We start from the raw sequence: 72,089 nt of genomic DNA, 5'->3' as shown, positions 1-72,089 counted from the left end.
ATGTCTTCATTTCCGTTGACCTAAACTAGGCGATAAACTGTAATAACGTTTTGTCCAAACGGAACTTCAACTGTTTTAGACATAACAACATCAATTTTCGACCGTTTACCTTATTTAACAAATCTACGCACTTGTATCTTTGATAATACCTAAACGGAATTTCAATATGTTGCATATTCTTGAAGAAAGTTGTCCAATCCCGGGATGCTTTTAACTGACTTCATTTATTATAAAGTCGGCATGTTTCGGTATGGTAACTGAAGCTTACGGAGGGAATTGTATCTAACGCGTGTGAGAGGAAAAATACCGTGGATCTACTTAGGCCCGGGGTGGCTCTCTGCCGATCTCTGGCCTCTCGAGTTCGAAACCACCCGCTAGAGAGGACGTCAAGTGGGCGTGGCCTAGTGGCGTGGCCGGGGTGACGTAAAGGCTTCGGCTCCTTCTGTGGTGGAGCCAGCCTTCAATAAGGTCTTGCTCCCCTTGTGGCTATGTGAGGGAAATGCAGCTCCTTAAAATACTTATCACATATCACTAGAAAGAGTATGAACGTGTCTAAACTAATAAAAACAAAAGTGACACCTTGACACAAAGACTAAACTAGAATGGAACAGGCCGCCAAAAACAGCTGTAGTAGCAAACGTGATAAACCTGCCTTAACCGACGTTAGAGCATCGTGTGCGCTTGAAGGAAGAACCATGAATTCGACCGGATGTAGGATTCGTAAGCTGTGGAAGACCGCTTTCCCAGCCGTTTTGATAGACGCGACCGGCAACCCTTGTTCAGAGGCTGTGGTTTGCCGCTCCAATCCGGAAGGACTGTGGCCAATGTGGGGGGAGATGGTGGGCCGCACCCTTCTACCACCGTCGCGAGATTGACTCTGAACCACCCTTTAGTCATTGGCAGGCCGCAATAAACCAGGGTGATTCGGGGACGTGCGTTGCCGAAGCTTGAGATAAAGGAACATGGAAGCGTAAGGACAGAGAGTTGTTGATTCTTGAAATGATAATAGTAACAGCTGCTCCTAGGCTATCGCTTTTAGATGAAAAAATGCCTTGCAGAGAAGGTGACATCAGCGAAAGTCAGGCCTCGTGTAGGGGAAAAAGTCTGAGTAGGAGACGTGTACGCATAAACCCAACGCATAAACCCGTAAAACGCATAAACCCGTAGAACGCATGAACCCGTAGAACGCATGACCCGTAGAACACATGAAGCCGTAGAACACATGAACCCGTTAGAACGCTGTGAGAAACACTGACTCGAGTAATATGTTAAAAAAAGGATGAAAACTCCCAGATGAGAGCACACTAATCTATTCAAAATATCGAGTGAGTTGGAGTGGCCAACACACATAAATTGTAATACACCAAAATTGTTAACTGACATACATGGCTAAACAAGCAAATGAAAAATTAAATACCCCGTGTAGGGGAAAAGTCTGAGTAGGAGACGTGGACGCATGAACGCATGAACCCGAGAACGCATGAACCCGTAGAACTGTGAGAAAACACCGTCTCGAGTAATATGTTAAAATAAGGATGAAATCTCCCAGCTCTGAGAGAGCACACTAATCTTTTGAAATATCGAGCGAGTTGGAGTGGCCTACACGCGTAAATAATGTAATAGGCCTACACCAACATTGTTAACTGTCATACGTAGCTAAACGAGCAAATGAAAAATTAAATACCAACGTGACTGAAGCTATTAACAATAAGACTATAAATAATCATATAAAATGATACCATAATGTACCCGTTCTTTGTCTTTGGATCTTTTGAATAAATTGAACGATATGTGAGTCGCATTGCAAGCAGAGGAACGTGAGAGTTAGTGAGCAGCAGCTGAACCAATCTAAAAGGCCCTTCGTCAATAAAAACCTTTTAGTAATAATCTGACTTGCCCCCCTCTACCTTCAGGAACTCCTCACCCCCCCGACAAACTCACGTACACTCCGTTCAGGATCCACTCACACCCTCCAAACCCGACATACGAAGCTGTGCACCATGGGTGATCGGGCCTTTTCTGCTGCTGCCCCTAGACTATGGAACGCCCTCCCTGACCACCTGAGGGCTCCACAGACTACAGCTCTTTTTAAACGGAACCTCAAAACCCATCTCTTTAAAAGAGCATTTAGCTAAACTTTCTTTGAGGTTCCCCCTTTTTAATAGTTTTTTGGTATTTTTTTCTCTGAAGCACTTTGAGATTCTTGAATATAAAGTGCATTATAAATAAAATTTATTATTATTATTATTATTATTATTAATCAGTTACCACAGTGCCTAAAACCCATCAACTTCATTCATGTTAAAGTGAAGGGAAAAACCTCAGACACAAGGAGTTAACCAAACAGTGCACGGTATAAAGATAATTATGAACCTTTGATTGCGAACGTAGAGTTCTGTGTTGTACCACACCGACGTGTGCAACGAACTCAACGAATTCAACCGGATGTAAAATCCGTATGCTGTGGAAGACCACCTTCCCAGCCGTTTTGACGCTGCTTTGTTATCGCAAAACATGGTTATACGTTAACGCCGCCATGCTTTGCCCCACAGAACGCTAGCTGCTGCGATAGGGTAAAGTTCGAACAGCGCAGACGACTCTGACCCGAGGGCGAACGTACCAGCTTCGACTGGCCATCCCTCAGCAAACCATTGCCCTTGCAAGAAACCCCCTAACCCGACCGAGGGAGCCGCATCCTGAAGCTGGACTGGTAGAGCTGTGAGAGAAAATACGCTACGGGGGCTAACGCGGGGACTGCAGTAGCCATGGTAGCAGGGCACGTGCAAGGTGCGTAGCCTGTGAAGGCGGAGGAAGCCGAGCCTGATGGTTGCTGGAAGTAGAAAGGCGCCGTGGCGACCGACGACAGCGGGTTGGGGGCCTGGACCCGTCCGGGAGTTCCGCATGGCGTTTCGACGGCGTCCATCCTGGCGCCAATGCTTTGCACCAACTCGGCGAGGGTTTGTAGAACCGGGTGGATGTCCGTGTTGGGAACTTGTTGGTGGTGTTGTTGATACCGGGGGACCGAAAAGAACGGCTTTCTGCGCTCGCTTGCCGGGACCAGAAGTAGTAGGCCGACCAGCACGAATCCGAAGTTATGACCTCTTGGTGTGTATTAACCGACGTAGCAACTAAGCGACGAGATATGCGAGATAATCAGAAGCACAGTAAAGCAGCAGCATGCGTCGAACGAAGACCTGAGCAGCAAAGACATATGTTAGACTACTCTTTATAGAGCAGGCGTAGGCAGGTGATTGGTAGCTGGTGATTGGTGGCCAGCCGCGCGTGATTTGAGTCCTCCTGGTAGAACTACCAGCAAACTTAACATTTCTTCTGCCGGAGAATAAACAGTGTTTTTCTAAAAACAAAGTTGATTTAATCTAAACTAATTTCATGTACAGGAGCATAAAGCACCAATACATATTGAGATAGCTGGTGGTGAGCTTGGATGGTTATGGTATTATGGCTAATAATAATAATAATTTTAAAAAAAAATGATTTTTTTTTTCATTTTTTTCTCTTTTTCATTTTTTTGGCCGGTTGTTGGCCTGGCGGGGGCGCTCGTTGGCCTGGCGGCCCGCCAGGCCTGAACAATGGTAGGGGAAACACTGACACGTGTTGTTATGCTAGGCCTCTGGAGCCGTACGATCGGACGGTGGCTAAAACAACTTACACCTAAATGTTCTTATAACCAATCCTATTTCAGATTAAATCTTTAAGACAAGGAGTTCTACTTACCTCAGACGTGCGGGCCTGTTGAAGTTGTTTTAGCGTCGCGCCGGGACGGGACTTTCTTCCAAACGTCGGGGTCACCATCTATTGCATATTCTCGAAGAAAGTTGTCCAATCCGGGTTGCTTTGAACTCACTTCATTTATTATAAAGTCGTCGGCATGTTTCGGCATGGTAAGTGAAGCTATACGGAGGAATCGTGTAGAACACGTGTGAGAGATAATAACTCTGGCTACTATGGGCCACGGGCAGCGGCCCGTGACCCTTCGCGGGTGTCGCTGAAAATCTCTGGTCCCTTCTGGTAGTGTGCACAGGTAAGGGACCGTCAAGTGGGCGTGGCCTAGTGGGCGTGGTGGCTTCGGCTTCTTCAGGTGATGCCTTCTGTGGTGGAGCCGCCGTCAATAAGGTCTTGCTACCCTAGTGGCTATGTATAGTATTTACGGCTTATATTGTTTGGTCCTGCTTCATTTGGTCTATGTGTGGGTAGCTTAGATTCTTAAAATACGTAACACTCTTTAGGAATTTACTTGGAACAGAGAACGAGCCACAAATTGAAGAACTTTAAATCTGTTACTCACTTGCTTTTTTCATGTATTTGGTGGTAGTCGCTACACGTGAGAGGCAAGAATTTACCATTTCCACTTCCTCACCAACTGTCAGACCTAAAGAAATCGTTGGCTGTTAATTGAACTCTAATATCTTCCATGAATATCTTTTTTTAATTGCTGTGCAGATTCATTACCCCTAGGATAAACTCTGTTTGTAACCCCATGACCAGTGCCACCATCAGGCCAAATATTCAATTTTAGAATGAATGTATCCCAAGTTCATCTCCTGATCCGATTCCCACCAAATATGTTTGCCTTTCCATAGCAAGGAGGTCGTTGCAGTTATGAGTCATCATTTAGACACATGCTTTTTTAATGTATCGATACGAAACGTTGTTGACCAGCTTACAAATGCACTATTACAGGCCAGTAAAAGCCGTGTGTTCCGTAATTCACTGCGTAATAATAAAATGTTAGATAGATGAGTCAGCATTTAATTAATTTGTGTGACAGAAACAACTATATTTCATGGATACATTTAAAGTTTATTCATTTATTTAAATAAATAAATTATGATAGAAACGTTTAAAAACACATACGCCATACTGCACTTGCATTACTGTGCTGTGATTGGTCGAATGTCAGATGATATGGGTCAGAGCCAATCAGAAGCAGAGGCGGGGGCGGGTGTTGAAGGAGCGCGTGTTCACTTCTTTTTATGCGGAAAGAACGACATAATTCCCCAACTTAATTGTGATATTCCGACTTCATCACTGTCCTTCGCTAATGATTATTTCAGTTGGACCGGCTTGCTGCACTGGGCTACTTTCCTCTGCTGCTTTTAGGGAAAAAAACAAAAGAAGCTACACAGCCCAAGTGTTCGGCAGCATGCAGATGCAGCTGGATCCATCCTTACAAGAGGACTTACCGTCCGTCGGTCTATGCCAAAATCCTAAAATGTGAGTATTTCACTAACTGTATTGATGATTACACAATAATGTCTTTATTTGTTCCAAAAACTTCTACTGGAGCTTATGTTGTATCCACACCTAGAGACAACCGAAATAGTCTTGAATTGTTAATTTATTTTTCTGTGCACTTTAAAAGGTTTCCCTAGCCAACTGAAAATGGTAAGATGTTTACATTTATCCCCTTAATATGTTTTATTGGACAGTTTAGGTGACCTGGCAATTTGACCTAGTGATTGTTGTTTACCTCAATTGACTGGTGTCAAGTATTTACATTTTACATTTAAAGATAGCAATTCAAAAAGTGAGTAAATAAATGGTCACATTCAGTTTTCCCTTGTGGCTCTTCCTATACAGGAACCCAAAGTGGTGAGGGAGTAGGGATGGAGAGGGAGCAGGGAATGGTTCCTGAAGAAGGAGCAGGTTTGTAACTCAAACTAATAACTAATATTTCATATGTATTCTTTCACAATTTTTGATTAAGTACATTAGAAAAGTCTGATTAAAAATTCTTAATAAACATGTCTTAATTGTTTATGTTCATCTGTATTCCTTGTTATGATTGATTTATCATACATTGTGATACATGAACTGTGATTGAATGATACACTAGATATCTGGGTCACAAATTAAATTGAAAGCCTCTCTTTTATTGAAATAAATTCCTGACTGCTCTCTAATTTGTAGGAGGCAAGATCGTGACATGCATTGATTTTATTAGAGCTATGGGGTGTTTTTAGGCACAGCTTGGCGCATCGTCTTTGGACTTATTGCGTAAGAAATCGTCTGTTTCTCTGTAATTTCAGTTATATTTTATCTTCTGCCCCAACAGACATAGGGCCCTATTTTAACGGTCTGAATAGCTTCACTTACCATGCCGAAACATGCCGACGACTTTATAATAAATGAAGTGAGTTCAAAGCAACCCGGGATTGGACAACTTTCTTCGAGAATATGCAATAGATGGTGACAACCGACGTTTGGAAGAAAGTCCCGAGAAATCCCGGCGGGCGCGACGCTAAAACAACTTCAACAGGCCACACACGTCTGAGTTAAGTAGAACTCATTGGGCCCTATTTTAACGGTCTGAAACGCAAGTGGGAAGCGCAAAGCGCAAGTAGCTTTGTGGGCGGTTCTACGGCGCTATTGCTATTTTACAGGCGGATAAATGACACTTGCGTCGTGGCGCAAGTGTCAAAAGGGTTGGTCTGAAGCAGCCTAGTTACCCGTAGGTGTGGTTTGGGCGTAACGTCCAACAAACCAATGAGAGTGCCAGCTCCCATCCCCTTTAAGAGCCATGAGCGCATTTGAATCGGACAAGTTGATATTTTGACAGTGCGTCTGCAGTCTCCGATGAGACAGATGCACATTAATTTCAAACTGCAAATGGCTCAGTTTATTGCCAACTAATATGGCCTAATTCACGCATGGAATAAGGGGTTTTCTTAGCCTGGCTCCGCCCGCCTAAGTACTTCCGCTCAATTTGAATTTCCCTTCAGTACTAGGTCTGGACCTGCTGTATGTAATTTGGTTTTCTGGTGCCGCCACAGCGGCCGCCAATCAGCGAACAGAGGGCGTGTCTGAGAACAATGACGATAAAGTCGTATGCCAGTTTGAGTTGTTGTTGTAGGTCGGTAGTTGATTTACAATGTGCAATTTATCCCTGATAAATTAAATTCGACGAACAAAACCTGCAGCTGTCGTTGACGGACATTTTCGTTGCAGACGCGCAAGGTGTTTGGTTTGTGTACAACCTGCGCGTGATTCCCGGCGCATGACATCCGTCACAACCAAACGTTAGCGATTGGTTTATGGCAGATCCAGAGTGGCACTGGGCAGATCAATCATTTTAAACTTCAACAGACACCCGCCTTAAAGTGAGTTAACGTTTGTCAATTGATTAGGTCCACACTCTCTGTACAAATTAAATGAAATGAAGTGAAGTTACGAGAGGTCTGGTAGAACCGGCTAGGGTTTCTTCCCACAACTTCAGAAACTGCTGAAGTCCTCAAATAAATAGTTGGGCAAAGAAAACGTATATGATATAACATATGACTAGCGGTAAATGTGGTTCTCTTTAATGATCATTACGCAAATACATTATAAACAGTGTTTCTTATCAGTATTGGTATGCTATCCTAATGATGCATGGTTCCCCCGCGGGTAATAACATTGACCATTGCTTGTATATGAGTCTACGTTGTTAGTTGCGTGTGTTAAAGGGACTCTGACCTTTGTTTGCATTTGAGAAGTACAGCACATTCAAATCATCCCGCATTCCTCCAATGCCCCACACTCTCTCCTAAAGCAGTACAAAACTAAGCGTATTGTTTAGAGTACTGTAAACGACCTCGCCGGTGACATACTGATGTCGAGTCATTAGTAGTTGAAGTAGTTTTAATGAACCAAAACCAGTCACTGAACCCGTAACATTGTAACCAACGGGCAGAAAATCGACACAAAACAAACCCCGGTTACCCCGGCAACCCCCAACACGGTCCTCACTCGCGGGCAGGCCCCCACCCTCCTGTTCTTCCAAGGCCCTCCCCCAGCTGACCTAATGATTCGCCCCCACGCTGATTGACAAGACGAACATTACAATACATACACATAGAACACTGGCATAGCGGACAACGAAATATAATTGTAACACATAACACACAAACTATTTAACTGTCCCAGGGTCGCTACAGTACAAAAGTTCTAGACTCCCATGGGTTATGTTTAGACTCCATGGGGTATGTTTAGACTCCCAGGGGTCATAATATCTACCAGGGGTCTAGTAAACAAGAAGTCCGAAGAAGACGCGGTCTGAGTCCGCAATGGGTCCCGTAATCGGACTGAGTGGTGCGGTTGGGTGCCAACGTTCTGGAGGTCTTCCTGTAGCTCCAGAGTAGCGGGACAACATCACGTCAGAGACCGAAATGGGTCCCGTAATCGGACTGAGTTGTGCGGTTGGGTGCCAACGTTCTGGAGGTCTTCCTGTAGCTCCAGAGTAGCGGACAACGGTCGCGTCTGAGTCCGAATGGGTCCCGTAATCGGACTGAGTGGTGCGGTTGGTGCCAACGGTCCTGGAGGTCCTGAGAATCATCCAGGGGAGCGGGACCACTTGGCTTCTGAGGCCGAATCGGGTCCCCTGGTCGGACTGAATGGTGCAGTTGTGGCCAACAGTCCTGGAGGTTTTCCTGAGGCTCCAGAGGAGGGGTAACTCTGTGATTCTGAGTCCGAGATGAGTCCCCTAATCGGACTGAATGGTGCAGTTTCAGTACGCCGGTGGACCACTTTGGTCTGCCATCGTCAGTCGCTACGGTCGCCTACTCGCTACTGTCTGCCGTGGAATCAAAACAAACCCGCTAGTTGAGGACGCGCCTTGATGACGCGGGCCCGAATGCGCCACAAGAAGCAGACGGAAAACCTTATATATCCATGCAGCAAACAGACAGGTCTGTCGGCCATAAGGTAATTCGGTTCCGAAGAATTTTATGGTTGAAGTTTTCACTAAATATTATGAGAGTAAAATAATGTTTTGTTTTTACTCCTGTGGGTCTGTCTTGCTATTAGAGTGTTATTACCTTATTAATACCAATTTAACCTTATCCAAAAAAAGTGTAAAACTGCAACAAAGGTAAGAGTCCCTTTAAACAGAGCACACACCACGCCGCATTCATTCATTCTTTTTAACACTCACGTAAAACAATGTTTTTTCACGATCAAATACTCATCAATCCTAAAAGTTATGGGCATGTAGGCCTACACGATGTCAAGAAAATATGTGTTTGCTGTACAGTGTTTGCAGATGCATTGATTTAAAAGTACAACTATTACCGCTGCATCAGCTGTTCTCTCCCAAATAATTTACCAAGAATGTGCGGCTAGGTAGATGGGAGAAGCAAAGTGTATGCGCGAGGTGCACAAGCAATCCGTATGCACGGCATGCGCATGTATGCATGCGCCCTTAAAATAGCATCTGAACAAACGCGCCACTGACATTTAAACAGTATTTCCTGGTCAGTAGCGCAAGGTATTCAGAAACGACAAAATACCGTTTGCGCCAGAACACGCCTCCTCCTTCCCGCCGAACCGCCCCTTCGGGCGCATGATCAATCCCTAATTTACCTGCTGAGTGGCGGTGGTGGAAAGAACGCTCTGCGCCAGTTGTAAACTAGCAACGACACATGCGCCAGTGACTAAGTCACTTGTGCTGGATGCAAGATAGGGCCATAGAGTTTGTGGTGCCTGACATTATCCGTATGAGGACGGGAATTACGATGTAGTTGGACAGAGGACCAAGGTACTTTGTGTCTTTAGCACTTAAACTATAATTGCAGAACTTACGTTTTTTTTTAATTATAATTGCTATGTTAATAAATAAATGGTCCCATTTAGTTTTCTCTCTTGTGGCTCTCCTATACAGGAACCCAAAGTGGTGATGGGTAGGATGGAGGGGAGCAGGGAATGGTTCCTGAAGAAGGAGCAGGTTTGTAACTCAAACTAATAACTAATATTTGATATGTTATTCTTACACAATATTTGATTAAGTACATTGGAAAAGTGTGTCAAAATCCTAAATGAACATGTCTGATTGTTTATATTATTATTCTGTATTCTTTGTTAGATTGATTTAACATACCTTGTGACACTTGAACTATAATTTAATCTGCTACTCAGCTATGGGGAGTGGTTTAGGTACAGCATGGTGCATCCTCTTTGGACTGGCTACATTAAAAAATAACTGGTCAAATTAGGTTATCTCTTGTGGCTCTAACCGCATACAGGACCCAAAGCAGTGATGTGGTAGGGATGGAGAGAGAGCAGGAAGGGAGAAAGGAAAAACAAGGATGAAAAGATGGGTGAAATTAGAGAAAAAGAAAACATCATACAGGTATGTCTTCAGGATCAGTCATGATCTTTAATCATGTCTAAATAATCTACATGTTTTGGGTCATATCTTATTTGTATAGGCATACAATTGCATTTATGAAAAGACAACTCCCAAATTGACTTCATATCTAGGGTTGAGCACCGAAACTCAGACGTAAACGGTAGCACCGAGATCGAACAAGAACACAAATTTCGTTGCCTCATAACGGTGCCTGACTTTTTTTAACGCCCCCTGCCCCGCCGCCATGGTGTTGCGGCGTCAACCTGCGTTAGTGCTGGGCACTTTACTGGTTCACACCGAATAACGGTTAGTATTTTCATTATGATATGATTTTCTTTATATACCGTGTATTTGATTCCACAATGTTCGGAACGCTGGGCCTCACGACACTGACGGGACCCTTTTCTATATTGCGCTTCTAAACACACGTGGTGCGACTACGAATTCGACTTCTTTATAAGTCCATGACTGCGAGGCGTGGTATTTCAGGCCAACTGGGTAAAAGAGTCACGGCTTTCAAACATATAAACCATAGCCTATGGGCGCCTCGGGACAGACTTGTCAACGTGCTGCGGCATCACTTACTTGATGTTGTTTTGATTGAAGATCGGCAGGTTGTAGTGGGTGCGTGCGTGAATGAATGACGTGTGTGTGAGTGGGTTTGTGCGTGTTGCGAGCGTATGTGATTTCAAAGTAACAAACAAACTAACTCAAAGCCGATGCATGCATCAAAAACTATCTGTTCAAAACCAAATAAACAAATCAAAAACAGTCGCTTATTCGCTTCAAATACTTTTCAAAACGTATGACTTAATACGGTGCGGTACGAGCAGTTGAAAACATGTTGGCGTCTCCTGTGGCTGCCTTACGCACCTGCGTTATATGACTTTGGCAGTAATGTGCGCCAAACGCGAGCAGTATAGCTGCCTGCTTTCAGCAAGTAATTTTTATTATTTAAAAAAAAAGAAAAATATAGTTTATCAGTCACAGCACTCACAGCAGCCTTTCCTCTTTGTGTAAGTAGAGTGATTTAATGCCAACCGTAAATCTTGCATATAAAGTAGGCTAGCAAACCCGTTGCCATTCAACAGCGTGTGTGACAACGTGTGCTATGTCCTAAACTTCAACTCAGTTTCCCCTGACTTTCTGCTCAATGTGAAACTCATAACAAGTCGTGCATGCATGCAAGTGTGTGGGTTTTATTTTTTTAAAGTACCGTGTTCGAGAACCGTTTAGCACCGGAACCGTTTAAAAGGTACAGAGAAGGCACCGGTATTGATAAAACCCAAACGATACCAATCCTATTCATATCCAGAGTGCACTGCAGCGCTAGACCCTCTGAGCAAGAGCATCAGAACTAGAACTAACATCAGAACTACGCATGTCTAAGCATTATGCATTACAGGCAATATATGTCGTCACAAACCTATGATCACATTACATCAGTACATTAAATGCACAATGCAATATAAAAGAAGAACTGGTGGTCACATTTAGTTTTCTCTTGTGGCTCTTCCTATGCAGGAACCCAAAGCAGTGTTGTATCATATGCGAAATTCACTATGGTGTTGGTAGTGTGAGATGGAGCGCAGTCATGTACAGAGAGTAGAGCAAAGGGCTCAGCATGCAACCCTGTGGGGCCTCTGTGCTGAGTGGTCAGAGTGGGGGAAAGGGGCGGGCCATTCTGACCGCCTGTGGCCTGTTTGTCAAGTGACAAGTGACTATTACAGTGATAATGCAATTCCCTGTATATAAATTAATATAACTGTTCCTCTCCAGCAGATCAAGGATGTAGCCATTTCACTAACAAACAGTGTCACAATTCAACATAGGTGGAAGGTGTGAAGATTGTGCTGACAGAGCCGCTTCTGGGTCCTATCTTTATTCCAAAGTTATTAAAAGGACACAAGACCAGGTAAGTTTCAGCAAATGGCTTCTCATATTCTAAAGAAAGGTGTCATATAATGTCGATTTAAGTCTTAGATTTGACTAAAAGTATTTTATGGGGAACGTGTTTAAAATGTGTGGAAAGTGTTGGAAAAGAAAATGTCATTCAAATGGTAAAAAAATCACCGATACATTTTCTTGTTTTTTACAGGTTCTTCTTCAGTGGCTTCCCTGCAAGAAATGGTAAGTTTATTGTCCAATAATGTTCTACTTACATGTGTGTTAACAGGTATGATTTGTTGATTTGTGAGTCAACTTTGGGAACCCATAATGAATGGTGTTGGACAAGCTACCATTTAGATCGAATAGGCTGATGTCTTTCTACCTTGTATAGGTTTATAACTTCAAGAATGAATACCTACGGTTGGATTCAAATTTCATTGCAGAGCAGTTTACTTTCAGTGGCGTATTTTTAGTTTTATTTGTAGTTTATTTGTCATTTATTTGTTGGCTGTGAAAGAACAAAACGATTATTAGATAAAACCAAGGACAAATTTAAAATGATTGGGATTAAATAAATTATTCATCTGAGACATGTGGTATTAGATATGATGCTCTGTTTTTATAGGGGCAGATTTTCACAGCCCATTCATTTTGTCAACACAGTACGTGATTGGGCAGATCCTGACTGTATTATGCGTGTCTTATCCCCCTCTCTTTTGAAACAGTGGTATAAAGTGGAAGAACACCTGGGAGCCCTCTCTTACGTTGCTGCTCCTGGGTCAGCAACTGAGGTAAATTAATATGAATAAGTCAAATAAATATCTTGAACAATAAATCCTCCAGATGTAGGGACAAAAGTCATTATTACGAAGTATGTAACCCAGTTTTGACATATCCGATATGAGATTTCAGGGAAAGCAAAGAAGTTTAAACAAATTTGGCAGCCTTTCCTTGACTGTTTACTCTGGCATTCTGTAATATTACCTTGTAGGTAGTTATAAAAAAATATTTGTCTGATGTAAAAATGTCAATGCTGTCAGAAGGCAAGACTGGATGCACACAATGACAATAACTTATGCTTTTATGTACAGCATTCCAGGATCTCTGCAGGAGCAGATTGAGCGGAAGGAGGGATAATTTGACACGATATGTTGTAAAAATGTTTAACTGGCCTCATCGCATAATAAATCTATAAAAACAAACTGTTCAAAATGTTGTGTTGAGCTTGTGATCTTGTTGCAATCTGTAATGTCTCAGCAAAGTGTGGTGATAGTTTTACATAGCCTATTTAATGTTTGAGAGTACACAGGTGTGCTGTATTGAGTGGCTCATGTTTAGTACCAAATTTGTTAAGAGGGAAGTTATCACCGAACCCTTCAGAAGAGCCAACTGCATTCAAACCTATGTGAATCTTATTCTCAGGCCTAATGAAGTGCTCCAACACTGTTGAAATTGCATACTGCTGAATTGTATGATCAAGAGAGAATTGAATAAAACCCTTACAGTGCAATTAGCTAATTAGGCTTCTAGAATGAAGATGTAATGTCAATGTAGACACGCATGTTGTCGCTATTCCGTCAGGACAGTTAAAAGCCAAGGAGTACTTCCTGTGCCACATGAGAGCGGGCTGAGTAAAACCCATAAAGGCTAGCCGACTATTTTATATACTTTATATAAAAACAAACTATATCGTTTTGATCTGCTGAAATTGGGTTACATTGCAGTTTTGCCAGCGCACTAAATAACTTTTCATGACGGCCTACCTACGTCCTGTTTATCACCTACACGGGCTGCATTGCGTCACCCTATACTGGACATTGGGGTACACTACAGACATAAATAGGAAGCACACTCAGGAGGAGGAATGACCTCACACATGTGATACTTAATTAATTGTTTCAAATAACCCTGCCTCGTTAAATCAATGAGCTTTGTGTTTTGCTTTCACAAATAGGTTAAAGCTGTATCAATAAAATCTCTAGGTCTAAAATGCGGAAAATATAAACATATTCCAAGGTGCCCTTTTGAAGGACTCCTTGGAATATTTCCTAACCAGCGGACCCTAGTTTACGACAAAAACAAAACAATTGAGGCAGCTCCTTTGCCGCCTACGTGGTTTGGAGCCATGTCGAGCAGAGGGGGCTAACAACAACCATAGCGAACGTAAGAGTCACGTGACGCGTTTTTTGTCATGTGGCAAAAAAACGTAGGCATGTCACATGTTTAAAGCCTTTATTTTATTTCATTAATTAAATATTAAAATATACATTATATATATATCTATACATCTATATCTATCTATCTATCTATCTATCTATCTATCTATCTATCTATCTATCTATCTATCTATCTATCTAACCCTTAATAAAATATGAGAAAAAATAACACGACCAATATCAAATGGTTGAAAGTAAGTCTTGTTGAGATAAATAAAAAGCTTTCAACGGGCAGGATAGAAATGGCGGCAGAGAGGAGACTACAGTTGTACTTGCGGGACAATGTGGTACCTTTTTTATTGGCGCGTCGGAGCTGGCCGGGGCGTCGACAGTAGGGTTGAGCACCGAAACTCGGTTCCAGTTGGGAACCGGTTTAAACGTAAACGGTTCTAACGAAATCGAATAAGAACGCACATTTCGGTTCCTCATAACGGTGCATGCAGTAATTAATATTATTTGTAATTATTTTTTAAAAAGATATTTATCAGTCACAGCACTCACAGCAGCCTCTTCGTGTAAGTCGAGTAATTTAATACCAACCGTAAATCTTGCATATCAAGTAGGCTAGCAAACACCGTTGTCATTCAACTCAGTGTCCGCTGACTTTCTGCTTAATGTGAAACTCATAACAATTCGTGCATGTATGCAAGTGTGTACGGTTTCTTTTTTTTAAGTAGGCTACCGGTTCGAGAACCGTTTTAGCACCGGAACCGTTTGAAAAGTACCGAGTAGGCACCGGTATCGGATAGAAGCCAAACGATACCCAACCCTAGTCGACAGCGCTCTCTGGTTCAGGTCCAGGTCCTTCTAGCTGGGCTTGTGGGGGCTCCTCTGGGGGGGCCTGAGGGTCTTCCAAGGGTGGGGGCCCCGGGCTCTGCTGCAGCAGCACCACCTGTGGCAGGCATACGCTTTGGCATCAGCATGGGGGAGTGACCAGGAGCTCAGAGGGCTCGGGTTGGCACGCCAACTTCAAGAATTCCAACACATAACAAGCTGTGAGTCCGACACTATGGGTGTGTTGGCATGTCAGCGTCAGGGTCGATTGGTTGACACAAAGTATTGCTTTTTACTTGGACTGGAAGGAAGTTCAAATGGACAGTTGGGTTGGTTGAAGGAGCGAGGGAAAGACGTAATGCATAGGACCGCAGGACGGTAGGAATTAGGGATGAGTCGGTCGCGACCTATTCGTTCACAACGAACGATCCCGAACGTGAACGACATAAAATGGTTCTCCAAAACAAGAAGAACTGGTTCTTTGATTCTTTTCTTTTAACATAAACCAAAAATATGGCCACGTAAATAAAATATACAAACGAACAGAGCTTCGTATCCCCGCGACTTATATTGATTGAGTCTACAACGTTCTCAAAGATTCAGCCAATGAGAGGTAGCAATGGTGTTGCAATGGCACCTGGGTAAACAAATGACAAGGCGGTACCGTCGAATATGCTCGCTTTCTGTCTGACATATCTTGGGTCATACCATTCGACGTGGGGCCACTCATATATCCCCCTACATTTTTTCGAAAATAGACTTGCCCTCCATCTGCTATTGGAGGGCATTTCCCAATCCCCAATTCTACGTCAATTTAAGAACAAACAAAGAAATTAAACTGCAGTTCGTATTTTTTATTTATGACCATGAAAGTTCTGTAATGCAGACACCAAATGACGTAATCTGACGTAACGAACGAATCAAAACGAACGAATCAAACAAAACGAATCGTTATAGTGAACTGAACTGAAAGAACTAGTTCCCGGAAAAGAATCATTTTGCCCATCCCTAGTAGGAATCAAACCTAGGAAGCTGGAAGGCGGATATGCCCGTGCGCTTGGCACACTAGCAGGTTTTGCAACCCACAAGTTATGTTGTTATTGAATGGAACATGAACCACTTCATGAATTAGTTAATATTTTGGGAGGTCCACATACATATGTTGTGGGGCAGAGGGGGATCATAGATGTTAATTAATTGTCACCTGACGGGGCATCTGTGAGGGACTCTTGGAAGGCCAGTGCCGTGTTCCATTACCGTACTTCCATGAGTATACTTAAAGGAAGTACACTATCTGCACTATCCGTACTCACTTGAGTACGGTCATTTTTCAGATGTGAGTGCTGTTCCAAATCGAGTACTCCGTGGTGCACTTACCGGAAATTACGATCACGACTGCCGCCGCGGCTCCTCCCCCGCAATAAACATCCCGCTTTGAACGGTGAACTCTTTACGCCTAGCAGCTATAAAAAGCTATAGAAACTATAAAAACCACAAAATGACTCTATTAATGCAGGCTATGTGGAAAATGCGCCGACTTTGGCTCAGCCTGGCTCCGCCTCTTCCGCTACGTAGCTAAGATGGCTGCCGTTGAGTACGGAGAGTGTCCTTCGATCCACACTTCACGATTAGCCCGTTTTGAGTACGGCATCCGGGTCCTTGAAGTATACTTCTTTTCGCCGGATCTGAATTGGAACGTACTGCGTACTCAAAGTACGGACAGTACGGGTATTGGAACACGGCCCAGGTTTAGGTCCAAAGGCTGAACCACCAACACATCTTCTAGTCTAGTTGTAATTTCTTGAATCCAGAAATGTTGAGTACCCTAAAGTTTTGTTGCAGAAATGTCATTTATAGGCCAAATGGATGGAATTGAACTTGGTTGCTTAAATTTGCACTTTGGGCAATTTGCATAATTAGCATAATAAGCAAAGGGGTGGCGCTGTTATTAATGTCGATATCTTTTGACTCCTCTCTCTTCACATGAGTACATTTAAAGCTTATTTTCAATGTCTGGTGATACTATCAGACCTCCCCGTATAGCTAGTATATTATTTCTTGCAGAAATATCCGCGACAGCCAACGATATTCGACCCCGAAGCCGCCAAACCGGAAACACGCCAATATCTCTGCAGCCCTTTGACATATCAAATTATGTCCAATCTTCATGGAACTTGGCATATATGATCTTCAGACCAAGCTGAACAAATGTATCAAACAGCTTTTGAGCCGTAAGCAATCACGTTGCGTAAAGACCTTTAACACCTTTGTTAGAGATAACATTGAAGACGTTGACTCCCGTTCCGGCTACCTTAATCAACTGTTGTTCCTTACATTCCGGGTCCTCAATACGGTCACACACTCACTGCGCAGCCCGTTGTCCTCACAGCGTTCGCCCACCACCAGCCCAGCGACAGCACCACCGGCACCTGCACACTTATACATTGACACACATAATCTCAGCCACATAGTCACCTTAGCCTCCCCCTTAATAGAATTAGATCCATCCCCCACTCACTCTGCTCCTCCTCCCCCTCCTGTAGATTCCACCTCGCAGCAGCCCAGACCACCTTTATCTACACCTTCACAGCGCACTGTGCAGCTTAGACTCCACCACACCCTTAATTCGGCCACGTTAAGTCCCCGCACCATCAATCCCGAGAGCAGACGGCCGAGTGTAACTACCGACCCCAAGCCTTGACCGAACAAGACGATATTCGAAATGACCAGACATGATCCTACGGGGCATAAAGTTAGGGATTGGACTATTCATTCCATCAAGCCCGTAGTGATCATCGGTGACTCAAACCTGAGTCGGATCCCTTCCCACACACACACACATAGACGTCCAAATTGACAGCTACCCCAGTGCCAAATACCAACACATCACACGGATCTTAGATAAAAATCCCCCCAATTCACACACAAAGGTTGTGGTGCTATCTCTGGGCATAAACCATAGGGAGAACCTGTTTGAGTCGACAACGGGCTTTCTCCAGGCACTGCACCGTAAAACCGTAGAAAAATACCCGCAGGCCACAATCGATGTCCACCTCATTAATTTCTCACATACTAACCCATACGAACCTTAGGTTAAACCTAACCCTAACCCTAAAATCGACACTGTCCTGGGCCTTGAGGCTGTGAAAGAGCATTGGGTTTGTCACCTGATCCATCTCGTCCTGATACATTTATTTTAAAGTTTTTAGAAATCACTCTCACCCGTAACGAGTTTTTATTTGACAAATCGTTCTTTTTACAGATATGCGGCTGCGCTATGGGGAGGAAATATTCACCGGCCTACGCGGACATTTATCTAACCGACTGGGAGGAATCTGCGTTTCTTAAATGGCCGTCACGCCCCTTCATTTACTTCCATTATCTAGATGACATCTTTGGCCTCTGGGACAAATCCGAAGCGGAATTCAACCACTTTATACATATCCTCAACTCACACCAGCCCTGTATAAATAATTAAATAATTTCCCTCTGGGATTATTAAAGTATCTATCTATCTATCTATCTATCTATCTATCTATCTATCTATCTATCTATCTATCTATCTATCTATCTATCTATCTATCTATCTATCTATCTACCTACCTTACTTAACTGTGCTTACCTTAATTAACTGTGCTTACCTTACTTAACTGTGCTTACCTTAATTAACTGTGCTTACACTGTAAACGATTTCTGTTGTTTTCACATTAATATTACTGTAATGTCATGTCGTTTCTTACTGTATTTGCGTTATGCAATAAAGTACTGTCGATTTCGTTGTTTTCACAGTACTATTACTGTTATAACAAATGTATCTTACTGTGTTTGCGTTCGACAGTAAATTACTGTTTGATTTGCAAATGCATTCTGGGAAATATTACACTACTGTCAATTTTAATACAGTAATAATAAAAACCGGTAAAAAGAACTTCAAGTCTCCATTTTAATCACATCACATAATTGAACCATGGTCCAAACAACTCTGATGATGGACCTTGCTTTATTTTGTGGTAAGTTTTTAAAAATTGTCCTTTAAAATTTGTGAGGTCATAAGGCATAAGGTGACAAGTTGTAGCATACTTTAGTCGAGTATCTGATGTTTGACAGCTATTGCCATGGGGATAATAATAATGAAACGGAATTTTGGTTAGTTTTATTTCTAACATTATTCTATCAACACAGACATTGCCTATTGCATTCAGCAGACAAACTGCATAGATTTCAAACTTACCACAGCTCACAAACTTATTCAGACCTATGTTATTTAACAAACAATAGGAAAAATGTGATTTTAATGGCATGGGCTCTTTAAGGATGCATGTTGATTAAGTATGCCACGTGAGCCAATTGAAAGCTAATATGCATCATCTTAGCTTTCAATTTCCAAACAGATATTGCATAAATCCCCCCATTATAGGCATATGCATTGAAAATAAACTAATGACAATTCATCCCCCAACCTTTGTATATTCTGATAGGGCTGTTATAACTAATACAACTTGAAATTGGTACACTGAATAAAATCCATTTCCAAAGAGGAACAGACAATCTTTACTGACGTACAAAAGACATGTGTAAAGAGTTCACCTTGGGAGGAAGGCCTCATAGCGCCGACTTCTTCCGGCATTTCAACCAACGGCCGTTGTCTTCGCTTCTTGGTTGGTGGAATTTCCGGGCTCTCGATGTGAGGAAGAGTCTCTTCTACTGATGGTTTTATGGAAAATAATCAAAATTCAACATTACCAGTAAGACACATACTTTACATGTACTATAGCTTGAAGACAAAACCCAATTTATGTCCTTTTTTGCAGGGATGTTTGTTGTATTTAGTGAAAACAAGTGTATTCAATCATTAAAGTTGTTGATGGTTAGAAATAACCAAGTGCCAACCAACTCTTGAGGTCAACTTTACCTGAGCAGGCAATACAGTAAAGTGTTTTTTTAAGGACTTAAGTTTGATTGAAGTATGCCATGGATTATGTTAGATTCTTTGCATAATTTTAGCTTTAAATTCCTAAATAGTTATTCCATATGTCCCCAAATGACACTTACAATTGACATTACATACCATCAACAGTAGATGAACAGTGTGCCCCCTGTGTGCTTTCGTCTTCACTTTCAAGAACCTTTTCTGTGGAATTCATACAAGTTATCATTCATACCAGTTATCAATAATTGATATCAAAACACAAATATCTGTTCCTGCCCAGCCCAGCTCTCTCTGAGATCACACTTTAATAACATGCTTTGTGGGGACATTTCAAACACAATGTTAATGTTCCTTGTGGGGACCAGTTGTCTCCAACGTTTCACCCAAAGCTTCTAGCCAAACACTGACTAAAAGGTGTGTTGTGGGGACGTCGTGAGTGTCCAGAATAGAGTGATAATTAACCTAGAAAGAAAGTCCCTCTGAAGGTTAAAATATATTTTAAATATCCCACGACCATACATCTTATAGTTGCATTACATCAAACTTTTTGGCTGTATTTATTTAAACCAGAACACAACCAAAATATACTTCCTTTCCTATTTTGGCTAGCTTTAAAAACACAAAAACTGAAAAAGCAAGGCTATCAGAGAGACTATAATTACATTTGAAGTGATAAACATGAATGTACCTGTTTAGTGATTTTTGGACGAGTAGCATCATCATCCCCTTCGGTATTTGAAAGGACAGGTTTCGAGCCCCCATCTAGCAGGGCATCGTCTCCAACTGTGGTCATCTGTAAAAAAAACAAAAAACATTTCACAATGACTATTTTACATTCTGAAAACAAAACATGTCAATTTGATGTCCACTGTAAAACATGATTAAGATTAACGACAGATTCCGAAAAATCTCTTGTATGACATGCATGCCGATATACACCAGGCCGTAGAGAAAATAAACGATACATTCATTGTCAAAATATCTGTTCCTGCCCAGCCCAGCTCTTTCTGAGATCACTCTTTAATAACATGCTTTGTGGGGACATTTCAAACACAATGTTAATGTTCCTCGTGGGGACCAGTTGTCTCCAATGTTTCACCCAAAGCTTCTAGCCAAACACTGACTAAAAGGTGTGTTGTGGGGACGTCGTGAGTGTCCAGAATAGAGTGATAATTGCTCTTTCTGAGATCACTCTTTAATAACATGCTTTGTGGGGACATTTCAAACACAATGTTAATGTTCCTCGTGGGGACCAGTTGTCTCCAATGTTTCACCCAAAGCTTCTAGCCAAACACTGACTAAAAGGTGTGTTGTGGGGACGTCGTGAGTGTCCAGAATAGAGTGATAATTAACCTAGAAAGAAGAGGGAGTCAAAGCCAAAGTTCCTTCCCCCCCAATTCATTCTCAACCTTGGGTGAGATAACCCCCACTACGAGTCTCGTTGTAGAAATACCAGAGACGAGAGTCCGACGTGTAATGCGCCATAACACCAAAAGCAGAACAGTTATCCAAATAACAAGGAAGTGTACAACACTTGCGTTGCAGTCCTGGAGCTCTATATCTAAATAATATCATATAATAAATAGATATCTATATCATATAATACATATTATCACGGCCAAAAGCTGTGTGCGCCTCCAGACGATATTATGAATCACAAACGACTTTGTCGGGTTCTGCGACGTCTCTGGTTCTTCCACTTCTGCCTGCTGCCTGCTGCCCTCTGCCGGGCGATGGTGCCTCGCGGCAACCGGCGGCATATCGCAGTTCATGTACTTCAGCGAGTCAAAGCCAAAGATCCTTTCCCCCAATTCCTTCTCAACCATGGCTCAGATAGCCCCCACTGTCTCGTTGTGGAAATACAAGAGACGTCAAAGAACCGACAAGAAACATTTGCGTTACAGTGTGTGTATTCACACACGCACATGTGGCGCTCGCACGGTCGTGTCTCATTGGCGGGCCAACGTCTCTGGGCGGGCCAGGCAGAGTAAGGGGAGGAGCTTAGATGCTTTATGACCACATAAGCGGCTTGAGCCTCAGCGCGCTTGAGCCTCCGTTTTTTCAAAGGCGAGCAGAACAGCTAGTGCTCGTTTTACACCAAACGCAACTGGGGGACCATAGGCAGGCTAGGGGAACTCATATTTATGTTAGAAAACCTCATAGTGAGATTTGCATGTCATGGGACCTTTAAGTTTCCTATTTTGGCTAGCTTTAAACATAAAAACTGAAAAAGAAAGGCTATAGAGAGATTAATAACATTTGAAGTAAACAAGCATGTACCTGTTGAGCGATGTTTGGATGAGTAGCATCACCTACTTCGGTATTTGCCAGGACAACAGTATGCAAATCTTCTACCAGCAGTGCATTTGGTCCAACTGTGGTCGTCTGCAAGACATACATTTAACAATGAAAATCATTTACAAGAAAGCAGAGGTAGAACTTAAATTAGTAAGTAGTAATTTGAAGTCACTGTTTAACAAACTGTAATTGCGCCACATACTTCTGTTCTCCATGGGCAGTCTTCACCTCCATAATCGTATGAAATTTCTTCTCCTAGTTTTATGTCCATAAGGGCAAACAAACAAAGATGTGGGCTTCCATTGACATCAATATTTTTCATTTTACAGTTTGGACGCCTGTGTTCGTCGTTAACGAGGCGCCCAAGTGAACCGTCATCTCTGGCGGCATCGATACTAAAAAGATGAAACATGAGGAAAGGGGAACATAAATGTCATGACAAGTTCATGGAAAAATAATTGTTATAGTTACAATGCAGGATCACATGGCTCAATCAGTTTAACTTTCTGGAATACATTGTCAGTCATATTTAACAGACAATGTATTCCACAAAATCAGAGCCTCACCTAAAATAGAGTATAGAGTATAGTTTAGGCGCAACATAAATACTTACCACCATGTTTTCCCTCTCCACCTAAACATGAATGCAGTACATGATTCGTGGTATATCAGCCTCCTTCTCTGGGCTTCAACAACAGGAATTCTCCCCTGTATTCGAGAACGAAATCTCCTTGAGAAATGGAACCCTTTGCAAATACACCACGACCTGTAAAAAAAACATTTGCACCATAAAAAGAAAGCATGCATGTCCATTTTGGTTTAAAAATAAGTTAACCGTAATGTTTTACAAATGCAAATATTGTCTAAAAAGGATTGATAACACAAAAACTGACAATAGATTGCAGCTGATTTGACATAACCGATTGCATGTCATAAATATTGTATATGATAGCAATTATTAACTGAGAAATCCCCACATTTAATATCTTTCCTTTCAATGCATTGATGTAGCCTACTGCACATCCAACATGCAAGTTTTGTCCGTCTTTGCAATCACATGATTCCTGGCATCTTTAAGGGGACTGATGCGTGGAGCCATTTTCAACTACAGGAACATTTAAATACATAAGTTAATTTAAATTCGTTTAGTAGTGGAGATCCTCTATACCCCTACTCGCAGTACACTACGCGGCACTTCACTCAAGTTGAAATCTTTCACTCCCTGCATGCCAGAATGAACCCAGCATGGAGGAGATATCTATATAATATCACGGGGTCGGGTACTCCTACGTCTCTGGTACTTCCACAACAAGTAAAGACTCGTAGTGGTGCTTCTCTGCCATGGTTGGGAAGGAATTGGGGAAAAGGAACTTTGGATTTGACGCCCTGAAGTCCAGGTGAAACTGCGACATGGAGGAGAAAGTGATTGTTGCCGTATGCGGACTCCCGTCGCCCCCGGAGCTGAACTCACCGGAGTCCCCCCGCAGGAGATCCGGGAGTCGCAAAATGCAACAATCACTTTCTCCTCCATGTACAGTTCAATCTGGCTTCAGGGTTTATGTGGAAGTGGAAGTACCAGGGACGCCCGAGAACCCAACGCAGTCTTTAAACTGCATAATGAGATACGCAAAGAGATAACTCTTTTAACACTGTTAAACATTCAAACGTTTTTAGTTTGTATTATGTGTAACTCCTTCACAATGCATTGCATGACAATGTGAATGTCCCTCGCTGGTTGGAAAAAACAGTGAAATAGTTCTGATAGGTAACGTTTGTAATCCAGCCAACTAGCGGAGTAGCATCCAGCTGTAGACCCGGAGGTATCCGGGCCGGGGCACGTGGTGTAGCAGCTCGAGGAATTAAGAGTTTATCCATTTTTAGCATAAAACACCAAAAATGAATGTTGAAAAACTCGACTGGGGCAACCAAGGGGCCGACTGTGACGCAAAAACCGCCGGAAAAAACGACCTCCCAGTCCCACACAACAGGTCCCGTTTCCCCACCACAGGCCCCGGCTCCGGCTCCAGGGCTGCAGCTGGATGCTATTTAACTAGCTGTCCGGCTAACTAATTAGAGTTCATTTGAGGGATGAATACTGGTAATACTGGTTTGTCATGCCAAAGTACCTACCCAGCTAACGCAGTTACGTCGCCGCGACGTCGCGGTTACGTAACTTTATGACCAAACATAGGTTGCCGCAACGTAAGTTTCAACGTTGCCGCGACGTGCGGGTGAAAGACGCGATCACGTTGCCGCAATGTATCTTGGCGACGTTGCTCGTCCGTAACTGCCACGTCCTGGCGACGTCGTGGCAACCAAAATACATACTGGCGACATTTATGCAACCTTCTTCAAAAAGGTTGCCATAACGTTGCCATAACGTTGCAAGGACGTTCTTGGCGACGTTGCTCGTCCGTAACTGCCACGTCCTGGCGACGTCGTGGCAACCAAAATACATACTGGCGACATTTATGCAACCTTCTTCAAAAAGGTTGCCATAACGTTGCAAGGACGTTAGGGCGGATCTGCATGGTGCAGTCCTCATTTGCCCTTTATAGAACCCACAAAATCTAGTCAAATCTACAAGCCACATAAATATTTTACCTACATTTTGGCTGGTGGCTGTTGCTAATGTGGACCCCAAGCCTATTCAAAAGACAAGACAGTACACTAACAAATATCAATTTATTATATTTTTATTTCAAATAATTTTGAATTCAATTTTGGGGATGTTCTTCCGCCTGCCGTTCCATCCGACCCTGTGAAGAACAAATAAAAGAGAACACGTGAGTGCATTTATATTCATTTTACATTCAGTCAAATGTCATTGTACACTTAGTCAAAACTTAAATATGTTATGCCGAGGTTACGCTAGACTCGAGCGTGAGCACGTTCTAGATAGCAGCCCAAGTGGCTATGAAAGCTAAGCATTGCCGGATAATGTCTAATAGTAAGAAGACGGTAGACGGGGTCTGGCATTGCGGACGTTGCGCCTAAACAACGTAAATATTCATCCTGGAAACACGAAGTCAAGCCAACTCACTTTGCACTACAGCTGCAGGAAATGCATTTTATAGTTCTTATGTTATTTAATTTAAACTTTTTAGCGTGTAGTTGATCAATGTATTAATCCTGCAGTGTATTTTACACCAATACCACACCAGGAATGGGGATCATTAGCGTCATCATGCGTTGTGTTCGTCAAAAGGCTCTAGAATATTTAGTTGCCGGTAGATCTGTTCGGGATTTAGTTGTTGGGCGAACCTTGTATTGCAACGGAGATTTGTTAGTGAACGTGTTATCCCTGTGTAACAGTGTAAATAATTACTTTCTTTTATTTGTTAAATTCTGTTAAACTTGGGACTCCAACCAATATTTTATATTTTATTCTGAAGGTCCACGGCGGAAGTTTGTGTTTGAAAGTTCAGAAGCAACCAAGCTTACGTTGTGGTAAGTCGCCGTTCTGTCCGCTTGTAAATAAAGTTCACTTATAAATGCAAACCATGTAAAGAACGATGTTTAAAATATAGCATAACATGTAAAATCTAATGTTACATGTTGTAAGGCGTTTTGTTGGTTTGTGTGTGATGTTTGAGGAGTTCTTGAGCACGAGGTTTATGTGACATGTGCGCGCTAATGCGGGCCTCCTCTTTTATAGTTGTGTGTTGTCCCATGTTGCAGGTATGTTCACTTAATGTTTAGTTTGTAAATACCACTATACGATCACTTAATGTTTTTTGTTGTAAATACCACTATACGATCATTTGAAGTTTGTGTTTGAAAGTTCAGAAGCAACCAAGCTTACGTTGTGTTCGAACGGACTATGGCTGAATATATATATATAAATGTGTGAACACTGGTTGTGTGTTGTCCCATGTTGCAGCTAATAAACCAGTCCAGTGCTCAACCCAACCTGTCTCCGTGGGTTCAATTAAGAAGCAGAAGAGCTGCAGTGTACCCACGGTCACATCTGCTCTATAAGGTGTCCGGCCGCCATCCCCTATTCACGTGGTTTTGTGTATTGGAGAACCTGCTCAGCAAGCTGCATTCTGCAACTTCTGCGGGAGGCATGTAAGTATACAAAAAATATTCTCTAACGATGCATAGCTTTCTGATGTGTGTGTATATATATATATATAAGCTTCATTGGTTGACTGGCTAACTACTAGTTAAAACGAGCAGTGTTGGTATGGAAACGGTGGTGCTATTGTGTTTTCTCTGCAACAAGTTCTAGCTTGTTGCAGAAAGGTGTTTCGCCCAGAGTTGGTGTCGAGCCGCCTCAAAGGTTAGCCTTGTTTCGCTTGAAGAGTTGTAACCACGTCTTGTAAACAAGCTTAAAGAGTAGGACATGGATCTGCATATCATTTTGTGGTGGTGTACAAAAATATGATAATTGTTCCCTAATAGTCAGCATGTTCAAATAATTTATCTGGAGGGATATCGATTGCATATGCCTCTCTCGTTTAAACTCACCTTCAAACTTTTGGAGTGGGCTGAGGGGGCATGTTTCAAGACCTCTGCCATCAGAAGCTCCACCTCCTTCTCTTCCAGCCCCGGCTTCCATTTCATGATCGCCTCTGTAATTAGATTGAATTTGTGATCAAAAGTTAGGCATGTCACCAACACTCAGGGGGCACATTCTCAAAAAGGTTTTTTCCTGAAATCTATTCATCTCTGGAGGATATTTTTGTGTGATAGTAAGTTGGAACTTGTTGCTTTGTGATTTCATTCATTAAAAATGAATGGGATTGTATGGATTCAGATGAAGTACACAGCTAATACATTTTGGTCTGTATAATAGAAAGAAAACTGATCAACTGTGAGGACAATAAAGATATAATTTTTTTTAAATAATTTTTTCTGCAATGATGCAAACCAAAATACGACAGTATAATTCATACACGTGTATATTAGTTATGCACTTCTTGCATCTGAATCCAGACAATTATGCAATATAGCATGAGTGAGAGTGGGGTTGGTAATGGATAGAACAACACCGGTGTTGTTCTGCCGTAGCCACGAGGACTTATACAACAACTCCACTGTCAGCTAATTCACTTTAAATTGTATTAAAATGTCAGAGGGGGGATGTCCGAGTGTTAGTGAAGACCCCCTGTGGCTCATGGACTGTATAACATAGTTGTGATGCAACAGGAGATATGTCTGAACAGTCTTTACACTTAGCCTCTATCTGTACCAGCTGCATGCCTCTGTCAATTGTAACTGCATGATGTGTACAGATGTGTGATGTCAAAATGACTTGCACTATTTTAATTCCCCATCAGGTACTGTTGCATTTCAGCAAAAGCACAAGGGTGAAAGTCTTTGGTCCCCTTCAACTCCTGAGCAACAACAGTAGGTAATACATAAAAAATATACCAATGATAAAGGGCTTTCTGTTGAAGAAAGTACACTCAATATATGAATAAATAGATGTGATGCACTGAAAGCATTCCATTAACAACACATCCTACAATACAAAGACAAAAAAGCAGCCAGCTTGTCACGGTACCAAGGTCAGTGATAACGAGGATAGGGATGGGCATTCGATTAAATTGACCACACTGACCACTTTTGTAACTGCCATATATACAATACACTCGGATTGCATGATAGGAATATATATATTCCAATTAGAAATCGAATCGGATCAGAAGTGTCCATGTAAACGCGGCTAATCTAAATATAATTCTCTGATCGGAATAGAATTCCATGTGGAATAGAATAGGTGGTGTAGTCGGCTATAATCGACATCTATACACTTATTCCGATTAGTTTGGGGTGGGTGCGGCTACTTTTTAACTTGGAGAGATGGCATCAGCAGTTGCAGTAGTTCGCAATTGGTCCGTCTGTATTTCTCTGCTGAACAACAATACGAATGGTAATTGTAAAAAGACACACCGTGTGAAGATATTTTTTAGCATTAGTTTTATCGATGAAAAATGTACGTCATCGACGAAATTCTTAATGATCAATTAGTCGATCGTCGATTAATCATGCCCATCCCTAAATGAGGAGTCTTTGGAAGAAACGGATCACATCAGCTAAAAGGTGTAGAAAAATAGCTGAAACAGCTAAATAGATTTGTTTGCACATATTTAGACTTACGTTTGATGGTACTGCCCACTGCTGTGCCAAGCAGTGGCATCTTCCCCTTCTTTCGACTAAGGCTGTAGCTGCTCCAAACAAAGTTTGAGGCCACAGAGCGCAACACCCTCCTCACACACTCCCCAGGATTGGACCCCCCAACTAGGCTCAGATGGGAAATCTAAGGAAATCAAACAACCATGGTTAAGGCAAGTATTTGCATTGTATTTTTCATGTGGTGTTGGTGGTGTTTTCTTTTGAGGGGGGCGAACCAAATTAAGGTATTTGAAGATGGACTGCTCATCTCTAACTACTTAGCTAACAACAGGGAACTAAAGATGAAAAAAGCTCAATGGCAGGGCCATGTGGCACACTTGGTGGCATGTGTACAATATAGCCTAAAGTCACTTCACCATTATTCGTACATTTACCATTTTTTTTGTGAAATCTCTATTTTTAAGGTGCTCCTCGAGTTCCTGTAGTTCGGCCTGAGTTTGCGCCTGCAGTAACTCGACACTAGCTTCCCCAGGGTCCCCATGTCGATTTGCCCGTAGCAATAATAGAGCCTCTCTCTGATTCTGCTCAACAGTCTCAAGCCTTCGGAGCAGAACCTCCAATGTCGCTGTAAAAAAAAAATGTTGAGATCAGAGGAGTGTATTTAGTAGTATTTGGTGTCATTTGCATACAGTGCAATACAGTTCAATACATGTATTACCGTTGATATTCTTTGCCCAGATTGGTATGGTTTCTCTCTCTCTTCGGTCACCTAAGTAATGTGTATAAAGCATAATGTGTAGGGTTAGTATAGACAGATGACTGTCATAACCTGTTGATAAGAGTTACTAGATTGGTTTTAACCACCCTCTCCACCCGCCACTTTACCGTCCCCAGTAGAGATAGGCAATGGCGTTTCAAATGAAGACGCAATCGAATCATCTGCAGGAAGTACAAAATAATAATTCAATGTTTTTTGTTGTCTGATTTGTTGTCTTGGCTCATAGAATTACTGTTATGTCATCATCATTCGTCATCATTACTAGGGATCGACCGATATATCGGTCGGCCGATATTATCGGCCGATATTCGCGTTTTTTACGTGTATCGGTATCGGCCGATACGCGGCTGATTTTCGCCGATTTTTTTTTTATTGTTCTACCTCACCTGTTTTTAATATTTGTTAAATATTGTTCATCTACTTGTTCTTACTTGTTCTACCTCACCTGTTTTTACTATTTGTTAAATATTGTTCATCTACTTGTTCTTACTTGTTCTACTTCACCTGTTTTTACTATTTGTTAAATATTGTTTTTTATATTGAAGTTCAATAAATGTTTCTTCAAAAAAAAAAAAAAAAAAAACGGCTCAAGAAAGTCGGTATCGGCGTGTCGGCTAAGGCTGATGAAAAAATATCGGTATCGGTATCGGCCCTAAAAAAACGGTATCGATCAGCATTCGCAGCGATTCAAAATAAAAGAAGAATTGGACCTCTGCCTACCATGCTCCATTGGCTGTCCAGCGCATTCCTCAAGCCTTTTCACCACTTGTGACAGGGGGCATCTTCCACTCCTTACCATCCTCTTTATTTTCTTGAGACAATTTTCAAATTTAAAAGCGCTACAATTGTCCAATCCTCCAAAGGTCACGGCATCCTCCACAATGTGCAACATTGAGTGCACGTTGTAGACCAGAAACTGGTTACCATAAAGTTCTCGGCCTCTCTCAACAAAGAATCGGAGGAGATCAGCAGCATATCTCCAGTGTTGCTCGACCAATGCTGGACTTACAAGTATGTTCATTGCCACACTGAATGTCATGAAGTGGCTGAAAAATTCATCTTTAAGGACCCCCTTCAGCACAATCTTTCCTGTATATAACATAAACTGCCTATGTTCCGTTGCCTTCCATCTCTCAAGCTCTTTAAGATCTCTCGGTTTGCGAGCGAAGCTGGAAGGGATGTGTGGACGGAGGTTGGTGAGCCTGCTGCTGACCTCCTCTATTTGGGTTGCCGACATCTTCAGGCCCTTCACTCCTCTGCACCACATGAAGAGAAGCCTCTTCATGACACCCAAGCATGCCTGGTGCATGTAATCGATGGGAAATGCACTGATCATGTTTATGGGTAAATCCAAAAGCGGGGTGCTGCCATGATGATGCTCGCCCTGTGTCTGTTGGCGGAAGGAGTCGTCACTACGAGCCACCACCTCTGTGTCTTGGTAAGTAACCTTCTCATTCCACTCACCCCTCTGCACACACCGGTCACACCCATAATAGCCTGTGCAAAGTTTAACATTCTTCACAAAGGCCTTTGCAGGAGCATCGCACACAAAACATAGAATGTTGAATTTTATTGTTTTGTTCCTATGTTGCAGGCCACTGGACAGGAGGTTGTTGACATCCATCACCATGTCTTCCAGGAATTCCAGATTCTGTGGTTTCGAACCTCCACAAGTAAGGGTGATAGGGAAGACTGACACTGGTTTTAAATGGACAGCACAAAGGATGGGCCACATTGTTCTTCCTGAGCTCTTAAACAGAGGTAGCCCATCTACGTTGAAGGAAAGGTCAACACAGTCGGGGACCTGGTCTGCTGGGTATCTCAATAGAGTCTGTTGCAATTTGTCCTTGATAGGAAAATGGACATACTCCATACCAGACTTTGATGTGATCCTGACCTCCCTTGGTGTCTTCAGGAGTGTCCTGGTGGTGGAAGGCAGGTCAGTGTGTCCGTGACCTCTCAAAACTTTCAAAAGGTCATCAACAGCATTGTGTTTCACCTGAAACTGGCAAGCCCAGCTAGCGAGGTCAGATGCGAGCGATGCCGGACGCTGGTCGGACGCCTCCAGGTCATCCCCAAAAACCTCTTCCTCCTCATCATCAGAGGGATCAACATCCATCCAGTCATCGAGGTCATCCTCCAAAGCAGAACGATCCTCAAATGACTCATCCAAGTCCAAGGAGTTGTCCATGTCACCAACAGGCGCAAGAACACCGGATGGACTGCTGGACAAGCTGGCATCAGCCACATGGTGTTCTGTGACACAAACACTGGCAGTGCTTTCAGCTATCCTATTCATCACTTGTTTAGCAGATCTCCATGAACGGAGGTACTGCCTTGCCCGTAACTGTTTTTCCTCACTCATCCTGTGAAATAAAATGTTTCACATTTTAACGTGTGATTGAGGTTTCAATACAATCTAGCCATAAACTGTCTTATAGCAGGCTTCAGACCAAAGATTTATGATGCTAATGCGGGCTTCAGACCAAAGATTAGCGATGAAAATACATGCAACAGGGTTCACACCCATGCAACTTCTATCAACATCACCACCATTTCCATAACGACACCTTTACTATCCCACTTGTTTTTACTAACTAGCTTGCTGGTAACGTTAACCAATAAAGCTGTAGCATACTTGGAATACTTGTTACGCGACTGATGTTTTGCAAACAGTAGCGTTCCTTACGCAAAGTGGATAATTATTTTCTCCTACTCTCCTAATAATATCGTGAAGCCTCTGCTGGCCTTGACTGACGTGAGTGGCAAGACGTCATCAGCACTGAAGTAAAAGTGTTCTAAAACCAACTGTCTTATGACGACTTGCAACGTTCAATTCACACTGCTGCAACTTCTATCTACAACGGTTTTGTTACGTTGCATTGTGAATCTTTGTTCTGAATTGGCTTTTCAAGGCTGACAAGGCTTTATACACATACCTGACAAGAATGAGGTCAACGGGGACTGGAGGGAATGATCTATGATGCAAAAAGAAATGCATAGGAAATTAATGTAATTGTGTTAAACTTTTAAACAGTACAGTTCATGATACATATACAGTGTGAAACAGTACAGGACTAGGCCTAGGTTTTGTGCAGGTAAAGAAGAAGATGGGAATTTGTAAATTCATCTTAAATCAAAACTGAAAGGTCCTACAAAACATTGGGGTTTAAACACAGGTGGTTTAATGGCACCATATTCTGGATTTGCATGACCTTTGTATTGCAAATTGCATCTCTAGTTCAGGATTATTATTATTAGCCTATTAGTGATTGGTGGATTTCTTTAAAATTGACTGACAACAAGTGATCTCTGGTCGATTTTTATTTCATTTTTTAGAACTTGACGTCACACAAGCGTCAATCGAGTACTCGTTCATATTTCCTCCTAGACTGGGTATGATATTTTTTTCGTAGGATAAGTCCCGGATTCTCGCCTCTGATTGGCTAGAAGGGCTCTCCTTTAAATCGTGTTTCGATTAGTCCTAGATGTTTGCGGGAGTTTATGGTAAGGATTAGGGGTTAACCCATTTGAACTACGCCAGTTGATCGCGCCTCTTTTGACGGCAGCCTCCCCAGACCGACGCGCAATCTACGATTGCCAGGCTAATTTCCTCCTATTCCCGCCAACACTTCACGGTGGGGACCCAGACCTACTGATACGTGGTCGTTTTCGCTTGAAATCCTCAATAAGGTAAATTAAGATTACCATTGGTGGCATTTAGTCTGCAGAGAGAGGGACACATAGCTAACCAAATGCTTATGAACTTCTTGCAGTTTGGTACAACACCTTCTGCCAACTGCTACCTATTAGATTTCGCTACCTACTTCGGCGCATGCGCATGACATGCGTAACATTGTAAAATACATACTATACCCCTGAAATCTCCAATAAAGACATTTTAATACAGCATACAATTATGCTCCCCATATTCTTATGTGTCAGGTAGCGTATTTCATCTGTAGACCAACTGCCTCTATCAAACGATGCTCCCACTACAGAATCACGTTATTGTACACCACTAACCCCATGTATACTGTAAGAATATGGGGATGATAATTTCATACTGTATTATTATAACGTCTTTATTGGAGATTTCAGGGGTACTGTATGTGTATTTTACACCAATACCACAACGCGGAATCAATAGCGTAATCATGCGCATGCGCAGAACAGACCAGGAAGCACAATATGATAGAAGAAATTGGCAGAACACCCTGCTTGACGGAGTAAAAGAAGACATGGCGAGGAACGGAAAGCTACGGTATGTAGATATCATTTGCTTAGACAAAGCTGTTTTTTCGCGCCTTGTGGTACTAGCACTACCATTGCAAGCTCGTGCAACAGCCCTATAGTTAAAACAAATAAATGCAACGTTACGACTGCACGCGACATAGGCGAGTGCCTCTGCCTCTTTGTTGTTTCCCGCCCGATTTCGTCGATATTAGCAAGTTGTGGTCATTGCACATCCAAAAGGCAAGCCAAATTAATGCCATCTTAAAACTTAAAAGCCCGTTAAATCATAATTTACCCTGAATGACAGGATAAATGTGACATCAAGTTACAGAGGCTACAGCTGGCTCACAATGGCATTTTATAGCAATGCCGATAGCCCCATCGGCCTGTTAAGTTGGCTAAGTAGCCTGCTAAAGTTTACACTATTCTTGCTGTCTTCATCATACTTCGTGGTGTTGACTTAAACAATTACTACACTTGAGTATTAAGTGTAATTTGCCTCTGCCTATAAACACATATCATTTGAGTAACATTAGTGTATAACTAGCTAGTTCATTAGCTATTAGCACCGCCCAGCTAACGCCTGGGTATCGTTGTCATGGTAGTACTATAGCTAATTTAAGATTTAGCGAATGTCATCGTTATCAGAATGGTCTATACTACTAACATTAAAAATATAAACATTGGAAATAAATAGCTACTTCAAATTAACTTACCTTACCTAATAATTCTAGTAATAATATATTTTCGAAATTCTTCTGTATTCTTCTGTATTCTATCTCTTTTCTCTCCTGTCTCAAAACCCACAAAGACAAATTTGGAAGTACAGGGTATTTAACCGTCTTTATTGCACAAGACCTCTAACTTTGGAAGTACTGGGTTTAACTGTCTTTATCGCACGAGACCTTTAATGCCTGGTTCTATAAACGCCATCACATTCGCGGGGGCAGTATGGCCCCCTTGCCAGCGGTACTTTTTGCACAACTCATAATTTGTTGTGTAATCTACGGCTGTTCTAACAGCAATACAAAATCATCACTTAGTTTTTATGGCATACCAACCAACAGTGAGTAAACGGGAAGGGACAGAACCTGAGGATTTGAGCCAGCGTTTCAACCTTGTTTCTGTTCCAGTGTTCCTTTTGCGTCACGTTGTGTGATGATATAATATACAAACCCAAGTATTTGGGTTTATAATACAGTAGGCCTATATAATAAATGATGGGGTCCTTCAGATGAGATTTAAAAGTATTGAGATATATATGGTATATTGTGGAAAAAAATATCCCTCATCGCACAGCCCTACCAACGTGTGCCCTTCTGTGGATTAATTGGTTGTAAAACAGGGAACGAAAAAGCTTGAACTGATAGCAAGATCCAGTATGAAATTAAAGTTTTAATTTCAGACATGTTAGATATCAGCCTTTAAGGCATTCTGTTATTCAATTTCATTTTAGTTCAATTCAACCACACAGAATAGACCATCATATTGCAATGTACTGTGTAAATGCAAAAAAAAAAATACAAATATTAAAATAAAACGTTGACATTGAGATTCTTATTTCATGGTGTCATAAATTATAACAATAGAATTACAACAAAACAACAAACTGTAAAAGAAAGTGTGGAAATGGCGCCATCGAAAATCTTTTTTTCTTTTTTATATTTTAAAGCAAAATAAGATTTAGGTAAGCATAGACATCGAAAAGGAAAGCTTGCATTAACAATGTTTGGTCTCCTCTTTGCCAAGTATTGCAGAGGGCAGCATGGCCATTACTTGGTCCCTTCTCACATCTTGTGCAGCTGTGAGCTACAGGCATAAAATCAAGACCGATTTGGTCAAACTCAGTAAACTAGACACCATTGTTCTTGTATAGCTGTCCTCACACACTTTTTCATTTCGCTTGATATGTTATTCAACTGCTCCGTGTGTGTGTGTGTGTGTGTGTGTGTGTGTGTGTGTGTGTGTGTGTGTGTGTGTGTGTGTGTGTGTGTGTGTGTGTGTGTGTGTGTGTGTGTGTGTGAACAGAAAGTATTAAATTAGTACCTTTTTTCTTCTTCCAGGGACCGAACTGAAGACGCTGGGATCCACCATTTAAGAGACATCCGGAATCAACAGGACATCTTCACAACCCTGACTCAGCAGCGACAGTTGAGCCAGCCTCTCTGCAGCTTAAGGACAACTTCAGCTTGATCGAAAACTGGGGGGCAATTCGTATAATAATAGGATAAAAACACCAGATTTGGTGTTTTAAGGTTTATTAGTCTGAGGTTTAATTAATGTATCAAAGCAACACAGCACTCGTGATCGTGGGGTGGCTATCTGGGCCACTCGACATCAGAACCTTGAGTTTGCAGCCTCAACAAAACACCCGTGATTATATCATTGCCCAACCCCACTCTCACTCGCACAATTTCAAATTGCATTGATGACCTTATTTCAGCCTTGGTTACCGAATACTAAGATTAAACTCAGGTTGATTGTCAGTTCAGTCTTATCCTGTGGGTCAGGCACTGCTGTTATTTTCTTGTAACTTAAAATTGCACTAGACAGCATTAATATTAGTTTGGATTGGATTCTGATTAGCAGTCACTGCTTTAGCTATACTCTCCACCTCAGCCTCTCCACGGCCTTTATGCTCAGTCCTGGTTGACCAATGTAAACCTTCAATGTGGTTTGTTCACTTGAATCCGTGAAACGCATGAATTTTACTTCAAATGTTTTGTTAATAGAAAGAATTGTCGTGATTTGGTCTCTGTATATGCATTTGAAATAAATGATTCATCAATTCAGTATCTGAATATATTTCATTTCTATTTTTCAACAGGGTCAGAGTTTGTGGAAATGAGAATTGTTATGTAGTTCTGGATGGTCAACATAGTTGAGCACAAATATTTGTTGTGGGAATTGAGTCATCACTAAGTAGTAAATAAACAATAAAAGTGGTGACATTTTCTGATTTAACCTAATATTTGTGTTGGACACAAACAGCCAGTGTAATTCTGAAGTTTGATATCACGGTAAGTAAATGACCACACCACTACGTAGCCGTGACATTACTTGCATTACCAAGTGGCAACGTTAGCAAATGACCACACCACTACGTCGCAGCAACGTTATTAACAGTACCAAGCGGCAACGTTAGCAAATGACCACACCACTACGTCACGGCAACGTTATTAACAGTACCAAGCGGCAACGTTAACAAATTACCACACCACTACGTTGTGGCAACGTCACTCACGCTACAAATGGGCAACGTTAGCAAATGACCACACCACTACGTCGCGGCAACGTCACTCACGCTACCAAGTGGCAACGTTAGCAAATGACCACACCACTACGTCGCGGCAACGTTATTAACAGTACCAAGTGGCAACGTTAGCAAATGACCACACCACTACGTTGTGGCAACGTCACTCACGCTACCAAGTGGCAACGTTAGCAAAATTACCAAGCCACTACGTCGCGGCAATGTTATTTGTTTACTTTATGGCAACTTCCTGTAGGCAACGTCATGGCGATGTTGCCACAACGTTGCCAGGAGGTAATGTTGCCATGACCAAATGGCAACGTATAGGCAACGTTGCCGTATGGTCGTGTGTTAGCTGGGTACCGTGTGTTTCCCCTTTGCTCCTTAGAAAAAGCTCTTCTGTCATTATGTCCTTAAATCGCCGTATCAATCCTTAATGAGCTCCAAGCAATTTACCAGACCAGCGAACAGTCAGGCACAGTTACTGCTAGCGGGTACCTACCTGGAAGTGGGCGGTACCCAACCATATTTGGAATCCGTGTTTGGCGCAGTGAGTGCACTTACAGCCGCAAACCTTTAGGGGCGCATCTTGGCACCCTCCCAAACACTCACACACCTACCGGTAAACGTGTGTTATGGGCCATGGCTAAAAACCACACAGGCACCTTTAGAAAAAGTTCCTGTATTCATTGTAATGGGTTATCCTTATGGGGACCTGCTTTTTTGTCCCCACACTGCAAGAGGTCCCCATGACGTAACTGTGTTTACAGATTGATGTCCCCATGACGTGATAAAGACCAGCACACACACACACACACACAAAAGTAGCATAAAAGGAAACAGTATAATACCCCCCAACCCCTCTCTACAAATCACCAATCAACACATTCAATTCAGAAATTAAATTCATTTCATACAGGACTACTTGATAGGCACAGAGTAAATAAAAGTAAAAACATGGATTAATTAGAAACATTTAAACAAGAGATATAAAAAAAGGAAGTGAGGAAACAATGTAGATTTAAGGTGAGCACTAAAGATGTGAATAAATAATAAATACATTGGGGATCTTTAGAAATGGGTTTCTCTTGCAAACAATGTTGTTACTCTGCAGAGACTATCTCTGTGTTTATTAGGCATGTCAAGGAACACAGGAATCTTGCTAACTTTAGATTTTCTTGTGGGCTTGTTGGGTGTCCTTGTAGTTTTAGGACTGCCACTGCCCTTCAGATTCACATGGATCGCAACCACTCAAAGCCCAAACCAGCTGTCAGCAGGTCTCCAAGATGTATTGATCTGACCTGCCATATTGAGGGATGTGCCTTCACCTCAACAAACTTTTCCAGCTTATGTGAACATTTGAAATGGCACATTAGAGATGGCAAGAAAATTGAATGCCCTTTTGAAAGTTGCAAAAATAATTTCAGGGTGAGGTCTTCTTTCCTCTCACAAATGAGCAGAAAGCATTCAGCTGAGCAAGCAGCTTCTGCCGGCGGAGTGTCTGGTGATAATACCGACAATCCTGATGATGGAAATGGGAATGATTATGGCACAGACCATGCAGAATTTGCTGAAATTGGGGAGAGTTTCTCAAACAAAGAAGATGGAGATGTATTCCTGACAAACTTAGCGCTCTTCTATCTTAGAATGCAAGCTAAGATGCTTTTGCCAGCCACAACAATCTCAGCTCTAATTGAAGAGTTCCAAGAAATCAATTCAAATGGAATGGCACACATACTGACTATAATAAGTCAAGAACTAGAAAAACTTGGGATACCCAGAGATAGAATCAATGAAATACTGGATGGCCTATCAAAAGAAAATCTACTGAAGATGCACAATGAGGGTGTTTTTCGCTCAGATCAAACTAGAAAGACATTTTTCAAGAGTAATTTCAGTTACGTTGAGCCAACTCAGGTTTATCTTGGAATTGATCCTAATGGTAAAGAACGTTTCTGCCAGTATGTGCCAGTTAAAGACACTTTAAAAGCACTTCTGAGCAACCCTAAAGTTTGGTAACAGTACAATGCTACAAAGATGCACTCTGCGGGAGCCGCACATGTGTTAGAGGATGTGCACGATTGTAAGAACTGTAGAGAAAACCCCCTGTTACAGCAAGCACCATCCTCTGTGTCAATCATACTATATCAGGATGCTTTTGAGGTTGCAAACCCACTTGGATCAGGCAAGAAGAAGCACAAGCTCCTTGCTGTTTACATGACACTGGGTGAAATACTGCCACATAATAGATCCGCTATAGACCCTGTGCAGTTGGTGCTTCTTTGCAGGGAAGTTGATATTCGCCATTTTGGCCAAGAAAAAGTATTTTCTACCCTAGTAGATGAGCTTAAGGAGATTGAAGAGTCTGGCATTACTTTAAACAGTGGTGTGACCTTGCAGGGGGCAGTGATAGCAATCGTAGGTGATAACCTGGGATCACATTCTATTGGGGGATTCACAGAAAATTTCAGCAGAAGCAAAAACTTTTGTCGATACTGCAGTATAGATACAGAAAGTTTTGAAAGAGAGCCCACAAAGCTTGGCCCAGTAAGGACAAAAGAAACCTATGAAAACTGTGTTGAGGAGTTGTCCAGGGGTCAGGAATTCATGATTGAGGGTGTGAAGTTTGACTCAGTTTTCAACTAACTTAAACATTTTCATGTGTGCCAACCAGGCCTTCCACCATGCCTAGGGCACGATCTTTTTGAGGGGATTGTTTCCAATGATCTCGCGTTGTACATTGAGAACCTGGTGTCTGTGGGAAAACACTTTTCGTATACTCAGTTGAACAGAAGTATATCTAATCTGAAATTACAAGGAAGTGATGCCAGTAACCGGCCATGTGATGTAAGGCCAAAAGGGCAAAAGTTGGGTGGGAGTGCTGCTCAGAACTGGTGCCTATTGCGGCTTCTCCCAATTCTTATTGGTGATCGAATAAAGAATCCCCTGGAAGACCAAGTCTGGTTGTTGTGCCTTAAACTTAGGGAGATAGTGGAGCTTATTTGTGCACCCAAAATCCATGCCAACCAGGTGGCCTATCTTAACATTCTAATCAGGGAATATCTGGACTCTAGAGTGTCTCTTTTTCCAGACAAATCTGCAAAACCAAAACACCACTACCTTCTCCACTATCCAGACCTTATCTTAAAATTTGGTCCTCTCATTCGCCTCTGGACATTGCGCTTTGAAAGTAAGCACACATATTTTAAGCAGTGTGCACGAAAGCTCCGCAACTTTAAGAGTCTCGGTAGCACTCTGGCAGAAAGGCACCAGTTACTACAGGCCTACCTGCACAGTGGGAACATTTTGCTCCCGTTCTCCAAATTGATCAGGCAAATGCATTTGATAGTCAAATCTACAATGCAGCGATTCAGCAAGCAGTGACGTGCAGGGGGTTAACAAAAGACACCACAATGGAAACAGCAAGTGCCACATACAAAGGCACCACACACAAAAAGGGCATGACTGTTGTTTTTAATCTCAATGACAGTGGCAATGTGCTGGGTAAGATTGCTCGAATAATAGTCAAACAGGAAAAGGTGTATTTTGTTTCGGAAAAATATCAGTCAGTTCCAGTTTTGGACTGTGCACTGTCTACAGTAGAGCTGTGTTGAAAAAATCGATTTTCCGATTTTTAATCGATTCGCATATTAATGACCGATTATCGATTTGTACGTCCAAAGATCGATTTTCTTTAATAAAATAAATTTAAAAAAATAATATTTTATATATTCATGGAAAATATTCATGGGATTCCCCTGAACACTTAGGGTGCTGCATATTCTTGAAAACAAATCTTGAGTGTGGTTTTAGAACAGATTTGAACATGCTCATATAGACGCCATTCAGTGCTTTTACAGTTTAAAATGTTCTGTTCTTATGTTCGCACTTTAAAGAAAAATGCTCAACGTTTACATTTTATACTTCCAGTTTCAGTACTTCTCAGTTTATTAAAGGTTGGGTAGGTGATTTGCGAAACGCCAGCATATTTTGAAAATACACAACTCAAATGGTCCTACCCCCTCTCCTTCAACGCTGACTCTGACTCCACCCATTCCAAGTACCTGGACGCGCAATCATGCACGAGCGCGAACAGAGATGCGCGAGAGCGAGCCAGGCTAGCGTAGGTTTTCGTTTAACAACATGGCACTACATTCAGCTGTAAGTTGCACCCAGTACCGCGGGAAGTAGGGGTGCTGGGGGTGCTGCAACACCCCCTGTCCGAGGCCCTGTCCTATCACAGAAAACGATCATTTCTAAAAACTCCGGCCAGAGTGGAGATTTCTGAAAACGCCGGTTATGTGTTGTCGGTTCAACGGGGAGAAACGGGATTCTGAAGCGTCACATTATGCACCAGGAAATGCTTAACGTCATGTGAGCGCCCGCTGTACCGTATTGGTCCGAATATAAACACAAACCCCATTGTAAGACGACCTATATTTGGAAAAAAGATTTGAAGACCAGATCCGGTTTTTATGAATAAATAAATTGTATTCATTGAAATAATATACGAAAATAAAAAGGCATCGAATAAAACACTGCATTGCCACTAAACAGTAGTGCAAATAGGCCGTACTGATGTGTACACCAAAGACTATTCCTGACACTCCTCTGCCCCGCTGTGTTCGCTCTGGCTGTGGTCGCTCCGAACTGTTTCGGCCCGTGGCAAAGCGAGTCATCCTCGCTGCTGTCCAAGGCATGTTGAGACGCAGCATTTATTTAATGCTCATATGACCTAGTGCTGAAAAAAGGTTATATGAAAAAGTGTGAGGGTAGCGGTGGTGCGCTAAACTTGTTCTGTGAGCAGCTGGATGTGAACGATCGATTTTCAACTGTGCGCGCATGCACTGGTGTAATTGAGCTGCGCTGCTATACATCTTTTTTTATCAATGTAACGAGTTGCGAGTCTAGTGCAGGCTGAGTTTTTTTCCCAGCACCCCCTGCTGAGAATACGTTCTCGCTGCTATGGTTGCACCAGATGTTATAAACATTAAACGGTCACATAAATCATTACTATTTTTAGAAAATGTATGTTTGTTTCATATAATTGTATTGGAAGTCCTGGTTTTCACTAGGGTTGCCGCGGTGTGGACATTTTCACACCGAGTAATACACTCGTCTCCACACCGGTATTACCGAGTATAAACGGTATAAACTTTGAAACTAGGTCAACCGCCACACAAGCATCGGTTTTTAGACCCTTCTCGTCCTTCAGTTGCCGCCAACGTTCGAAAGCAGCGCCTAGGATTATTCTTGATTTCAGTTTTTCTCTTTCAGCCTTTTTCTTATCAATTACTCTCTGAAAAAGAGTTTTCCTTCTCTTTGCTGGTGGTGGTGGTGGTGGGGATGGTGGCGTCTTGTCTGCCATGGAAATTGTCTTCTACTGCTAGGTCCAAATGTGGATTAACTAGTTCCAGTAGCTACCGCAGGATAACAACAAACAGGAGCTTGCTCTGGGTCACGAGCTCTGGGTCACGAGTACTGCACGAAGGGGTCGCGCGCGGGGGAGGGGGAGTGCAGTACGACCGTTTGATTGACGTACTTACTGTCCAATGAAACTCGGTGGCAATGGATATGATTGGCTGGAGTTTTTCGAGCCCTGCCCGTTCCACAGATGATTGACAAGTTTAATTTTCATGTCAGTACTTCTAACTCAGTGGCTGTAAGCGGGTTATGATAAGGATTTCAAGTAATTTTGCAAAAATGGCCAAAAAAGCAAATCACCTATGCAACCTTTAAGTGTGAGCAGTTTTAAAATAAAAATGCTTTTGGTAGCAACCGCTTTTGGGTGAATTCTTAATTATTTTCAAGCGTAATAATAATGCACTGGTTAGTGTCCCAGTGGGAATCCACTGTTGCAGATATAGTCACCTCAATGATGTCCTCCATTTATTGTCCTGAATTATCTTTCTTGAAGGTAGATTGACCCTTAACCTTTTCATCAGTCTTCCAGCCATCAGTAACTACCAATACTTGTAAGATTTGCTGTTTAATATTGATATAATACTAGTTTTAATATGTTGCTTCTCTACACAGTCATGAAGTGAAGGAAACGGTTCAAATACATTTTTCATTTTTAATAACATTAACCCCCGGATCGGATCGAAATCGGATCGAATCGGAAATCAGATCAGAATCGGATGGAATCGGAGAAAATCGGAAAAAAATCGATTCTGAAACTTAAAAATCGGAATCGAATCGATTCTTGAAATGTGAATCGAAACCCAGCTCTAGTCTACAGCATAGCTGTGAGACTCAGTATGTTTGTGTAGGTGCTGACAGTCTTGCTGACTATTACCCGGTGCCTGTATATAGGAGGTTTGATCTCGATCTTGCTGTTCTCCACCAGTCTGTTTAGGTCACGAGTGATGGAGGACATCATACGTGGCACCCTCCCCCATATTGATGACGAGACTCACGGGAGACTTGTAGAAAGTCTCTCTGCAATGGGTCTGAGGGAGGCAGACGACATGATGTATATCAGATAAGATGACATAAAAGACCTGCTGTCAATTGTTGATTGCAGGAAACTTCTTCACAAATTCAGCAACAGAGGTAAGGCATCATTTATAGCAAAAGGGTCACTCTTGAGAAATCCAGTGGGTCTGCTGTCTGGCCACGTCGCTGGCAGACCCCTTGTCCCCACTAAGGAGGAAAAGGGAATGAATCAAATGTATTCATTATTAAAAAAATAAATATGAGAAAAACAACACAATAATACTGACAGGATCTGTATGCAGAGATATCTTGTTCGCCTCGAATTGTGACCCGTTTGCTATACATTATCCCACTTACTAGATGGCTACCAACTAAATTAATAAATTAATTGAAACAAAATTAGATTTTAAATGTAAATATTTTATATAGAAATTGTATATCTTAAATGTTGGTATGCAGAGAAACATTAAACTATATCTGTACATAAAGGCAGCCAACAAATGACGACTATGAGCCATCAAGACCTCTCACAAATACTGACCCTGACACCAGTCTCAGAACTGGAAACAACAGTGCAGTCCCCCATGATTCCAGCTGGAAACAGCAACTGGACCACATCATTTAGAGTACCCCTAGAGAAGTGTAGAGCCAGCCTCCGGAGAATGCTGAATGAGAAGGAGAAGCCCGATATCTCGGACAGGAGACATATGGTTAGAATGATGGTGGATGAAATGAGACAGCATTGCCTAAACCCCACCCTCAGCCAGTGTGCATTTATTGCAAAAGGCATCATAGAAAAATATCCTAATAGCCTTCAAGACAGGACAGAAGAGGGAGAAAAGATGGGGAGTGGCCACTACACGCTCTGTCAGCAGCTGAAGTCCAGAGTCGACAATCTCAACAGAAACAACACTCTAGCTCGATTGAGAAAAGAGAGAAGGCCTGCTGTGACTCCTGCTGCCACTGCTGGCAACAGTCAGCCAGCCAGAAAATGTGCCAAAACAGACTCATATGGCTGCATTAACTGGCAGCCAATCGTTCTCCCAGAGGGAGAAACGAAGGAGTCTCTTCTTCATAAAAAAGAGGAGCTCAAGCTCATTTTCAGCCACGAGGGCCAAAGAGGAGCGGACAGGGCAAGAGTAGCAGAACTGATGGAGACTACTTTCGAGACCCAAAGGCGCAATATAAACATGCTGCCAGCTATGCAGGAACTGATTAAAGAATGGCCATTCCTCTTCCAGAAGAGATTCCTCCTTGATCACTTCAACCAGCTGACAGGGATCGAGCTGGATGCAAGACTCAGGGAGTCCATGGAAAGCAAGGGGAAGAGGGTAATGACATTTTTCCAGTCACAGCTGCTTCGTTGGGGAAAAGAAGTAAGGACAGTCCTCGCCAACTTGGCAAAAGAGCCAGAAGTTGACCCCTGCCTTGCTGTCGTATTGACCATGATGGCCTTCTTTCATGAAAAAGAGGACGCCCTGTTCATTCTAGCTGATGTAAGTAATTGTTTTATGTTATTTCCATGATAACGTACAGTATACTTAGATACTATAATATTGAATCCAAGTACTGTTTTTTGTTCTTTTGTGTTACTTTTTCATATAGCTCACCACCACTCAGGCAGACGCAGAGACCCAGCTTTCCCTTCCCAGGACGCCAAGAATAATCCTGCTGGGTAAGATTGCTACACTTGAACAATCATTAAGGGTTCCCAGAGTCCAAAAAATCCTTTAAAGAAAAAACAGATGAATAAAATGTGTTTTCTAATATACACTTTTTTGGCAATTGTTTCTCCTCCTTTTTTTTTTTACCTTTTTTTATTTTATACCAATATTTATGATGTAAATTTTCTATATACAATATTTTCTTCTTTAAGTTATTTATTAACTTCTGATATGTAATTACTTTTGTGAACAATTAAGTTTAACACATACATATCTCTGCTAGGAGATTCCATTCTCTCAGCGAAGCAATGGATGCTGGCCTTGGAGGGCAAGGTGTTTATAACACCAACCAACCTCCAGATGGACTTCACCTCTGCCCTGGCGGTCCTCTTTGGGTCTCATTATGCCTTCAATATTGAGTACCAGCCCGAGGCAGCTTCTACCCTGGATTTCATTCAGAGGTAAAAACAAGGAAAACAAATAATCATGTAATTTCCACATTCATGATCACCATACATTTCTTTTAAAGCACACTAGGGATGGGCATGATTAATCAATGATCGATCATGTGAAATTATTATGATCTAATAGCCGTTGTGTTGCGCAGTGTGAGTCCAGATGCAGTGCAATGAATTTCACTATGTGGCAGCACTAAAGAATGTATGGTACCCAGGGGGCAAAACCTACCAGCAGGGGGAGATACTAGTAGTAGTAGACAACAGAACAGGCTCAGGCAACAGCCTGCGAGCTGCCGTAACTGTCAAAAACATGACGAAGTCAAGACGAAGTTTGGCATCGGACAGCTTTAGAACCGAAAACAACCAAGTCATTAAACATTGCTATAAGTACAACAACACGACAACAGAAATGATATACTACATAATTTATATGTATCACTTGTTCATTGAAGCCTACATCCGATCCGACCGCGTCACGTTGGCTCGCTAGCATAAATGGCGCTATGCTTTCCTACTTTGCCTTCATCAGGGAACTTATTTGCACATTTTGTTTTTTAGATGAAGTAACGTTAGGTCCTTTACCACTCAGAACCGTTCCGTGCCCTTATGCAGTGCATGGCAGCATCTAAGGAGGCAAATATGTGTTTAAAAGTGTCGTAGCATGTTTAAAAGTGTCGTAGCATTGGCTCATAACATCTAGGCCTATACAGACATATGGGTGTGTTCGAAACCACCTACTTGCTTACTGCTTACTACCTACTAAATATTTGGCTTACTTCTCGAATCCTTAAATAATGATTGAGTAATCCATTTGAGTAATCGACGTTCAGAAGACCGTCCTTACTTAACCACCTCAGGTGACGTGAATCAAATGACGTGTCAATAACCTACCGGCCGGGCGCCGTTAATAAATATTATAAACGTCACATTTAACGTCACAGTACATCTTCAACCTAAGGATTTGCGGTGATGTGTTAAAAACAATTATTAAACAATTACATCGGTTTTGGCTGTGGGCTCTGCTGCTGCGGCTCCCCGTTTAGCGCCATTGCTTCCACTGTTCTTTTGAATAGACGCAGTGCATTCTGGGGCAGTTGAGTACGTCTAGTAAGCTAGCGATGCTTGCACAAAATCTTTCCGGAAGTAGAAGACATTCGGATACTACTCGCTTACCTAAAACTCGCTTACTACGTTCTGCTTACTCAATTTGACGTCATAGTTAGTAAGAGTAGTAAGCAAATAGGCGGTTTCGAACACACCCTATGGGTAGACATCTTATATGATAGACGGAGCATCGAATGCTACCGCCTACTGGCGCTGACGAGACGCGGGGCCGCCATCTTGGAGTGGTCATCCGCTCCACTCAGTGTAATCCGTTTGGCTGGAGCAATGAACTGTCAGCGCATTTAATTAATCATACCTCACTGAATACCACCGATTTTCATGCGTTTTTTTGTCATACGTGTAGCTATGATAAAGGCCACATGGTTTTGCGTGTTTTATTATTCAATACCAATTATACCAATAGTACGGCAATGTTAGACCTTGCTTGTGAAAAGTAATCCCCCGATTCCTATTGTGGATGGTCCGCCGATTTGAGCAGGAATACGCTGAACAACAGCCCGGCATCCTGTTTCTGCTGCTGTTGCTGCTCCCGGTTGACCACTCCAAGATGGCGGCCGTATTTCTCGCGTCCCAGCAGCCAATGCTCCGTCTATCTATAAGATGGCTATGTATACAGACGGTAAATAGCCTTGTTTGAGATGTCTGCGTCTGCGCAATTATGACGCTCGGCTTGCAGAGCGCACAGCATTTTTGTTGTGTGCTCTGCAAAAGACGCGCATCATAGTTGTTCAGGTCTGAGCAAGACGGCTCCAAGTCGAACGCTAGTAAGGGCACGAGGCACGGAACTTCACCGAATTCAACAGCTGCTCTAAACACACACATATATATATATATATATATATATATATATATCTATACAAACACACAAAACAAACTCAGGTGATCATCACTTACACATCTTCAACGACGCACACTTCTTGTTTAGGGAAAACTCCAAACTCAGCCTGTAAACAAAATCGCTCCATTGCCTTTTTTTTCTCTGCGTTGTCTCTCCCCTCGGCAGTTTGCAGATACGCTCCGCTCCCAACCAATAAGTGCGTGAATCAGCATGCACTGAGTGCATGATCGGTTCATGCCAGGCACATGTCAGTGATACGGCCAGGTCCTTGATAATCGCAGATCATATTTAACAGTGGCTTATAAGTCCATGGATCCCCATTCCCCACACATCTTTATCTTTCTTGTTATTTTACTAGAAAAACTTAAGTGATACAAATTAATTTACAAATCCAAATAAAGGAGGTTATAGTCTGGTCCGCGTGGCCCGGAAGTAGGGGAGAGGAGCCGGTGTGACGTATTACCCTGGGCTTCCTCATTTGTCTGTGGTGCTGCCTTCTGTGGCTGAAGTATTTATTGCAGCGTTCAGTAAGGTCTTGCTCCCCTTGTGGCTATGTATAGTATTTACGGCTTATATGTTTGGTCCTACTTCCTAGTGGTTAAGTGAGGGAAATACAGCTTGGGTTCTTAAAATACGTAACAGCCTAAAGACAGTTAAAGGTCTAATAAAAGATCCCTTATTATTACTGTAGAGATGGCTATGATGAACTTTATTATGATGTGTAACATGTAACATACAATTCCCAGCATTTAGATCTAACGTAACGAGCCTATTAGGTTAATTTGATTGCTGATCAAAAGGAGAAGTCTTATTTTATTTTAGGTTACATATATCTTTGCGTGCATGTCACACATTGCTATCATATTATTTCAATCAGATTTAAACCACTCAAAACAGATTGTGCACGAGCGATGGGTTTAATTAATTTTTGTATTTTTTAGGTTTCTCGTCAGGATCAATCCTGAATTTTCCAAGTGCACGGCGAAGATCCAGACGAGCAAGAAGACAAATAAGATGGTGCAGAGGAAGCAGGTGTCCCTCAATCCCCACGTGGCTGCATTCATAAGGGACTTCACCGAATTTGATTGGCAGAATTTCTAAGGTAAGAGTATTAATTGAATGACTATTATGGGCAAATAAGACTGTGCACATAGTCAAGTAGACTAATTAATTAACAGTAACCAAATGAACATACCACCTATATTTCACAGTGCTACTGCACATAGGGCAGTCTTGAGTCCAGTGACATTTTTTTTTTGGCTCTGTACTCCATCAGAATGCAATTGAAAGGGGCCAATACATATCATGTCAAGACTTATATTTTCATTCACTTAGCCTTTTAAAATTGCTTGTCCAGTGTGATAAGTGAAGAGCAGTGTCCCTGTGCCTTCACACTGTTTTAATAATGTGAGTTTTGCCTTTTTAATTATTTTTTGCTGAGTCAACTTATTTTTTTTTCCCTTTACAGACCACTTTCAGAACTTGACAGGGTTTCAGCCTGCGTTGCTGTACCAGGAGCTGCTGCTTCGATTGATAAATAATAATAATAATAATAAATAATGTTGATAGATAATATAATACATAATATTGTGTTTTATTTATATGCATGGACAATGAGAGAGTGGGTCCAGGTTTGGTACGTTGGCATTTTCCACCCTGCAGTCATTTGTATACTCCAAAACTACTTTTGCCCAAGAGTTTTTCGTCTAAAAAAGGCCCTGTGTGTTATCCCTGTTGGCTTTCCGCTCCCTGTCTTCTGTTCTTCAATATCTCCCCATTTATTGAGTATTTAGTTCCTGAACCACTCACATTCAGAACACTTCATTAAAAAAGAGATAACACACTGATGTTGTACACTGTAAAAAAAAAAAAAGTTGTTACAACTAACAAAAGTTAGTGTCCGGGCTGCCTTAAAATGTTAAGTTAGCTGAACTTGTGAAGATTAGTTGAGACAATTGTGTAATGGTTCAAAACAAATAAACTTTTCTAGTCAAATAAAATGAACCTTTAGTTTACATAACTTAATCAAAATTCAGTTCCCATAGAATTATTTAGTTGAGTCAACACAATCTTAATTTATTTCAACTGGAATTCCAAAGCTGAAAATAATTAATCTACATTTCAGTCTACCTACAATATCTAGTTTACCTAACTTATTATGTTATGTCAACTTCATTATACATTTATATTTGAGTCAACTTTCATAATTGAGTTCTTAAGATTAAATTTGTACTACATAATTGTTAATTCTCTTTTAACTTTATTTTACATTATGCTTAAAGATCTCATCTCTATAGGTTATTGGTTGTTCCAAAGAAACCAAATCAATTCCAGTTCTTCAAAGCTTTAATAAACCAGATGGGCAAGGTAAACACAGCAACACATCCCATCAAGTACAAAACGTCCCCAAAAACAGCACAAGCTTATGGGTAAAACATCTCCTCTTTAGAATAACACAAATGAGTACTCATTACGTCCATTGAGTACCAGCAAGAGAAGGATCCCTACTGACAGGCAATGACAAGATGAAGTGAGGGGAAGTGAGGCAGGCGGGAGAGAAATATTTAAACAGAGGTGTGTGTGTGTGTGTGTGTGTGTGTGTGTGTGTGTGTGTGTGTGTGTCACTGTTTTATTAAAGAGAAAATAAAACATTAATTAGCAATATGGGAGATGAGACCAGAGGAAGCAGATATGGGATGTATACAAAAAAGATTAGAGCGATCCGTGTGTGTGTATGTGTCTATTTAGAATATTACAATAACACGAACAATAACACATTTAGAATAACACAAATTAGTTCTCTACTCATTACGTCTTTCATAACATGAGAAAAATATAAAATAAAATGATGCAGAACCAAACAGGTCAAAAAGACTTTCCAGGAAAGACCTCAAACCCAGTCTACTTCTGTAAACTCTTGCAACTGAGAATGTCAGTGACCATTACAATAGTAATGAACTAGTAACAGATAGTAGTAACAGAATAGTAGTAACAGAACTCAAAAGAAAACTCTCAGTCTCAGTGTAGTGTCTACACAGTTTTACGAAAAAGTCTATTCCTCAGTCCATGAACCCTGGCAGAGCAGTTCTCAATGCCGATGTTCATGAGAACCTTCTGAATGACTTCGAAGGTGTATTGCAGCTCCTTCGGGTAGTCAATGTTCAGTGCATATAGCAGCCCCATTAACATAACTACTGCATGTGAGTAGTCCTTGATTCCATGCAGAATGATCTGTTCCTCTAGGACCACCGATATGTCAAGAAGATCCTCTCCTTGTTTGACTACGACAATGCCAACATTCATTCCCCTAGTCATGCTGTCCTCCATGTCTGTGGGCTTCACAAAGAAAGGAAGATATATTTGAGCATTTTTTGTATTCAGTTTTTGTATTCTTCAGTATTTGTCTAACTGTCTATGAGAAAGAAGAACAGGTTTGGCATTATGGCATGCTGTTTAGGAAATTAAATATATCTGGAACGAATGTTGGAATATATTGAATGAAAACTGACGTCATGAAGGCACTGGCGCCATCTTTCGTATGGGCAGCTTCTACCTGAAGTGAAATTTCGACCAACATCTCTCCTTCAAGAATGATGCATAATGTTCTTTCAGCAATGTTTTGTTAGGGTTAGGGTTAGCGAACATGATTACTCATAAGAGGGTGTCCCGGCTGGGGGCTTCGCAGCCTGGTGCGGCGGCTGTGCTGTCCTCGGGCACGGAGCTCTGCAGAGAGTGATCGGGGACGGGTCGTCGGGAGTGGGCTGCCGGCCGTTCGGGTCCTGTACAGCCAGTGCTGCGGGGGGAGGGCACGGCGCGTCCTCTCTGGCTCAGGCCATCCCAGCCGCAGTCTGTTCACGCTCCTGCCGTCAGGCAGGTGGGTTAGGAGCATCCAAACCAGGACCAGCAGGTTCAGAGACAGCTTCTACCCGCACGCCATCAGACTACTGACCTGCCTCAACCACCGCTACGAAGCCCCCAGCCAGGAGACCCTCTTATGAGTAATCATGTTCAACAAAACATTGCTGAAAGAACATTATGCATCATTCTTGAAGGAGATGTTGGTTGAAATAACACGTCCGGTAGAAGCAGATAGGCCCATACGAAAGATGGCACCAGTGAGTCAGTTTTCATTCAATATATTCAAACATTCATTCAATATATTCAAAGTAAATTTCCTTAACGGCATGCCATATATTGTAACCAAAAAGATTGGGTGAATAAAACGGGGACAGTTTTTCACAGGCATTAAAACATTTACAGCAAGCAACAGTTTCATCAATTCATTCAGTAACAATAACTAAGCTTACCTCTGCAGTCCTGAGGAACTTTGAAGGATCTTCACGGAGGAAATACGGCAGGCCCCTCAGAATGACATCCTCTTTTCTTTGGTTGGAATTCTGTTAAGAGACAGAATACACAATTAAAGCAACTAGCCTGTCAAGTAGATGTAGCCATGAGGACACCTCACTTCAATAACAATCAACGAACAGTAAGAGTATAAGTATGTGTGAGTTAGTGAGGTTGCTGCTGATAACAATGCTACTATGTGTTAGCATTAGTAGTTGTATAAGTTGAAAATATAAAATATATCATAGTGACCATGACTGGATCTGTAGTGTTCAAGGATTCTTCGACGATTTCTTGTGACGTACGTGCAAAACTTACATATCCATCTCATTGATCAAGAGGAGGCGAAATAGAGCATATCAGACCAGGACCTAAAAGATAAAATGTCATGTCAGTATAATGGCAAGAGTTACAATACACCCTACAATTGCAACACAATCAATTTACAAACAGTTAATACGGGCAACAATGCAAATTAATATGGTGAAATGACAGTTTGTGTGTGTCAACATTCCATTACAATCCTCATCACACTGAAATTAGAGTAGGGTAATTGTTTTCAATTTTTAAGGCTACTACTTCAATAGAACTTAATGTTTCTTTCCAATCATGAGAAAGTTTCAGTGTGACAGAGACACAAGCGTCCTCTCAAGTACAGTAACTCACTGTCACTCCTGTGTTTGGCTTTGACTCCGAACTTCGTTATTCGAATATAATTCAAATATCAAAAAATAAATCAAAATTCGAACGAACATTAGGCAGCCCTTAATATTCGAACCAGTTATGGGCAGGCCATGAGGGGGAGACGTCGGAGAACTCGACTGCACTCTATTCATAATATTGTAATGACCACGGAAGAGGCAGTGAATGAAGTATTGATTAGACAGCGATTTATCAGAGACAGGTGATTAAGGGCTACACAAATACAATTTAATTTAATTGAATATTTCTCTTTTCTCTGAATAAAGTAACAGCACAGTAGAGAAAGCGTTGTGCGCCGCTCTGTCTGTGCGCATGCGTGGCTCCTTCGGGAGCGTGTCTATGTTCCCCGGGTCCTATGCTATGTTCCCCTCTTTGTATGAGACTGGGGAACAGGGAATAGGACCCTTTTTTAAAAAAAGGGTTCTATGTTCCCCGGTCTGTTACTTTTTCCACCATTACTGCCAAATTCCGGCCGAGATAACTACCATTGCATGTCTTCACCTTTTGTGGAAGAGGGAGAGACGTCGGAGAACCTTTTCCCAGAAAAGGGTCCTATGTTCCCCGCTTTTCCCAAAAAGGGTCCTATGCTCCCCGGTATGTATGGCTACAGGGGAACATATGATCCTTTTTGGGAAAACCTGGAAAATAGGGCCCGGGGAACATAGGGATGACCCCTCTTTTTCGCGCCTCTTTTTCGCGCCGTGACATTGTCAGTTATGAATGTGTTTTAGTTTTTTATTAACTACTTACTAATTTTGTGAGAAATTGGACGTGAGACCTAGAGTCTCATGGTCATCATGACATACCCCTGAAAAACCTATCCATCCGAGCTGGGCTGAAACTAGCTAGCTGTTACCACGAGCTACGTTAGCTACGGCTAAGTTAGCAGTAGCTAACTTACCAAGTTAGCAAAAGACAAGACAAAACACATTTAATTAACTCAACCCACCGTGATGACAAACTGTGGAGCAGGCACCAGTTTCTTCCTGAGGAGAAAGGAGAGTGTCTCTGTGCGACGGCTGTGGGTTTCTCCGTCACATTGAGCTCATCTGCCCGGTGCACTGCTCGGCCATCAGCTCGGCCTCGCGCAGCGCTGGAGATAGAGTGGCGGGGTCACGCGCGACACGCAGTTACACTGAAGTTTCACTATATCAGAGATATCCAGAAAAGGCTTTAAAAAATAGTTTTCTCTCTTTTATTTTCAAATAAACTATCTATTTTAGAGATCTCTGATTCTAGCAGGGTAATCCAAACTACCGAACCGACTTCGATATGGTGAAAATGAGCGGCAGCAGAAAGGTTTTTTGCCTGTCAACGTTTTTTTTGGACTGTCATTGGCTGACGTAGGCAGCCAATGACAGAAGCGATTATCCGTACATCCTTTTGACTGACATTCTTAATTTCAATTGAATCATGTTTCTTAGTTTGAAAACTTTTCACTAGTTGAGAAGACCTAAACACAAAATTCTGAGTTATCCCAACTGTTTCAATAATTTGTAGTCATACTGACAATGAATTAGAAGTTATCATGACTAATGGGCACAACTATTTTTTACAGTGTATATATATAATTTTAATATTGTTGTAATATTGTTGTTGTTTGTTTTCTATTTTTTTTTTAAAGATACTATATATATATATATATATATACGATAAATTGTTTGATATTGTTACAGTGCAATACAACTACTGTAAAACAAACGACCGTACTGTTGTACTACTGTTATAAGTTTTGACAGTAGTTTTACTGTGATAGGAAATACATCAACTACTGGATAATTGTTGCCAGTAAGTTACTGTTAATTTAACATTAAATCGTTTACAGTGTACCTTACTTAACTGTGCTTACCTGTGCTTACCTTACTTAACTGTGCTTACCTTACTTAACTGTGCTTACCTTACTTAACTGTGCTTACCTTACTTACCTGTGCTTACCTTACTTACCTGTAGGGTTTTGCCATGCCAAGCCCAATGGCCTATCTCTAAGGCTCAGGGTTAGCCTCTCCATGCATTGTCAATGGGGGGAAATCTATTTGGGGGAAAATTACGTCGGGCTCAGTGCAGACTGACTCAGGGGGCTCTAAAACACTCTCAAATTTTTACCTATCTTTCTACCTATCTCCCTTCTACTTTTAATAACCTAAACAAACGTCAATTGATTTGGATCGGTTTTAAGTTATTTTCTCGGCCTAGGAAGGGGCTAGAAACATAATTCCTGCAGATTCAGGATCGGACCGAGCCCAGCTACTCACCCATATTCTTTGGGCGCGATTGCGCCAACTAGTGGTTGAGAAATAATTAATTGCTGACATTTCCTAACCCTATTCATTTGGATCGGTTGTAAGTTATTTTCTCGGCCTAGGAAGGGGCTAGAAACATAATTCCTGCAGATTCAGGATCGGACCGAGTCCAGCTACTCACCCATAATCGCTGGACGCGATTGCGCCAACTAGTGGTGGAAAAAAATTAATTGATGACATTTCCTAACCCTAACCCTATTTATTTGGATTGGTTTTAAGTAATTTTCTCGGCCTAGGAAGGGGCTAGAAACATAATTCCTGCAGATTCAGGGTCGGACCGAGCCCAGCTACTCACCCATAATCGTCGGGCGCGATAGCGCCAACTAGCGGTGGAAAAAAAATCACCACAGACCACCACCAAACGACTCAAAATGCCCTAAAACGTGCTCCTAGACACTTTCTGTGGGAACTTTTTTTCACTCCACACAAATTTTCACAAAATCTTTACAATGGCAACTATGTGCACTCTCAAAAATGATGTGTTAAATAATTACACATTTTTTGTGTTATCACAATTTTAACACAATTTGTGTTATTTTGTGTTGTTAATGTGTTATATTACTGGAATATACTGCCCAACACAAAATGTGTTAAATTATTGGCCAATCCCTGGTGTCCTGGATGAGCCGTTACCCTGAGAAGAGAAGTTATTTTTCTCAGCACTTCATTTTATCTTGGCGCGCACTTGAAGAAGTTGGAAGGTGGCACTGGCACACAGTGGATGTAAATGTCTGAATAAAAGGTAAGGTAGACCCATGTCTTCAGACGTATTTGTTATGTTTATTTTAAAGACTGTTGCAACTTGCAATATTGTAAAGGTTAAACGATAATAAACTAAAATAAAGTCCAGCATCGATTGTTAGCCAAGTAGCTCTAGCAGCTAGGTTATTGATAAGCAATCGTTATGCTAGACTAGTCCATGTTAAGTCAACCCTGACCTTACATTAACACACTTTGAAAAACACTGCCACACTCACAGAAATGAATCATGGTAGAGTTTATATTTATGCATATACATCTATTAGATTTTATTTAAATTAAATCTTTTTTAAATGTATGTATTGAAATTAATTATAATCTGTGTAATTCTGTCAATTCTAAAATATATTAAATGTAATTACTTAATACATAATAAAATGGTTTAAATAATCAAAGCTGTGAAACAAACACGATTCTTTTACTTAAAATGTATGGGATTGGTGCGCATACAATTAAGGCTACCGGTAAGTGAAGCGGAACAGGAAATGCCACCCTCGTTTTCCACTGGACGCCATCTTCCCAGCTCAGGTGTAATGGTGAGTAATCCGAGTCATCCTTTGTATTTTTACATCAATCTGTGTATTATTCGTGCAGTTTTTATCGTATTACATTAATATCAATTCACTAATGATCAAATCTGCGGAATTCGTGATGACTGTAAGCAGTTTTATCTTGAGGCCTACTAATTTACCTCATGTGCTGGCACTCGCTAGCTAACGTTAGCTAGCAATTCACTAAACTTCGTGCTGTATGCGGAGCATGGATGTATTATTCATCCAGATGTGGAGTAGGAAAAATGATCAATGATTGGCGAATTGAAATATATTTCATTCAAAACTTTTCGGGTACCTGAAATGGCAGGGACACACCGGACGTGGAAGCGAATAGCCGCGAAGCGCCGCCATTTTCCTTTCGGGGCACATATTAACCGATTATGTCGTTCACACCAGAAGCAATCCGGTCTGGTCTAGAACCCTCTAAACCATATACATCGTATATGATAGACGGAGCATCGAATGCTACCGCCTACTGGCGCTGACGAGATGCGGGGCCGCCATCTTGGAGTGGTCATCCGCTCCACTCAGTGTAATCCGTTTGGCTGGAGCAATGAACTGTCAGCGCATTTAATTAATCATACCTCACTGAATACCACTGATTTTCATGCGGTTTTTTGTCATACGTGTAGCTATGATAAAGGCCACATGGTTTGGCGTGTTTTATTATTCAATACTAATTATACCAATAGTACGGTAATGTTAAATCATTACCACTCCAAGATGGCGGCCGTATTTCTCGCGTCTCAGGAGCCAATGCTCCGTCTATCTATAAGATGTCTATGCTCTAAACCCCCGCCGCTGCCGCCTCCCTCGCTCCCCCCCTTCACACAAAATTGTTTAAGATATCAAAGCTAAAAAATTGAGTCAAAAGGATAAATTCATTGATAACAGAAAATACAAATGGCCTAAAATTTCTGATCTTGTAGAAGGTTGGGTGTGTGGGTTTTTCAGTAGTGCTGTAGATTATACATGCACTTTGAAAACGGATGTTTTTGTAGCCATGTGGAACTTGTTTTTTGGTTGTTAATAACATGCTGTAACTGACTTATTGTTCTTTGTATTCATTCACAGGTGCTGTGTTATGTGGCCATGCAGATTGTGTGACAGTATATTATCTTCAAGGTATATTCGCACATGCAAATATCCCTGTATTTATGTAGAGTGTCCTTGCACATTCACAACCTGGAAGAAACTTTTGACTCACATATATCGAGAACACAGAAAGCTAGAAACAGCAGTTGCTCAGTCAACTACATTCAAATGTCAGACGTGTGGGTGTGAAGAACTTTCAACTGAGAAAGATTACTTTAGTCATACTTATCAACATCTTAGACAGTATGAAAATGTAACTTGTATGTTTGAGGGATGTGCATTTCAGACACATGTATATGGTACTTTTAAGTCACATAAAAATCGTAAACATAATCCCCACAGTCTATCAGATTTTAAGGCAGGTGTAGTTAAGGTCACTGTTCAGTCTGCTAGTCCTGATGATAGGCCCACATCTTCTGCAAACATAGATGATAGTCAGTCCGATGCAGATAGTGATATTGATTATTCAGAGGACCTTCCTGAAGTAGTAGAAAAAAAACTTGCCTCTGTTCTATTGAAATTAGAGAACATTTGTCATGTTCCATCTATAGCAGTAGATGACTTGGTTGAAGAGCTACACTACCTGCTGAGTACAGTGTCTGTGCCGATAACTAGGAGCAGGCTCTCAGATTTTTTCAAAAACAAAGACATTGAGGTTGATGGTGTTGTTGTTAATGAATTAGCTGATTTACTATGTAAATCGAATCCTTTGGTTAATGCACTGGGGAAAGGTGGTGCACTTTCTACAGCGTATAAGAGAGAAGAATACTTAAAAAAAGTGTTTAATGTTGTGGAGCCTGTAGAGTTTGTTCTAGATCAAAAAAATTGCAGGTCCTTTCAATATATCCCATTACTGCGATCGTTGCAGCAGATACTTGATTCTACTGAAGTGTTGAATAGAGTTATTGATACCCACAGAACACAGAGCAGTAACACTGACCAGCCTGAAAACCAGCAGTATCGCTCCATAAGAGATGGTGTGTACTTCAAGGAAAACCTGTTCCTCTCAAGTGATGATTTAAAACTTTGTTTAACCTTATACATTGATGACTTTGAATTGTGTAATCCTTTGGGCACGTCACGAAAGAAGCACAAGTTGTGTAGTGTATATTAGATTCTGAATAACTTGGCACCAGGCTTTCACTCAGCACTCACCTCAATTTATTTGGCAGTTTTGTGTAAGAGTGACGATGTAAAGGCATATGGATATGAAAAAATTTTGGAGCCACTTTTACATGATCTTGTTACACTAGAAGAGCATGGTGTGTTCATTCCAAAGCTTGGAGCTTTTGTCAAAGGAACAGTGCATAGTGTAATTGCTGATAATTTGGGCGCCCACGGTTTGGCTGGTTTCATAGAGAGCTTTTCTGGGCAATATATTTGCCGATTTTGTACTGCTCAGAAAGTAGAAATACAGTCAAAGGATGTTCATTCAGGTGCTTTTTGTCTACGAACCAAAGAAATACATGAAGCACATCTGAAGATTGCACAGGATACTCAAAATAATTGCTTTGGAGTGAAGAGAGCTTGCCCTTTAACTAAACATCTTCAACATTTTCACGTCAGCACAGGCTACCCCCCAGATATAGTACACGATTTGTTTGAGGGCATTGTCCCATTTGAACTAGCACTGTGTTTGAGCATTCTGATCTCGAAGAAGTTCTTCAGTTTGGATTCTCTTAACACGCGTATACTCAAATTTCCTTATAAGTGGAGTGACAAAAAAAATCCACTTGCCTATTCCAGTAGGAAAACGATAGGTGGCAACTCCCATGAAAATTGGTGCCTCATACGTTTCCTTCCATTTCTCATAGGGGACCTTATACCAGAGGGTGAGCTGGCTTGGCAAGTGATACTAGACCTGAAGGAAATCGTAGAGTTGGTTGTGGCACCTGTTCACACGCACAAGACCATTGCGTACCTTGATGTCAAAGTGTCTGAGCACAGACACAGGTTGCTTGAGCTTATCCCAGGTGTGACGGTGAAACCTAAACACCATTATATCGAGCATTACCCACACTTGATCAGGTGCTTTGGGCCTCTTGTGGGTGTATGGACTATAAGGTTTGAGGCCAAACACAGTTTTTTTAAACAAGTAGCTCGACACACAAATAATTTCAGGAATATTGCACTTACTCTGGCAAGCAAACACCAGCAATTGATCAGTTATCACTTGCATTCATCCAGTCTCAGTGCATCAAATGTGGAAGTTACAAATGTCTCCATAGTCCCAGTTGATGTTTTGAATGAGGAGGTTGTATTGGCTCTCAGACTGAAGTATCCAGACATCAGTCAAGTGAATCTCACAAAGAATGTCACCACTAAAGGGATCAATTACAGAAATGGGATGTTTTTGGCGTGTGGGTCAACGGCTGGAATGCCTGAATTTGCAGAGATCATACAAATATGTATAGTGAGAGATGAGTTGAGCTTCATAGTTCGTTTATACTTTGCTTGGTATCAGCACCATTTTGGGGCGTTCCAGTTGACATTGTCACCAGGAAGAGAGGTTGCCCTTGTTCAGCTTGAGGAGCTTACGGATTACTGTCCACTTGGGGCTACACAGTCGGATCCAGACGTATGGTGACCCTGAAGAGACACATCGTCATTACAGGTTTGATTTTGATAATTTACAGTGCCGTGTAAAAATCTTCAGTAACAAATTTGGTTTTAGTCCACCACATAAACTTTGTGGGTACTTCTCTGTACTCATGTCTGCTCTCTACTGACCTTCTCACTCTCCTAGTCTCCACTCTCTACTGACCTTCTCACTCTCCTAGTCTCCACTCTCTACTGACCTTCTCACTCTCCTATTCTCTCCTAGTCTCCTCTTTACTAACTTCCTTTGTTACCCTCCTCGCTGTCCTAGCCTCATCACATCTAGGCAATGACTGTGTCCTGACCATGTATTCTGCCTGAGTGATTGAATATTTGAATAACAAGACTTTTTTTATTTAATGGGTTCTTTTTTTGTTGCTGTCCTAAGTACCAAGGCTTATGCTTTATATTTGTGCCAGCAGAGGGTGGAGCAAGATAGTAAATGCCAGTCCGACAGATTAGAAGTCTTGCATTTAAGGTCTTGTGCCACTTTGCACCAGCATAAATGTATGAAAGACATGGCGCTAAGGACAAAACTAAAATGGAGCCCATTGTGTTTAAATTGTGAAGCAATTTTTGATCGTCAGTGAAAGGTGCTGAAAAAATATCATTGTTCTTCTCCTCAGCCGAGCTGGACACCCCAAGGTTGCCATCAACTCTCTGAAAAACAAGCGAAGTGGCCAGCAGTCTCCAGCAGCCAACATCAAGAAGCCCAGGAAGGGAGATGTAAATTTCTGTCCGAACATCCCTAGTGGTGAAACAATACACAGTTTGGAGATGGAAAGGGTGGCTCTACTGATGGAGGTATAATGTGCAATACATATCTTACCTATCCATGATTACGCCATGTTCACGGCATAGCCAGTATAAGAGCTTTTCACCCGTCATGTTTTTTGCACTATACTTCCTGTCCAGCTCAGCTCAAGCAGCCCAACAGTTCATTTTGCACAGCACTGGACACTTAAGCTGTTTTGTGGTTACTTTGCACAGTTCATTTTTCTTTATCTATTACGCTCAGTTTGGAAAATATTCTTACTCCCTATTCATATTGTTAATATTTCTGTTTCCAATTGTATTGTGTACCATTGCTGAGAGTTTCTCATCATATCTCGTTACACAAGTATCTTTACTGTATAATGACAATGACGTTTCATTCCATTTCAGGTAAAAAAGAAGAAAAGGGATGAGGCCCTCATCAAGGAAAAGATGCAGCGTACATTCTCCCTCAGGAGACAGGAGGTTCTCCAGGAGCCAAAGATTCCAGAGTTTTTCAATAAATGGCCAGCACTCTTTGACGTCATTGAGGCAAGTGTGAATCTGAAGTTTAGTAACTTGTGTATTCAATGTCACACATTGTCACACATGTGGTAATTGGTCTGCACTTCAATAGCGCTTTTGTGCATCCCACAGGGCTCGACAGTGCGACTGTTTTGCTCGCATTTTCGAGTTGATAATTTCCAGTGCGAATAGCAAATTACATTCAGTCGCATCAGTGCGACTCCAACAGAAACTGTAGTACATGCAGTCCTTCCGTGACATAAATATTCTATTTTCTCACACACATTTGCATTGTTTGTCTTTCCTGATTTTTGTTAAGGCAAAGAGCCAGTTATAACATTAAAAATTAGCAGGGTTAGGATTAGGCTAAAGTACTTTATTTGTTTCAAAATAACATCTTTACCAAAATTGCTGAATTTTCATTGTGCTGCTAAAAAATGTTGTGTGCTACCTCATTTTTCAGCATGGTAGCACAAGTGCTACCATGGAAAAAAGCTTAGCGTCGAGCCCAACCCAAACCTAAGTGCTTTACAATGGGTTTCTCTCATTCACCCAGTTAACAATTCAATGGCGGCAGCCAGCTGCTGTGCAGTGCTCTAGCCTTGCTCAAGGACCCTTTGACATGTGGACAGTCAGAGCCGGGATTTGAACCACTGACTAGAGCCCGACCGATATAGGATTTTTAAGGCCGATACCGATACTAATATTTTGTGATTAAAAAATCCGATATGCCGATATATCGGCCGATATATATATTAAAAAAAAAATCCAGAAACGCACAACAAAACAAACAGATTTCCCTAACATTGGTTATTTGTAGTTATCCTTTAAATCCTTTTCACTCTCAACTAACACGTAACAACAGCAAAACTGGACATGGTAGTCATGAATTAAGTCATGCTTATCGACTTTAGAGAATTGATGGGGATGTTCTTTTAATTGTTATTCAAGCAATGTATGTCTTGTGACAGTTGCCAACTTACCATGAACACACTTGCACACATGAGCTGTGTTCGAAATCATTCCCTATTCACTCCCTCACTATTCCCTATATAGTGTTTATGATATAGTGCACTATATAGGGAACGAACAAACGAGAATTCGGACACTACGCTGAACATTTCTAAGCGTCATTTGCGTCAGTAAATGCGCCGGGTATTTCTGTGACGCAGACAGATGCTCCCACATCATGTAAACAAACCGGGCAATCCCGAGGAAAGCTGGAGCTTGTATTGATGTTGAATGCAACATTTCCTTGATCAAGTTTTTTTTATTAATTTTGAATATTACATTTTCTATGTTAACTCCCAATTAAATTATTGACATTTCTAAACGAAAGCCGGAGACTCCATCATTAAATGTATTCGTTTTCGCGGTTATTCAGCTTCTTCTTCTCCTCCGGAAGAACACTACCGCATTGCATTGTGGTATACGGAGTAACATGTAGGGAACATCGTATGTACACTCAAATTTTAGTGCATGAAATTAACCACTGAGAATTCGAACACCACTGCAAAATGGCGAGCACCCTATATAGTGCACTATATCCGTGATAGGGAATGATTTCGAACACAGCTATGAACAACACCGATGATCTCCGTCGATCTCCGTCATTCACTCTGCCTGAATCAGCGGGTTTGGGGCGTTAGAGCGCCCTCTGGTGGACAAACTTTTTTTTTTTCTATATTCATTTATCGGCCATTATAATGCCGATACCGAATAGTTTGAAAAATGCCTAATCGGGCTCTACCACTGACCTTCGGTCTATGATTGACCCCTTTACCAACTGAGCAACAGCTGCCCCTGTTTAAGTCTGTGTCCTGTCTCTGTTGTCTTTTACAGATCAACTTGGAGTTTATGCGGCTGACAACTGTACCACTGACCTTAACATTTTTGAGGGAACTGGACCGCCTGACCGGCGACCTGATCAGGGTTTTCAACACTAAAGGGGGAGCTGCAGGGGAAAAAATCGGAGCCATGATGGCAAAGATGGAGAATGTAAGTATTTTTTTGGTCTAACCCAGGGGTGTCAACCTCATACGCCATGGGCCAAAATTAAAAAATGTGTACAAGTCAAGGGCCGGACTGGTTGTTTATTGAGAACTTATTGAAATTACATGTTGCTTTAATGGAGTGTAGTGAAACCAGTTGAGTTCAGGATGGTCAAGGAGGGAAATGTTAGTGGCTTGACATGCGTGTTAGTGTGTATCTGACACTGACCAGCATGGAATCATGCAATGTTTGTTTCAGAATCAAGACATCAACGTGAGGCGTGATTGCGTTTTGAGATGTCTCAGCATCTACCTCTGTGAAGACCTGGACACATTGGTCAAAGAATACGTGGTAAGTATGTCATCTTTCTGTCCTTTGTGCCAGATGTAATTAATTTCCCTCTAGGTGCGCCTGATAACATGTGGTGTTCATGAGAATGGGATGGGCATTAGGTCACATTGACCTTGACCACCAGTAGTTCGTCATTGGGTCCAATGGGTTGTATGTTTTGAGTAAGAAATTCCCTCAAGGCAATGGTGGTAGTGCTGTCACTTGTAGGAAGTAAATCCAAATGGTCCGGAGGGGCCTGAGGTGAAGGGACGGGTCCTGGCACCTAAGCGTCTCCCATCTGCCAGCAACAATTCTGCCCCAAACAAGAAGGTGAGTACACAGAAACTTGATAGTTCTCATAAAGCAGCAGTTATGTAATTGACACCCGTTTTGGAAATGTTATTTAGTAAGAAATGCCTTTCAGATTATGTTAGTTCGGTTTTAATTCTTGATTCTGATCAGCTTGATTCTCGTGTGTGTGTGTGTGTGTGGGGTCAACAGGATGCATGTTGTGGACTCTCAGCTTATGAGCTCCAACGCCTGAAGAACATCGGGGAGAGGGAAGCCTTCTTTTCGTCCTTGATGTTATTGCAAGTAAGTGGACATGTTGACTGGAACTCTAACCAACACAAGATTGATCGACTTGTCTCTCTCTCCCCCCCCCCCCCCCTCTCTTTATCCTACCACACTTTGTCTGTCTCCCCCTACTCTCTCTTTTCTGTCTCCCTCCCCCTTTCTGTGTCTGACTATCTCCCTCTGTCTCCCTCTTCTCTCTGTCTCTCCGTCCTTCCTTTTCTCTCTTCCCCTAGGTCTTCTCCCTCTCGGTCTGTCTCTCTCTCTCTGTCTCCCACACACTTCACACATATAGCTTTATTGTCTGTTACCTCCTATCACAGTGTAACTTCACACATACATAAAGCATGGGATTTTAAAAAGGTGTAAAAGTAGGGCGAAATTGTTACTTCTCAATTTTTTCTACAATGAGGTTTACAAAGATAATGCAATTCCTGTCTTCATCCTTTACCATACCTTGTATTGTATTTAGGGCTGATATCTGTGGAGAGAAATAATGGGATTATTATTGTTTTGTCTGTCAAAAGGCAGCTGAGGATCTGAGGCAGACTATAAAGCCAAAGCCGGATGTGAAGAGGTAAGTCATAAAACAGTGTAGTAGTAAGGATACTTTGTTTTGTTTTGGCTGTTGGGGCTGATTCTATTTAGTAGAATAGGGCATTTTCAAGGGTTGATGGGTTAGGGAAGAGAAAGTCAGGATAGGAAGAGATTAGTTCCTTCTATTTGCTAACAGGAAACAGAAGGAGGTTAGGAGAGAGGGAGGACGGCATGAGAGAGGGTTGGATAGGAGGGAGGAGTAAACCTTACCCTATGAGAGGAGATTAGGAGAGATGGTGGAGGGTAGGAGTGAGGGAGCAGTAGGTTTGCCTCTTTCCTACTGTCCTTTCACCCTACTTTGGCTCTTTTTGGTATTGGTTACTTTGAATATTTTCATAAACCTCACAGATTTTTTACATTTTTAAGGGATGTTTTGTTGACTTCATTTTTATTGTGGCAGGTCAAATGCTTCGTTGGATAAAGTGCAGTCTCTTCTGTCTTCCCGGAAATCCTTGCGTCTTAAGGAAGCACAAAACCTTAGCCTCAGAGTAGGACGAACCTATGAACATGTAAGTTAGTCTCTTATGTTTCATGTGCACCATTAAATATTCACTAAATTAAAGGATTACCGTAAGAGTATTAATTTTAAGCAATGAGACACGACATGCCATTCTTTACGGCACAGTTACCACAAACACGGTAAGGAATGGCATCTAGATTCTTTGACACAACCCTCATTGTGATCAACAATCAACAATGCTCAAACACCACTTTTTTTTTTCATCATATTTAAATAGTTGATGATCATTGAATGTACAACTCCATTTATACATAACGTGACTTTTTGTTTTGTTTTCCAGGCTTTTAGGGAGTCAAAGATCTTGAGGTCATTGTAACCTTGAACTCCATCCCATTCTCATGAACGCTATATCTACAGTGCCTTCAGAGAATTTTTTCAAATTAACACGCACTTGGCCTCAATGATGAGCTGCTTAGAATTTGGTGGTCAAAGGTGAGGGTGACACAGCTCATTGTTCTCTGTTCCCTCCATCTTTCAGGACATCGAATGCAGTGAGGCCGAGGCAGATGTCGCAGGGACAACCATGGCAATCTACACCGTTCAAGCTGAGGGTGATGATCATGATGGTCCTGGTGGACTCTTTGCAGATGTCGGTATGGTCCTGGAAGGGGTCCAAGTTCTCAACAACCTCCAAAGTATCAACCGTAATGCTTTATGGGTTGGTCTATGCTCTTAATTTGAGCTATCCAAAAAACTTGAAGTATACATTCGAAGCTTACCAGAAGATCCTGATGGACCTGGAATCGTCCAAACCTTCCCCCAAAGTACGAGCACTGAAACTCAAATTGCTCAGGTGACTCTTTTTTTGGGGTGGGGTGGTGATGGGAGGAGGAAGTACAGGAAGAGGCCGCCCATACATGCTGATAACCATGTGTTTTATAGTGTTCCAGTACGTTCACAACCTTGAAGATTCACACATCGAACACACAGAAAGCTAGAAACGGAAGGTGCTCAGTTAACTATGTTCTACTACTATATGTTTAATGTTGTTGAGCCTGTAGAGTTTGTTCTGTCCTTTCATATCCCATTACTGCGATCGTTCCAGCAGATACAGATGTAAGGAATGTTGTTGAGCCTGTAGTTTGTTTGTTTGTTCTAGATCTAGAAAAAAGAGCAGGTCCTTTACTGCCATTGTTGGAGCAGATACTAACTTGCCTCTGTTCTATTGAAATTACAAAACATGTTTCATGTTCCATCTATAGCAGTAGATGACTTGGTTGAAGAGCTACACTACCTGCTGAGAACAGTGTCTGTGTGAAGAGAAGCGTTAATAAATTAGTTGAATCAACAAGGTGGTCTGATTGTATGCATCATTGAGATATTGTTGAATTTCAAACAAATACACAATCATCTTGAATAGGTAACCTAATAGAAAAAATGCATTGAATATGAATCATAAAAATAATGCATTATGATTACATTTAAGCTTAATTGTTATGTATTTCAAAAACATACACATTAATCATCTTCAATAGGTAACCTAATAGAAAAATATTAATGGATATTAATCATAAAAATACATAAATCTAATGCATTTTGATTGAATTTAAGCTTAATTGTTATGTATCTTAAACACATACACTTTATTAATCTTGAATAGGTAACCTAATTACTATGTAATTCAAACAAATATACTTAATGTATTCTAAACGTATAACCTGAATAATATGCATTTAAATTCAATAAATTATATTAATACTGAATACATAAACCTGAGGAATATGCATTTCAAATGAATAGGCTTTATTACACTGATGCATATGGATCATGTAACGTTTATTAGGTAGGTTTATGTTCAAAATATAAAAAAATCAAATGGAACTTTGTTATTAATTAAATTACATAAATCTTAAAATTTAGGGTTAAATATTTCTGCGAGTGCATACATGTAGAAACTAAAATATTCTAACGTTACGTCAACTCGTATTACTATGTGGGTAAATCCGCATTTTGGGTAAAGTTTTAGCTATGGACAGCTAACGTTAGCAAGCTGACCACATTGGTATGTATTTTAAGATAGCTAATTCAGCTAGCGAATTCGGTGGAAAGCAGCTAGAATGCTAATGCTAGACGCTATGATTGCTAACATTACAGGCGGGAAACTTTGCTTTGTTCGTGGGAACTGGTATGACCTTGTAACAAGGTATGAAATGCTAGGGCTCAGGATGTCAAAACTACAAACTACTATCTACGTTACACATTACGATAAGTTACAACAATATCTAACGTACTAACTACTATAAATCATGATAACCACCGTTATTGATTTAATTCACTTAACGTTAGTTGCATAGATAACGGTGACCGTTTTATTCCGAACAATCGGTGGTTACAAGCTTTAAGTGACAGTCATAACAGACATAGAACCTAAGGTCAGGTAACGTGAGTGTAGTCCTGTTTTTTATATGCCGTTATATCGTTATTTCGGCTATTTTATCGCCGATTTGATCGCAAATTGCGTTATTTCCTCCCGCCCCGAGGGTCTCTAGCCCCTATTACAGCCTTTGAAAGACGGGATATTTCGGGGGAGGCGATCGCTCCCTGTTTACATCTGGAACGTTCGCGCGACACTTCCAAAAGGCGGACCTTTATTATTATTTTCTCAAAAGGAGGACAAATGAGTGTCCGGCTTAAGGCTGCGTCTGTAGCCGGACAGGGCATTTAAAAGCCGGACTGTCCGGCCTAAAGCCGGACGAATGGCCACCCTAGCTCCAGGACATAACATTAGAACATGTTCTGTATAATCTACAAGTTAGCGATGTTGAATTAACTCAATGCATTTACCGCGCTGCCAAGGGAAAACACATTTGTATTCCGAACGTGACACTAACGTTAGTGAACACGGTTTGATGAAACGTTATTGCATGCAGTTAGACCCAGTGTTGAACTACATCTATGCATAACGTTATGATTAGCTATCGTTTATAGTTTATAGAGGGTGTAGTTTGCTTTTTTGGGGTGCAGGTTAAGCAATAATGTGACGCATTAATGAAACGGTAATCAATGCTGGCATTTTGATAATAACCTAAAGTAACATTTAGTTTCTGACCAGTTCGCTAGTCACCAAGATTGTGTGTTCTTATTTTGGAAATGCTGAATAATTTAAAATGTAAACAGTATGGAAGTTGAAATAAGTTATGTGTTCACAATATGGTGTGATATCACCAACAACATCGATCAATAATATCAATATTATTGATCGATAATATCAATAATCTATTTTGTTGCAGCTACAAGGAGACATGGCGATGCCGAAATCGCTTGTTAGCATATTTCTGGATGACAAGGAAATCAGCAAAAAAATATTTCAGCTGGAGTCTGTCGAAGAGATAGTGGATGACTGCAAATCGAATGCAACACTACTCCTTAACAGTGAACTCCTTGAATGTGACAGAATTCTCAAATTCTCCCCTGAATTTAATGAATTCATTGATATAGACTGCCATGACTTTGTTGAACACATGGACAAGTTCCAGGTGTTTTTCAAGACACGTGAAGCATCAATGTTGGTATGTATCTTTGCAATGATAATTCTTTAATATAACGAATGAAACAAAGAAACAAGAAAAGTACCACTATGATTTGTATATTCTAAATAACTACTACCGCCTTAGCATAGACACAATGACCAATATATACAAGGGATGTTTGATAATAATAATTTGTCTCTTGTAACATTTTAAGACTGAACACTCGGATGCAGTTGAAATAGTCCCAACAAATCAAATCAGGGTATGTACACCATCTAATGTGATAACATAATATAACAAATTAAACAAAGAAACAAGAAAAGTACCACTATGATTTGAATATTCTAAATAACTACTACCGCTTTAGTATAGACACAATGACCAATACAAGTGATGTTTGATAATAATAATTGTCTCTTGTAACATTTTAAGACTGAACAGTCGGATGCAGTTGAAACAAATCAAATCAGGGTATGTACACCAACTAATGTGATAACATGAAAAATACTAATTGGAAATAGATATTTATGGGGCTTGCAACTTTGCAAACAAAAGTGTACTTAGAGCTACTAGAATGTACAGTATAGAACAAGAATGGCTGGACAGGACAAAACATGTGATGTGAAGGTCAACACTCAAGTGAACATCTTAGCTATGTAGTAAATAAGCATTACTTGTCATAATTGTGTGACTGGTCTTTGGGAACTACTTCATTCATCCAGTAGTCAACAAATGCATGCAGTGAATACTTTCTGTACTAATGAACACTGAAATCATCAGAAATGGTTCATGTATTATGTGGATTTTATTTGTTTGTTTTCTTCCCATCAACAGGATCCCATTGGTGTTGAAACTCTGAGAGCAGTTCTTGTGAGGAAAGGTGCAAGTGTTCTAGCAGATTATGAGGCCTCTGGAACACTCTCAGAGTCTTCAAGGAAACTCCTTGTTAAAATCGCTGTCAGTGAGTTGATTGAGAGGAAGGGATTGTAAGTTAATACACCATTTTACAATTCACTTTAGCTTATAGGTACTTAAAGCGCTTCTTTTAAAATGTTTCAATATTAATACGTCACTTCTATTGTACATTGAAAATATCAATACAATGTATATCAGTACTTTTGAAAGTAGTGACATAGTTATAGACTGAAAGAAAGCCTGTTTAAAAAGTCTGTAAGATAGCTGTATACTCTTTTAACTTTTAACTTCACTGATTTGAATTATTTGTTTTAATCGACAGCTATCCACAAAGTGAAGACAAATCCAAGTTGGCCAGATCTATGGTAGCACTTTTCCCGTCACTCAAAATCAAGATGGGAGAGGAGAATGAGGGATTTGTAAGTAGTGCTCATTCATTGTTATAACAACTGTTATGCCAGCCGCCAGATACCTTGTCTTAGCTGAATTACTGAAGCTAAGCAGGTGTGGTCCTGGTTAGTACTTGGATGAGAGAGCTCCTTGGAAAACTAGGTTGCCGCTGGAAGTGGTGTTTGTGGGTGGCAAGTAGGTGGCACTCTTCCCTCTGGCCAAAATGATAGATCCCAATGCCCCAGTGCAGTTACGGGGACACTGCACTGTAGGAGATGCCGTCCTTCGGATGAGACGTTAAACCGAGGTCCTGACTCATTGTGCTCATTAAAGATCCCATGGCAAAGAGTAGGGGATTCCCCGGTGTCCTGGCTAAATTCCCAACCTGGCTCATTCAATGTGGCCCCCTAATCATTCCCCACTGTAATTGGCTCGTTCACTCCCTCACTCCACCTCAAGCTGGTGTGTGGTGAGCGTTCTGGTGCATAATGGCTGCCGTGCATCACCCAGGTGGGTGCTACACATTGGTGGTGGTTGCTAGTGAGGTCCCCCCTTCCATGTGACGCACTTTGAGTGTCAAGAAAAGCGCTATATAAATGTAATGTGGTGTTATTGTAACAGGGAAAGTTAAAGTACTATAATTCTGATATGAGTTTTATAACTTAATTTAATTTATTTTAAAAGATTTGAAATTATACAATTAAAGCATATTTACTGCTATTGTACAATATAGATCATTCATACATACTGGTTCAGTGTGGTGAGTTGGTAATCTACTTTAGAGTGAGTGACTCAACTGACAGAAAAAAATTGAAAGCTAGACATAATGACCACTATATCTGCATAGAGATTAAGCATTTAGGGTTTCCTATTATTTGTACACACTTGTATGTATTCTACATACTTTTGAGAATGGAAAACTATTTAAGTTCCTTTTCTTTTCCAGGAACATTTCTATGACCCCATATCCCACAGTGGATTCCTTGAGATCCGACTCCGAAATCTAAGGAGGAATCTTCAAGATGATCAACGCCGTTATCAGCGCAAGCGTGTCAAGTCCACTGATAACCCTAGAGCGTCCATTAGGGTGGAAATGCCTGCAGAAGGGGATGATTCAGTCAACGAATGGATGACGGTTATAAAAAGAATGAGACTGTGTCAGGAAAACCTCAGCACCATCAAAGAAGCCATGGACAAAACCTATGCTAGCCGAAGGTTGTGGATTGCTGCTAGACATCCAACGTTGGAGGAATTTTTTGCAGAGTTTCCACGCTTTGTGGACATGCCATACATGGTGAGTGCATATTGTGTTGGGACAATGAAAATAATGAAAGTTGGATGAGTTGTCTTTAATCCCTCTGATATCATTCTAATTATTCAAATTACCTATTTGTAATAACAATTGTAAAATGAAGATGAAAATAATGAAAGTTGGATGAATTGTCTTTAACCCATCTGATATTATTATAATTATTCAAATGACTGTATTTTGTCCATTTATGTAGTTTGACACAGAATTTGGAAAGATGTTTCCTGGAAAAGATAATAATAATAATAATAATAATACATTTAATTTAGAGGCGCCTTTCAAAACACCCAAGGTCACCTTACAGAGCATATAGTCATCATACATTTTTTAAAAAACAAGACATTGTGGAAAAAATAAATAAATAAATAAATAAATAAACATAAGCAATAAGAAATAAATAAAACAAAAACAAGACAAAACAAAACAAACAAAACAGTGATCAGTTAGACGTTGTGTGCGAGTTTGAACAGGTGAGTTTTGAGTTGTGACTTGAAGGTTGTAATGGTGTCTGACTGTTTTATGTGTGGGGGGAGGGAGTTCCAGAGCCTGGGTGCTGAACAGCTGAATGACCGGGCACCCATTGAAGTGAGTCGTGATGTGGGGATACATAGTAGTCCAGCAGAGGTTGAGCGGAGGGAGCGGGAGGGAGTGTATTCTTGGAGGAGGTCGCAGAGATAACTGGGGGCTAGGTTGTGGAGAGCTTTGTAGGTGAGGAGTAGGGTTTTGTATTGGATGCGGTAGTGTACTGGGAGCCAGTGAAGTTGAATGAGGACAGGGGTGATGTGGTCAGATGATTTGGTGCGGGTGATGATCCGGGCGGCTGAGTTCTGAATGATCTGCAGTCTGTTGATGAGTTTGGTGGGGAGTCCGGTGAGGAGGGCGTTGCAGTAGTCTATGCGTGATGTGACAAATGAGTGAACTAGGATTTCAGTGCTGGATTGGGTCAGTGATGGGCGGAGTCTGGCGATGTTGCGGAGGTGGAAGAATGCAGTCCGGGTGATGTTGTGAATATGGGGTGCGAATGAGAGGGTGTTGTCCAGGATGACGCCGAGGCTCTTGACTTTGGAGGAGAAGGGTACTGGGAATCCATCGATAATTATGAGTGGAGCTGGGGTGTGTTGTGATTTAGTGAGGGTGGATTTGGATCCGATGAGCAGGGCCTCGGTCTTGTTTCCATTGAGTTTCAGGAAGTTCCTGCTCAACCAGCTCCGGATCTCTTCCAGGCACGTGATGAGGGAAGTGGGGGGGATGG

General features: G+C 41.4%; 3 protein-coding genes and 1 long non-coding RNA gene across 14 annotated transcripts; 3 read left to right on the top strand and 1 right to left on the bottom strand.

The window, feature by feature from the left end:
• Window positions 1–19,297: 19,297 nt before the first annotated feature.
• Window positions 19,298–29,355, bottom strand: LOC130385707 (uncharacterized). Of its 3 annotated transcripts, none has more exons than XR_008896051.1 (8): window positions 29,204–29,355; window positions 29,037–29,087; window positions 28,343–28,943; window positions 26,708–26,811; window positions 22,437–24,993; window positions 22,217–22,321; window positions 20,625–20,729; window positions 19,298–20,137 (listed from the first exon to the last, which is right to left on the bottom strand). It is a non-coding gene; the product is annotated as an uncharacterized LOC130385707 (long non-coding RNA). The 3 variants fall into 3 exon arrangements; XR_008896052.1 differs by having other exon boundaries at window positions 19,298–20,729; window positions 22,437–22,629; window positions 22,848–24,993; XR_008896050.1 differs by having other exon boundaries at window positions 19,298–20,729.
• A 307-nt stretch (window positions 29,356–29,662) lies between these two features.
• LOC130385705 (uncharacterized) lies at window positions 29,663–40,255 on the top strand. 6 transcript variants are annotated; one of them, XM_056594359.1, is made up of 5 exons: window positions 29,663–30,107; window positions 30,235–30,534; window positions 30,691–30,857; window positions 30,951–31,035; window positions 35,396–40,255. In XM_056594359.1, the coding sequence occupies exon 5, from the start codon at window positions 37,663–37,665 to the stop codon at window positions 38,602–38,604; it is 942 nt and encodes a 313-aa protein (XP_056450334.1). In that variant the 5' UTR covers window positions 29,663–30,107; window positions 30,235–30,534; window positions 30,691–30,857; window positions 30,951–31,035; window positions 35,396–37,662; the 3' UTR covers window positions 38,605–40,255. The 6 variants fall into 5 exon arrangements, with proteins under 6 accessions (XP_056450334.1, XP_056450335.1, XP_056450337.1 ...); XM_056594360.1 differs by having other exon boundaries at window positions 29,663–30,534; window positions 30,691–30,769; XM_056594358.1 differs by having other exon boundaries at window positions 29,663–30,534.
• A 1,625-nt stretch (window positions 40,256–41,880) lies between these two features.
• LOC130386589 (uncharacterized) lies at window positions 41,881–48,662 on the top strand. The gene is made up of 5 exons (XM_056595595.1): window positions 41,881–44,519; window positions 44,629–44,698; window positions 44,971–45,148; window positions 48,050–48,210; window positions 48,577–48,662. Exons 1-4 carry the CDS (start codon window positions 43,524–43,526, stop codon window positions 48,207–48,209), a joined length of 1,404 nt encoding a protein of 467 aa, XP_056451570.1. The 5' UTR covers window positions 41,881–43,523; the 3' UTR covers window position 48,210; window positions 48,577–48,662.
• A 6,252-nt stretch (window positions 48,663–54,914) lies between these two features.
• LOC130386443 (uncharacterized) lies at window positions 54,915–66,116 on the top strand. 4 transcript variants are annotated; one of them, XM_056595370.1, is made up of 13 exons: window positions 54,915–55,752; window positions 56,845–56,895; window positions 59,432–59,479; window positions 60,090–60,267; window positions 60,628–60,768; window positions 62,584–62,739; window positions 62,992–63,084; window positions 63,292–63,393; window positions 63,565–63,657; window positions 64,164–64,213; window positions 64,634–64,742; window positions 65,034–65,059; window positions 65,232–66,116. In XM_056595370.1, the coding sequence occupies exons 2-13, from the start codon at window positions 56,855–56,857 to the stop codon at window positions 65,548–65,550; spliced, it is 1,356 nt and encodes a 451-aa protein (XP_056451345.1). In that variant the 5' UTR covers window positions 54,915–55,752; window positions 56,845–56,854; the 3' UTR covers window positions 65,551–66,116. The 4 variants fall into 4 exon arrangements, 3 of the variants coding, with proteins under 3 accessions (XP_056451345.1, XP_056451346.1, XP_056451347.1); XM_056595371.1 differs by lacking the exon at window positions 62,992–63,084; XM_056595372.1 differs by lacking the exon at window positions 65,034–65,059 and having other exon boundaries at window positions 65,232–65,519.
• Window positions 66,117–72,089: the final 5,973 nt, after the last annotated feature.

This window comes from Gadus chalcogrammus, chromosome 7 (assembly GCF_026213295.1).
Source record: "Gadus chalcogrammus isolate NIFS_2021 chromosome 7, NIFS_Gcha_1.0, whole genome shotgun sequence".
Classification (NCBI taxonomy): Eukaryota; Metazoa; Chordata; class Actinopteri; order Gadiformes; family Gadidae; genus Gadus; species Gadus chalcogrammus.
This window is presented reverse-complemented; position numbering and strand designations above follow the sequence as displayed.

Excerpts from the sequence above, each read along its gene's own strand:
- LOC130385705 (XM_056594359.1), top strand. The coding sequence starts at position 37,663 with ATGGGTTTCTCTTGCAAACAATGTTGTTACTCTGCAGAGACTATCTCT.
- LOC130386589 (XM_056595595.1), top strand. The coding sequence starts at position 43,524 with ATGACGACTATGAGCCATCAAGACCTCTCACAAATACTGACCCTGACA. Across the intron at positions 44,520-44,628 it reads CCCTGTTCATTCTAGCTGAT|CTCACCACCACTCAGGCAGA; the intron begins GTAAGTAATTGT and ends TTTTTCATATAG. Across the intron at positions 44,699-44,970 it reads GCCAAGAATAATCCTGCTGG|GAGATTCCATTCTCTCAGCG; the intron begins GTAAGATTGCTA and ends TATCTCTGCTAG.
- LOC130386443 (XM_056595370.1), top strand. The coding sequence starts at position 56,855 with ATGTGGCCATGCAGATTGTGTGACAGTATATTATCTTCAAG. Across the intron at positions 62,740-62,991 it reads TGATGGCAAAGATGGAGAAT|AATCAAGACATCAACGTGAG; the intron begins GTAAGTATTTTT and ends TGTTTGTTTCAG. Across the intron at positions 63,394-63,564 it reads ATTCTGCCCCAAACAAGAAG|GATGCATGTTGTGGACTCTC; the intron begins GTGAGTACACAG and ends TGGGGTCAACAG.